We start from the raw sequence: 72,089 nt of genomic DNA on the forward strand, positions 1-72,089 counted from the left end.
TGAATAAATAAAATAAATGTAATATTTATGGAAATAAATATTTTTACGAGAATTTACCGATTTAAATTCCCTTGCCATATCTCGTCTCGTTTACAATGTAAACGAGATATACATGTATTTTTAAAAAAAAAAAATTTGAAAATAATAAAAATATTAATAATATCAATAATCCAAACTTTTGGCATGCAATTAGTACATAAAAAAAGTTGGTAGAAGAGATTAAAATGGATATGTTTGATCAATTTTAGTCCATTTTAAATGATAGGGATTAACACGTTTACTTGGAAACCATTAAACTCCCCCGCTATTAATACGGTTACCTATTTTCTAACTACCTACGGTTTAAAAATTTAAAATATAATTTAATATATTTGTTTCTTCCATATTCACCTACTTTTTTGTTTATTGTATGGGAGTACATATAAATTTTATTTGTTGTATGGGAGTACATGAAAATTTGAAATATAATTTTTTTGGCCCATCTCTTCCTAATAAAATAGCAGATATTCTACACATTTTTTATGAATAACTTTATTAAATAGAATTTTCAAATTAATTATATAATTATTTTTACTTTTAAATTGTGGATGTTTTAAAATATGTTACAAAATATTTAAATGAATTTATTTTTAATGTACTGATAATATAAAAATAATTATACAGTTATCTAAAAATTTGAAGCAATAAGTAATTATTTAATGCTCAATATGATATTGGTCATTATGATAACTATGTGAGAATTGAAACGGTTATTCTCACGTTATCTCCCACTACCCACATGAGAGATAACTGTTTCAATTCTCTCCCCATTATCCCATCAATCTCTCTTAATAATTGGCAAACGATTATTTTTATTTTTCAAATTTAAATCAATCCAATTAGATCATAATTTAATTTAAAATTTTTTAAAATGGATATGTTTGATCAATTAATAATAAAAAAGAGTACATAAAAAATTTTAGTTTAAATTATGATCAAATTGGATTGATTTAAATTTGAAAAATAAAAATAACCATTTGAAAGAGATTGATGGGATAATGGGAGAGAATTGAAACGATTATCTAGGATAGGAGGAGATAACGTGAGAGACCATTTCAATTCTCACGTAATTATCATAATGACCAATATTATTGATTTTCATTAAATAATCTCTCTTTTTGAGTACTAATTGATCACACATATCAATTTTAATCTCTTCTACCAACCTTTTTATGTACTAAATTGCATGCTAAAAGTTTAGATTATTGATAATATTAATATTTTTTATTGTTTTCAATTTTTTTTAAAAATACATGTATCTCGTTTACAGTATAACTCGTATACAGGGTATACACTGTAAACGAGATATACACGTGTCAATTTGACTTGTCATATCTCGTTTACACTGTAAACGAGATACGTGAAAAATCATCTCGTTTAAACTGTAAACGAGATATGACAAGGGAATTTAGATCGGTAAATTCTCGTAAAAATATTTATTTCTGTAAATATTATATTTATTTTATTTATTAAAATAAAAAACCTGATGTCAATGCATGGATAAATTCCTTGGAGGGACATAATGGAAAGTAGATCTTAGGATTAGATATTCTTTTTTCTTTAATATACACTTTTTTAAAGTTGACTATGCAACTCTTAGTAATTGATACACTTTATTGATATTTATATAAATATATAAATTCGCTTCGAAGTTTTTTTTAATGCCGTTTCGCCATCAATTTATTTTTCCAAAGACAAAATAATTAAGATTTGTGATATTAAGAAAAATTCTAAAAATTAAAAAAACAAAAACTAATATCTAGGATATTTGAATTATAAGCAACATCGATTTACGGTGCAAAATACAGTATTTTTGCAGCAGTTTAGCCAGAAAAATGGTGGCGGTTAGAAAACGTCCAAAAATAAATTTAAAAATTATGTGCTATCAAATAGCGGTGATTTCCAACTGCCGCCAAATAAATTTGAAAAAAAATAACGGTCCTTAATTAGCAGCGATTCAAGAATAGTCAAATAGCAACAGTTTTAAATCACTACTAAATCAACCGACACTATATATTGATTTTGCGGTGATTATGCCAACGATTCGTAAAAACCACTGCAAAATCATATAGCCACGCCCTAAACTGCAATGCTTATGCAATCACTGGCATGTCATTTTGCGGCTGTTTAAAACTACCGTAATTCCAAAAAAGACTGCTGCTATTTTCCAGTTCCTTTGTAGTGATTGATGGCCCCGAAGCTTCTCCACGAAAGGATTCATAAACAAAAAAAAAAGCAAAACAAGTAATTAAGCATTGGACACTGCAGAGATTTGTTTCCAAGACATGATAAATATACAAGTTGTAGCTTTCTTGTTGATAATTCAAAGAGGAAGTATAGGTAACCAACTTAATATGCAGTAAACTTGATTTTCTAGCAGGCAACTTTTATAAAACTTAGATTTTGAAATTCAAAAAATGTATTTGTGCGCTAAAAAAAAAGCCCCGATGACCCTAACCCACTGCAACGCTACAGCGTTCTCTTCCCTATTGACTCGGCGTTGCATTCTTCTTTACTCTCCTTACAGCTGCCCCCTCCCAGTCCTTCACCTATTGTCGTGCCGTCGCACCCGCACCTCTTCTTCCAAATTCTCCTCGTCGAGGCGTCGTGTCCCTATTGCAACCTGTTGCCGTTCACATAGTTGTCATCTCTGTGCCCACCTCGTGTCGCCCCCTCGCGTTGCCATTCTGTGGAAGTTCGCCTGCCATGACACCGTGCCGTTGTCATTTGAGTCATCTCATGGTGTCACTTTTCAATCGTGCTTCGAACCTCCCCCCTCCTCCTTCTCCTTCTTCTTATAAGTTTTGGATAATTCTTTTTACTAGTTTTGTAATTGTCTTTCTCCTAGATTTTGGATGTGGTTTTGTTATATGTTTTGGATGCTTCTTTATATATATATATATATATATATGATATTTTTTCTTTTTAGGTTTTTGATCATTTTTAAATAATTTTGGATGTCTCGTTTTGTTAAGTTTTGGATTTTCTTAAAATGATTTTGGATATCTCCCTTCTGTTAGCTTTTGGATATTTCTATATTCGAAAGTGATGAGTTCTTTTTTACCATAATTAAAAGAGTTTTTAATAATCTTTTTGGATGTTTCTTTTTGTTACATTTCGAACATTTTTTTATTTTTGTGTTTGTTTTTATTTAATGTAAATGAGAGTGAAAGTGAAATTAGGTTGACTTTTAGGTTGGGGCACTGCGTTTCTTCGTTAATAGACACCCTATTTTCACTAGTTAGCTGCAATCACTACAAAAATGTTGAGTGCTGTCAAAATTACCGGTAGAATAACAAAAATAATCAGCCAGTAATATAGTTATAGGAAACTTTTTTGTTGGAATCAATTCGACGATATAACCCTTGCCAGTAACCAACTACTGTCGGCTTTTTCAATCCGCTGGTAGTTACCGTTGGATTCTGCGACATATTATCTATTTAATCCGCCGGTAATTTTGGCGCTCCACTATTTTTTTCTGCCTAATTATCATTGGATTTTACCCTAAATCCGACGGTAAATCTGATTTTTATTTTTATTTTTTTCGCTATAGGTGGTCAAATTTTTTTAATTTTTTATTTAAAATTTTTTTGCACAATTTGTAGTCAAATTCTAGATAATAGAAACCAAATATGATAAATCAAATATTAAGTGTACAAAAAAAAATAAAAGTAGAAAAATAGAATATACAATGAAACAGTCTATAACAAAACTCTAATAACTAAAGATCCTGATAGTAGTAGTCGTCGTCATTCCCCTGGTCCTGCTGAAGCGGCAGACTATGCAGTGATGTTAGTACCCCTATAGTAGCGCTGCTGCCACTGGGCCACATCTGATCTTGGTACACCACCATCTGTTGTTCCATCCGCTGAAGTCGCTCCAACTCCCGCCTCCATTCCAGCCTGAGAAAATCTATGTTTGATGTAAGAATCAGAAATTTACAAGCCGTTTAATTAGAATAAAATAATAATCTAATTGTCTGAAATAGGTTAAAAAATTTAGAAATATTAATTTAAAAATTTAAAGGTGAGATTTGGATTCAGCAGATTTTTTCGAGTGTTAAAATGTATTTTTTTGCGAAAAAATGCATAAAAGTGCGTATTGGTAATTTAGCCGATAGTTTTGGCTTAAGTCTGTCCGATACTATGTATGAGAAAATAAAAACTATAGAAATACTTAGAGAAATATTTATAATAGAAAATTGGACTCTTATTTTAAAGGTTTTGTCCCAAAGTTGGGCCAACGAACCAAAACGTGAACCAGGACCAACTTGGGCTTAAACCTAACATATATAAGCCTCATTAAGAGGCATTCAGCCTCATTACTCACTTAGGAGAGAGAGAGACACGCTGAATTGAGGAAGGAGGAGAGCAAACCCTCACCGCTATTCATTATCCTTTTTTTTAATCATATCTTGTGATCCAAAGCTATTGGCGTACCATTTGCCGCCACGCGTTCATCTTGTCGAACTCTTCAGTTCTAACCAAAAAAAGTGATAAGAATTTCAAAACCCGTGCTCTATTTCTCTGCCTTAGCAGAATTTCAAATTTTGGTTTTGGGAAATTGAGATTCTTCATGATTTTATTGTTTAGGTATAAATCTAGTATTAAGTTATTCTTGTGTTTTTCCCCAAACATCATTGGACAAGGTAAGGATTCTCTAAACCCTTGTGGTTTGTGAAACTTGTGAGTTCTATTATTGATTTTGGGTATATTGCATGGAATTAGATTGAATTGATGTGGTTTGGAGCTTGAATTTGGCACTAGAGTGCTTGGGATTGAACCTTGGTGGCTGGAGCTTGCTGAAATTGGTTGGAGACTTGAGAAGCTTGTGGAAAAGAAGGCTTTTGTGGTGTTTTGAGCTTTGGAAAAAATCAACCAAGGTATGGTTTCGGTTTTCGCTAGATAATATGTAATGTTGTATGAAACTTAGGCTGGTAGCCCTTAAGATAGATTTGAATTGCATGATTTGGTTGATCGAATGTGTGTGGTATGTGAGTAACTGAATGAAGTTTGAATATGATATGAGAATGAAATGTGATGATTGATGATTGTGATAATGAGAATTGGTAAAATTTAGGCCGGAGGCCGTAACCGGGTAAGCCCAGAAAATTGTGATATAATTGAATGTGTGAAATTGATGTGAGTCATGTTTGGAATTGATGATTGTTGGAATTGTGAATGTATGAATAGAGGATTGTTGAAAAAGGTTGATAAGTGGAAAAATATTATTGGATTTAAAAATTATGGATTGAATGGGTTGATAGATTGATAAATTGAATTATTTAGGTGTTGTGATGATTGAGGAGAAATAGATAATGTGTAGAGGTGTATAGCATTGATATTGGTATGGAAAGAAATTATGTTCTGGTTTGGAGTGAGTGATTATGTTTGGTTTGAAATAGAAATTTGAATCAATTAGGCATTAGAATGATTAAAAAATGATTGAGGAATGATTACTAATGTGTAGTAGTGAGTTTGGTATTGATTTTTGGGTGTTTTGATATTGAAATGGGGTATGGTTGATTTGGTTTGGGTTGAGTGTTTTGAAAATGAGAAGACTTTGCAAATTTTGGCAAAAACTTATTTTTAACCAAATTTGATGGTTCATAACTTGGTTTTCAGACTCCCAAATCTTGTAAAACTTATTTTGAGTGAAAGTTGGATCCGTGTAGTTTATGTCTTTCAAAGAATGGATGAAGAATAATTTTTAACAAAAAAGTTATGCGCATTTAAAGTTTGGTGTGAAAAACTGAATTATGCAACAAAACAGCTTTTTCTGAAAAATGTGGGACATGCGTACATGGACAGTACCATGTGTACGCGAGCATAGGCCTCTGCCCAGTACTCATGCGTATGTTAGCATGTGCATGCGTACGCGACTTGGTGAAATTCTGAACTCATGCCTACGTGGAAGACATGCGTACACATGACCACCCTGTTTTGCAGAAATTGTATTTTTGTGTATTTTTTAGAATTCCTCTAGTCTTCTAAACCTTCGTAATTCTTATTTAAGATCCCTTAGCTATTGTTTAGGATTTTAGGATGAGTGACTAGCGGAAAATTATCGATTAAGAGTTTATAGAAAAAACAGTGTTGCAAGTATAGCTCTTAACCAATGAAGATTCCGCGTATCAATTTAGAAAAGGGGTTGTCACAATTTTAGAATAAAAATACTGGGAGTATGAATCTCAGGTTGTCTCCCAACAAATTGACAAAAGAGTGCAGCTTATTGATCAAAGGTTTTCCAAGAAATTTTTGAGTTTGAGAAACAGAAAAATAAATAATAATAAATTTAAGCAATGGAAATTAACGAGAGAATTTATATAATTCAAACAAAAGCCTTGACCGAGAGGAGATTAATTGAAAGTTCTATCCTTGTTGCATTTTCCCAAGTGTAATAATAAAAGATTATTGTTTTACTTGGTTATCCCTTATATAATAAGGGAAAGTCAAGTAACTAACCAACTAACCCTATCGCTCGCGTCCTGATCCTTTCCTAAGAAAGGATTAGAGTGGGAGACTAGAGAGTCAGCCAACAACTCCCAATTAAGATTAACACTTGAGTATTTCAACTCAAGGTTCTCCTCTTAATCAACTCCCAATCAAGTTAGGAAACTACTCAATTATCATGAATATAACTTTCACAGAATTAAGAAGGGAATAAAAGGAAGACATGATAAACAATAACTGAAAATTAATTAAAAGTAAAAATGGTTCTTTGCATTAATAAATCCCAAAATCATGAACATACTTATCCAAACAGGGTTAATGAGCAGTAAAAGAGTAAAGGAATAGAAAAACAAACTAGATTAATGAAGCTTCAACGGAGGTAATGACTCTTCTCAATATCCAAAGCAAAAGCAATAAAACTCTAAAAGCTATGAATGTGAAGGAAACCTAGAGGAAGTAGTAGTGTTCTCTCTCTAGATTCAAAACTCAAACTAAACTATGCGTAATGAGAATGTGTCTTGAGTCTCCGCTCGTCCCCTGGCTCTAGTCTGTGTTTCTAGGCCGAAATTGGGTCCAAACTTGGCCCAAATCACCCTAGTGGTTTCTGCAATTTCTACAGATCGCGCATGTCATGCGTACGTGTCACTCACGCGTGCGCGTCGTTTGGCGATTTTTCTTGTCACGCGCACGCGTGAGCCATGCGTGCGCATTGCTCCTCGCTTATTATCTCCTTTATTTTTTGTGCTCCTTCCATTTTTGCAAGCATCCTCTCCATCCTCCAAGTCATTCCTGCCCTATAAAGCCTGAAATTATTGAACACACAGATCACGGCATCGAATGGTAGAGAGGGGAATTAAAATACACAAATTAAAGGCTTAGAAAGCAAGTTTTCAACCATAGAATAAAACTAGGAAGGAATTGTAAAACCATGCAATTTGTATGATTAAGTGTGCAAAGACTTGATAAAAATCACTCAATTAAGCACAAGATAAACCATAAAATAGTGGTTTATCAATGAGCAAAAATACTTTGGGAGAATAAAAAAGGGGTATTTTCTGTTATGAGTTTAGAGACGGTGATTTAGGTTTGTAATGTATTGTGGATGAAATGATTAGAGTGGATTGGTGGAGTGGCATGTGGATGGTAAAGTGGAAAAAGAAATGCTAATGATAACTTGTGAAAGATTGAGGTTGGAGAACCTATTGAATATGTAGAGCGATAGCTTAGATGAGTAGCAGATTATGATGCATTGTTATTGATAAGTTGCGATGTTCCTGGCAAGGATGGTGGTTGATCCCGCTTGTTGAGGTTATGGTTTTGAGGGAGATGATTACTACTAATAATGAAGTGAAGTGAGATTGGGATGAATTTGAGTGAAATCGTGAATTTGGTTAAGAATGTGTGGGATTGAATTGTGGTTAGCAAGGACGATGCTGTTATCCCGCTTGCGTGTTGAAAAGTGATTTGTGTTTAGCAAGGACAGTGGTGTTATTCCGCTTGCAGTTTGACTTGTGATTAAAACCCGAACAAGGATTGTGGTGAAATCCCACTTGTTCGTAGTTCTCTCTTTTTTGGTTAGTGTAGTGTGTCAGGCACTATATTCCAAGACTGTGGTAAGCACTATATCTCAAGAGTGTGGGAGCACTATTGATAGAGGAAAATTGTCGGTTAGAAATTTTCACAAAATAATCTCGTCGAAGTATAGATCCAAACCAACAATCAACCTTCAATCAAAGTTTAATTATGTTTGTCACAAGTACAAAGCAATAAAAACCGAGAGTATTTAAATCTCGGATCGTCTCTCAAGGAATTGCAGGGAAGTGTGCATATAATTGGTTATGAGAATTTTGGGGGTTTTTATAATAATAGGCAAGAAGTGTAAATAACAAGAAAGTAAGTTGACAACTAAGAAACTATAAAGGCTAAAAGATACTCATGGCAAGGACTAAGAGTCAAGGTTTCATATCTTGGATCATTGACCACAACATGGTAATTACAAAGAGTTAATTCTACTTAGTTTTCCTCTAATATCGGAGGGTTAAGTCAAGTAGACATAATTGGTCCTATAACCAATTAACAACCCTAAATCACCAATGAAACTAGATATCAATGACCTCAAGGGACCTAAATCCTCAATCACAATTCAAGAGTATAAAAATCTACCCTAAAATTTAACCAAGCATTTTATCAAACACTTGGAAGGCACAAAATAAAAGTATAGAAAATTAACAACTACCCAATGTAAGGAAATAATAATAACAACTCAATTAAACAATAAGAAACATAAAAACATAAAGTGCATTAATGAAAATTAAAATCAACAAAGAGTTCATAAACATAAAAGCAACAAAATAAAGGAAATAGCAAGTGAAACTGAAAGAGCAAAGATGTAGCAACGAAAAATTGTAAGGAAAACTAAATCAAAACAAGAATTAAACCTAAACCTAAGATAAATCTAACCTAATCTACTGATGAGCGGATAATTTATACGCTTTTTGGCACTATTTTTAGTATGTTTTTAGTACAGTTTAGTTAGTTTTTAGTATGTTTTTATTAGTTTTTATTTAAAATTCACTTTTCTGGACATTACTATGAGTTTGTGTGTTTTTTTGTGATTTCAGATATTTTCTGACTGAAATTGAGGGACCTGAGCAAAAATCTGATTCAGAGGCTGAAAAGGACTGTAGATGCTGTTGGATTCTGACCTCCCTGCACTCGAAGTAGATTTTCTAGAGCTACAGAAGCCCAATTGGCGCGATCTTAATTGCGTTGGAAAGTAGACATTCTGGGCTTTCCAGAAATGTATAATAGTTTATACTTTGCCCGAGGTTTGATGGCCCAAACCGGCTTTTCAAATCAGCTTCAGAATTCCCGGCGTTTAACGCCGGAACTGGCACAAAAATTGGAGTTAAACGCCCAAACTGGCATAAAAGCTGGCGTTTAACTCCAGAAAAAGTCTCTACACATGAAAGCTTCAATGTTCAGCCCAAGCACACACCAAGTGGACCCCGGAAGTGGATTTTTACGTCATTTACTCAATTATGTATACCCTAGGTTACTAGTTCACTATTAATAGGATCTTTTGACATTGTATCTTCACCTCATGACACATTACACGTTTCTCATTGTATTTTCTACGGCATGAGTCTCTAAACCCCATGGTTGGGGGTGAGGAGCTCTGTTGTGTCTTGATGGATTAATGCAATTACTACTGTTTTTCATTCAATCATGCTTGCTTCTATTCTAAGATATCACTTGTTCCTAAACCTGATGAATGTGATGATCCGTGACACTCATCATCATTCTCACCTATGAACGTGTGCCTAACAATCACCTCCGTTCTACCTTAGATTGAGTAGATATCTCTTGGATTCCTTAATCAGAATATTCGTGGTATAAGCTAGAATTGATGGCGGCATTCAAGAGAATCCGGAAGGTCTAAACCTTGTCTGTGGTATTCTGAGTAGGATACAAAGATTGAATGACTATGACGAGCTTCAAACTCTTTAAGGCTGGGCGTTGGTGACAGACGCAAAAGAATCACTGGATTCTATTCCAACCCGATTGAGAACTGACAGATGATTAGCCGTGCTGTGACAGAGCGCGTTGAACATTTTCACTGAGAGGATGGGAGGTAGCCATTGACAACGGTGAAACCCTACATACAGCTTGCCATGGAAGGAGCTTTGCGTGCTTGAAGAAGAAGACAGTAGGAAAGCAGAGATTCAGAAGATAGAGCATCTCCAAAACCTCAACCTATTCTCCATTACTGCAAAACAAGTACTTATTTCATGTTCTTTTACTTTTTATAATCAATCCTGATAATTATTGATATCCTGACTAAGAGTTATAAGATAACCATAGCTTACTTCAAGCCGACAATCTCCGTGGGATCGACCCTTACTCACGTAAGGTATTACTTGGATGACCCAGTGCACTTGCTGGTTAGTTGTGCGGAATTGCAAAAGTGTGATTGCAATTTCGTGCACCAAGTTTTTGGCGCCGTTGCCGGGATTGTTCGAGTTTGGACAACTGACGGTTTATCTTGTTGCTTAGATTAGGACTGTTTTATTTTTGTTGGTTTAGAGTCTTTTATTTGATTCTAGTTTCATATTTTAAGTTTGGTGTCTTCCTTGTGTTTTCCTTTAAGTTTTCGAAAATTTGTGTTTGATTTTCTAAAAATTTTAAGTTTGGTGTCTTTTGTGCTTTTATTCACTTAAAAATTTTTCCAAAATTTGTTCTTGGTGTTCATCTTGACCTTCAAAGTGTTCTTGGTGTTCATCTTGACATTTAAAGTTTTCTTGTTTGTTCTCTTTGTTTTGATCTAAAATTTTTAAGTTTAGTGTCTTTTTGTTGTTTTTCTCTTTCCTCATTAAAATTTAAAAATCAGAAAAATATCCTTTCCTTATTTTACTCATAATTTTCGAAATTTTGCATTAATTTAGTCAAAGATTTTCAAAATCATATCTTTTTTTTAGTCAAGTCAAAACTCTAATCTCAAAAATTGATCTTTTCAAATCTTTTTCAAAAATCAAATCTTTTTAATTGCAATCATATTTTCAATCATATCTTTTTAATTGCTAATTCCAAAATCTTTTTAATTAACTAATTGATTTAGTTTTCAATTTGCTTTGATCTTATTTTCTTTCAGTTTTCAAAATTTTATTTATTTTCCATTTATTTTATTTTATTTTTTTTCTTTCGGTCACTTTTAAAAAAAATAATAAAATAAAAAAATAAAATAATAATATCTGCATCATCTCCCTTTCTCCATTATGGATCTAAGTGGAATTGAGCTGTCCAGAAGGACTCTGGGGTCATATGCTAACCCCATTACAGCTGCATATGGGAGTAGCATCTGTATACCTCCCATTAAAGCAAGCAGCTTTGAGCTAAATCCTCAACTCATTATCATGGTGCAGCAAAATTGCCAGTATTCCGGTCTTCTACAGGAAGAACCTACTGAGTTTCTGGCACAATTCTTACAAATTGCTGACACAGTACGTGATAAAGAGGTGGATCAGGATGTCTACAGACTATTACTGTTTCCATTTGCTGTAAAAGATCAAGCTAAGAGGTGGTTGAATAACCAACCTACAGCAAGCATAAAGACATGGAAACAGTTATCAGACAAATTCCTGAATCAATTTTACCCTCCAAAAAGGATGACACAGCTAAGGCTGGACATCCAAGGCTTTAAGCAAGAGGATAATGAATCCCTTTATAATGCCTGGGAGAGGTATAGAGGTATGCTAAGAAAATGCCCCTCTGAAATATTTTCAGAGTGGGTACAGTTAGACATCTTCTAATATGGGCTTACAGAAAAAGCTCAAATGTCTCTAGACCACTCAGCTGGTGGATCTATACATATGAGGAAGACGATTGAAGAGGCTCAAGAGCTTATAGATACTGTTGCTAGAAATCAACATTTGTACTCTAGCAATGAGTTCTCTACAAAAGAAGAAGTTATGGCAGTAGCCACTGATCCTAATCCTCAAGAACAGATGGTTGAGCTTAATCAGCAATTACTCCTGATGACAAAACAGTTAGCAGAATTTAAAGAGATGCTCCAAGAAACTAAAATTGCTAACAAGAACATAGAATCACAGTTGAATCAGGTAAAACAGCAGTTATCTAAACAGATAACAGAAGAATGCCAAGCAGTTCAACTGAGGAGTGGGAAGACATTGAATAACACTGCTCAAAGTAGCAAAAAGCCAATAAAGGAACAATTGACAGAGGATAACCAAACCACTGTCCAAAATCCCTCTGAGGACAGTAAGAGCCCAGAGAGGAATACTCTTGGCATTCAAACGCCAGAAAGGGGGGGAAAGCTGGCGTTAAACGCCCATTCCTTGCCCAGTTCTGGCGTTCAAACGCCAGAAAAGGGGGAAAAGTTGGCGTTAAACGCCCATTCTTCACCCAATCCTGGCGTTCAAACGCCAATCGGGAATCAGACACCTGAGAGTGCTGATAGTAACCCCTCTAAAAAGGATTCTCCAACCACCTCTGTAAGGAATAAACCTACAGCAACTAAGGTTGAAGAATATAAAGCCAAGATGCCTTATCCTCAGAAACTCCGTCAAGCGGAACAGGATAAGCAATTTGCTCACTTTGCAGACTATCTAAGGACTCTTGAAATAAAGATTCCGTTTGCAGAGGCACTTAAGCAAATACCTTCTTATGCTAAGTTCATGAAAGAGATCTTAAGTCATAAGAAGGATTGGAGAGAAACTGAAAATGTGTTTCTCACTGAAGAATGCAGTGCAGTCATTCTGAAAAGCTTACCAGAAAAGCTTCAAGATCCAGGAAGCTTTATGATACCATGCACATTAGAGGGTACTTGTACCAAGAAAGCTATATGTGATCTTGGGGCAAGTATCAACCTAATACCTGCATCCACTATCAGAAAGCTCGGCTTAACTGAAGAGGTCAAACCAACCCGGATATGTCTTCAACTTGCTGATGGCTCCATTAAATACCCATCAGGCATAATTGAGGACATGATTGTCAAGGTTGGGCCATTTGCCTTTCCCACTGACTTTGTAGTGCTGGAAATGGAGGAGCACAAGAGTGCAACTCTCATTCTAGGAAGACCTTTCCTAGCAACTGGACGAACCCTCATTGACGTCCAAAAAGGGGAATTAACCCTGAGAGTCAATGAGGATGAATTCAAGTTGAATGTTGTCAAAGCTATGCAGCATCCAGACACATCAAATGACTGCATGAGCGCTGATATCATTGACTCTTTGGTGGAGGAGGTCAATATGACTGAAAGTCTTGAATCAGAGCTAGAGGACATCTTTAAAGATGTTCAGCCTGATCTGGAGGAACTAAAGGAAATAAAAGAAATTCTGAAAATTCCTTAAGAAGAAGATAAGCCTCCTAAACCCGAGCTCAAGCCACTACCACCATCCCTTAAATATGCATTTCTGGGAGAAGGTGACACTTTTCCAGTGATCATAAGCTCTTCTTTAAATCCATAGGAAGAGGAAGCACTAATTCAAGTGCTAAGGACACACAAGACAGCTCTTGGGTGGTCCATAAGTGATCTTAAGGGCATTAGCCCAGCAAGATGCATGCACAAGATCCTATTGGAGGATGATGCTAAGCCAGTGGTTCAACCACAAAGGCGGCTAAATCCAGCCATGAAGGGGGTGGTGCAGAAAGAGGTCACTAAGTTACTAGAGGCTCGGATTATTTATCCTATTTCTGATAGCCCCTGGGTGAGCCCTGTCCACGTTGTCCCCAAGAAGGGAGGCATAATAGTGGTTCATAATGAAAAGAATGAACTGGTTCCTACAAGAATAGTTACAGGGTGGCGTATGTGTATTAACTACAGAAGGCTCAACACAGCCACCAGGAAGGATCATTTTCCTTTACCATTCATAGACCAGATGCTAGAGAGACTGGCAGGTCATGAATATTACTGCTTTTTGGATGGCTATTCAGGTTACAACCAAATTGCAGTAGATCCTCAGGACCAAGAGAAAATAGCATTTACATGTCCTTCTGGAGTATTTGCCTACAGAAGGATGCCTTTTGGTCTGTGCAATGCACCTGCAACCTTTCAAAGGTGCATGCTCTCTATCTTTCTCAGATATGGTAGAGAAATTTCTGGAAGTCTTCATGGATGACTTTTCAGTATTTGGAGACTCATTCAGCTCCTGCTTTAACCATCTAGCACTTGTTCTGAAAAGATGCCAAGAGACCAACCTAGTTTTAAATTGGGAAAAATGTCACTTCATGGTGACTGAAGGAATTGTCCTTGGGCATAAAATTTCGAACAAAGGAATAGAGGTGGATCAAGCTAAGGTAGAGGTAATTGAAAAATTACCACCACCTGCCAATGTTAAGGCAATCAGAAGCTTTCTGGGGCATGCAGGATTCTACACAAGGTTTATAAAGGATTTTTCAAAAATTGCCAAACCTCTGAGTAATCTGCTAGCTGCTGACACTCCATTTATCTTTGATAATGAGTGTCTGCAGGCGTTTGAGACTCTGAAAGCTAAGCTGGTCACAGCACCAGTCATCTCTGCACCAGACTGGACATTACCATTTGAACTAATGTGTGATGCCAGTGACCATGCCATTGGTGCAGTATTGGGACAAAGGCATGGTAAGCTTCTGCACCTCATTTATTATGGTAGCCGTATTCTAAATGATGCACAGAAGAACTACACAACCACAGAAAAGGAGTTACTTGCAGTGGTTTATGCCCTTGACAAGTTCAGATCTTATTTAGTAGGATCAAAAGTGATTGTGTACACTGACCATGCTGCTCTTAAATATCTACTCACAAAGCAGGATTTAAAACCCAGGCTCATAAGATGGGTGTTGCTTCTGCAGGAGTTTGATATAGAAATAAGAGACAGAAAAGGGACAGAGAATCAAGTAGCTGATCACCTGTCCCGGATAGAACCAGTAGCAGGAGCATCCCTCCCTCCTACTGAGATCTCTGAAACCTTTCCAGATGAGCAATTATTTGCTATTCAGGAAACTCCGTGGCTTGCAGACAGTGCAAACTATAAGACTCAAGGTTCTCCTTCTGTAACCATGGAGAGGAAGCATGAAGAACTTCTCTCAAAATAGAGTCAAACAGAGCCCCCACAGTCAAACTCTAAGTTTGGTGTTGGGAGGTCACAACCAAACTCTAAGTTTGGTGCTGGAGAGGTTCCAACATTGCTCTGAACATCTGTGAGGCTCCGTGAGAGCCCACTGTCAAGCTACTGACATTAAAGAAGCGCTTGTTGGGAGGTAACCCAATGTTATATTTATTATTTTCCTTTGTTATTTTATGTTTTCTATAGGTTAATGATCATGGAAAGTCACAAAATCAATTGAAAAAGCAGAAACAGAATGAAAAACAGAAAGAAAAATAGCACACCCTGGAGGAAAACTTGCTGGCGTTTAAACGCCAGTAAGGGCAGCAAATAGGCGTTTAACACCCAGTCTGGCACCATTATGGGCGTTTAACGCCAGAAAGAGGCACCAGACTGGCATTAAATGCTAGGAATGGGCACCAAGCTGGTGTTAAACGCCAGAAATGGGCACCAGCCCGGCGTTTAACGCCAGGATTGGCAGAAGGAGCATTTTTGCTCGCCACTTGGTGCAGGGATGAATTATCCTTGACACCTCAGGATCTGTGGACCCCACAGGATCCCCACCTACCCCACCACTCTCTCTCTTCTTTCTTCTTTTGCTCAAGGACGAGCAAACCTTCTAAGTTTGGTGTGGTAAAAGCGTTGCTTTTTGTTTCTCCATAACCATTTATGGCACCTAAGGCCGGAAAAACCTCTAGAAAGAGGAAAGGGAAGGCAAAAGCTTCCACCTCCGAGCCATGGGAGATGGAGAGATTCATCTCAAGGGATGTACTTTCCTCCACAAAACTATTGGGATCAAATCAACACCTCCCTAGGAGAATTGAGTTCCAACATGGGACAACTTAGGGTGGAGCACCAAGAACATTCCATCCTCCTCCATGAAATTAAAGAAGATCATAGAATCATGAGAGAGGAGCAACAAATGCAAGGAAGAGACATTGAGGAGCACAAGCATTCCATAAGATCTTCAAGAGGAAGAACAAGCCGCCATCACTAAGGTGGACCCGTTCTTTAATCTCCTTGTTCTTTATTTTCTATTTTTCAAATTTTAATGCTTATGTTTATCTATGTTTGTGTCTTATTACATGATCATTAGTATCTTAGTGTCTATGCCTTAAAGCTATGAATGTCCTATGAATCCATCACCTTTCTTAAAGGAAAAATGTTTTTATTACAAAAGAACAAGAAGTACAGGATTTCGAATTTATCTCTGAAACTAGTTGAATTAGTTTGATGTTGTGACAATACTTTTTGTTTTCTGAATGAATCCTTGAACAGTGCATATGTCTTTTGAATTTGTTGTTTAAATAATGTTAAATTTGTTGGCTCTTGAAAGAATGATAGAAAAGGAGAAATGTTATTGAGGATCTAAAAAAATCATCAAATTGATTTTTGAAGCAAGAAAAAGCATAAAAAAAAGAAGAAAAAAAAAAGAAGAGAAGAAGAAAAAGCAAGCAGAAAAAGCCAATAGCCCTTTAAACCAAAAGGCAAGGGTAGAAATAAAAAGTGATCCAAGGCAAAAAGAGTATGCTTAAGAACCCTGGACACCTCTAATTGGGGACTCTAGCAAAGCTGAGTCACAATCTAAAAAGGTTCACCCAGTTATGTGTCTGTGGCATGTATGTATCCGGTGGTAATACTGGAAGACAGAGTGCTTTGGGCCATAACCAAGACTCATAAAGTAGCTATGTTCAAGAATCATTATACTTAACTAGGAGAATCAATAACACTATCTGAATTCTGAGTTCCTATAGATGCCAATCATTCTAAACTTCAAAGGATAAAGTGAGATGCCAAAACTGTTCAGAAGCAAAAAGCTACTAGTCCCGCTCATCTAATTGGAGCTAAGTTTCATTGATATTTTGGAGTCTATAGTATGTTCTCTTCTTTTTATCCTATTTGATTTTCAGTTGCTTGGGGACAAGCAACAATTTAAGTTTGGTGTTGTGATGAGCGGATAATTTATACGCTTTTTGGCACTATTTTTAGTATGTTTTTAGTACAGTTTAGTTAGTTTTTAGTATGTTTTTATTAGTTTTTATTTAAAATTCACTTTTCTGGGCTTTACTATGAGTTTGTGTGTTTTTCTGTGATTTCAGGTATTTTCTGGCTGAAATTGAGGGACTTGAGCAAAAATCTGATTCAGAGGCTGAAAAGGACTGCAGATGCTGTTGGATTCTGACCTCCCTACACTCGAAGTGGATTTTCTGGAGCTACAAAAGCCCAATTGGGCGATCTCAATTGCGTTGGAAATTAGACATCCTGGGCTTTCCAGCAATGTATAATAGTCCATACTTTGCCCGAGATTTGATAGCCCAAACCGGCGTTGCAAATCAGCTTCAGAATTACCGGCGTTTATCGCCGGAACTGGCACAAAAATTGGAGTTAAATGCCCAACCTGGCATAAAAGCTGGCGTTTAACTCCAGAAAAAGTCTCTACACATGAAAGCTTCAATGCTCAGCCCAAGCACACACCAAGTGGACCCTGGAAGTGGATTTTTACGTCATTTATTCAATTCTGTATACCCTAGGTTACTAGTTCACTATTAATAGGATCTTTTGACATTGTATCTTCACCTCATGATACATTACACGTTTCTCATTGTATTTTCTACGGCATGAGTCTCTAAACCCCATGGTTGGGGGTGAGGAGCTCTGCTGTGTCTTGATGGATTAATGCAATTACTACTGTTTTTCATTCAATCATGCTTGCTTCTATTCTAAGATATCACTTGTTCCTAAATCTGATGAATGTGATGATCCGTGACACTCATCATCATTCTCACCTATGAACGTGTGCCTGACAATCACCTCCGTTCTACCTTAGATTGAGTAGATATCTCTTGGATTCCTTAATCAGAATCTTCGTGGTATAAGCTAGAATTGATGCGGCATTCAAGAGAATCTGGAAGGTCTAAACCTTGTCTGTGGTATTTTGAGTAGGATTCAAGGATTGAATGACTGTGACGAGCTTCAAACTCCTGAAGGCTGGGCGTTAGTGACAGAAGCAAAAGAATCACTGGATTCTATTCCAACCCGATTGAGAACCGACAGATGATTAGCCGTGCTGTGACAGAGCGCGTTGAACATTTTCACTGAGAGGATGGGTGGTAGCCATTGACAACGGTGAAACCCTACATACAGCTTGCCATGGAAGGAGCCTTGCGTGGTTGAAGAAGAAGACAGCAGGAAAGCAGAGATTCAGAAGATAGAGCATCTCCAAAACCTCAACTTGTTCTCCATTACTGCAAAACAAGTACTTATTTCATGTTCCTTTACTTTTTATAATCAATCCTGATAATTATTGATATCCTGACTAAGAGTTATAAGATAACCATAGCTTGCTTCAAGCCGACAATCTCCGTGGGATCGACCCTTACTCACGTAAGGTATTACTTGGACGACCCAGTGCACTTGCTGGTTAGTTGTGCGGAATTGCAAAAGTGTGATTGCAATTTCGTGCACCATCTACCCTAATTCTAAAGAGAAGAGAGAGCTTCTCTCTCTAGAATATGACCTAAAGCATGTTTCTAAACTATCCTAGTTGCTCTCCCCTTGTTCCTTCTTGAATTTGGCCTCAAATACTTCTGAAATGAGTTGGATTTGGGCCTGGATGAACTCAGAAATCGCCTCCAATGTGTTCCTTTATGTTGGTCATGTGCTGCTTGTCACGCGTACCCGTGGGTCACGCGTATGCATCGATTGACAAAAATTCTGGTCACGCATACGCGTGGGTCACACGTACGTGGAACTAGGCAGATTACCAAAACCTCATTTCTTCATGAATTTTCTATTTTTACATGTTTTTCTTCACTTCTTTGATCCAATCCTTGCCTCCTGAGCCTGAAATCACTCAACAAACATATCAAGGCATCAAATGGAATTAAAGTGGATTAAATTTAGCAATTTAAGGGCCTAAAAAGTATGTTTTTAATCATTAAGTACAATTTAGGAAGAATTACAAAACCATGCTATATTAGTGAATAAATATGGGAAAAGTTGATAAATCCCATGAATGTGTCGGGCACTATATCCCATTAGTGTGGCGGGCACTATATCCCAAGAGTGTGGCAGACACTATATCTGAAGAGTGTGGAAGTGAAACAGAGAGACGATATCTGGGTTAGCTATCAGATGTGTTGGGTTCTGGAATTGTAACCGGCACATGAGCTCATGGCCAGTAGGGTAGGCATTCATCGTATGCATTCTTATGTGATTATTTGGATTGTTTTAAGTGCTTTCTGCCAAATTGTATAACATGCCTAAATGCTACTTGTGTTATCTGTTGTATATGTGACCTAAATGTCTGTTATTTGCTTGCATTTACTTGTGTTTTCTTCTGGGATTGAGGAGGTTTGATAGGCGGTGGCGAGATGATTATGTGGAGGCTAGGTTGGTAAAGGTGTGGGATAGCATGGTGATTATTAGAATAGAAAATCCTTAAGATGGTTAACCCTTTAATGGTTTTTTTTAAATATATTGTAAGTTTGAATATTATGCATGTAGGCAGTTTTAGGATTGCCTTTGGCTTTCTGGAATCTTATATCTTATCTATTGGGTACTGTTACCATACTGAGAACTCCCGATTCTCATACCATACGTTGTTATTTTTTTGATGCAGGTCAGAACCCACCTCGTTGAGTTTTGCGAACATGGTGACAAAGCGGAGGATGGCTGTATTTTACTTTGTTATCTTTGGTTTATTTTGTTATAGTACCTCTCACCTTTTGATTACTATACTTTGATGCCTTAGAGGCTTAAACTTTGAGAGATGGGATGTTATCCATTTTATTATCAACACTCAAGATGCATCCTGTGACATGACTGGGAGCTACAACCAAGCAGACGCTTATGGCTATGGCCAACCACCACTGAACAAGTTAATTACAAGGGAAACTCCTCTATAAATCCCAACAATGATCCATATTTGAATACTTTCAATCAGGAATGGAGGAATCACCCTATCATTGGGTGGAAGGAGCAGCCACAAAAGCCCCAACAGAGTTTTAACAATTATCAGGGTGGATCCAATCTGAATAAGTTTAACACCTGGCAGTTCTAGCCCTCTCAGAAGTAACAAGGACACTCCCATAGCCAAGACACTCCTGACTTAGCTACAATAGTCTCTGAACTTTCCAAGACTACTAACAGCTTTATGCAAGAGACAAGAGCTTCAATTCGTAACTTGGAAGTACAAGTAGGTCAATTGAGCAAGAGGATACCTGAGAGACCTCCTAACACTCTTCCCAAAAACACAGAGGTAAATCCAAGAGAAGAGTGTAAGGCCCTCATCATGGTAAAAGAGGCCGAGCCTAAGGAGGTATATGCTGCTAAGAATTTGAAGGAAGAAAAGGCTCAAGAAAAAGCTGGAAAAGCACTGTTACACACCCTATTGGTAGCACAAGAGCCTAAAATCCAACACCCTCAGAAACTTTAAGAGGAGATCAAGGATGAGCAGTTCGCTCAATTCTTGGAAATCTTAAAAAAGTTACACATCAAAATTCCTTTTGTTGAGGTGTTGGAGAAGATGCCTCCTTATATTGCCTTCATAAAAAGCATACTCTCTAAGAAGAAGGCCTTGAAGGGAGATGAAACTGTGGTCTTGAACAAGGAGTGTAGTAAAATGATTCAAATGAAGCTACCCAAGAAGATGCCATGCCCTAGATTCTTCCTGATTCCCTATACCATTGGGACTATTACATTTGAGAAGGTACTGTGCGATCTTGGTTCAAGCATAAATTTGATGCCGCTCTCTGTAATGAAGAAGCTGGGGATTCAAAAGGCTCATCCCACAAGAATTACACTGGAGATGGCTGACAAGTCTTAGAAGCAGGCGTATAGGGTAGTAGAGAACGTGTTGGTCAAGGTTGGAGAGCTATTCCTCCCTGCTGATTTTGTAATACTTGACATGAGAGAACAAACAGATGACTCCATTATCCTAGGAAGGCCATTCCTAGCCACTGGAAGAGCCTTAATTGATGTAAAGAAAGGCGAATTGGCGTTGAGGTTACATGATGATTACATGGTTTTCAAAGTCCTTAAACCTCCACCAATTTTTGAAAGAAGAGGTACTTGCATACGGAGCTCAGTGCTTAAGCCTTCTCACTTGGTGGAAAGCCATACAGTACCCCCTAACATCAAACCTAAGTTTGGTGTTGGGCATTCACCACCCACCAAACATGGAGGAGGCCCCAAGAAGAAAGTACCTAAGGGCTAGAGGAACAAGAAGATTCCTACTGAGAACTTCTCACCTGTCATGAAGGCGGTGTTCATAAGAAGCCCAACCATACCACATACTGTGAATAGAATCCTATCTCTAGAGCATGTTGAGCTGATTCATGAGAGCACATGAAAGAAGTTCACAATGAGAGGTGAAGATCTGAGCCCCTATGATCCTCTTCCTTAGAGAAGCTGACCGTCAAGCTAATGACGGTAAAGAAGCGTTTGTTAGGAGGCAACCCAACCTTAAGTATCCTTTAGCTTGTTTTAGTTTTATTTTAGTTTTGTTTTAGTTTGTTTCATTTCATTTTTCATTGATCTTTACAGTTTTGCTATTTTTTCTACCGTTTATGATCATGTACAGTATTTAGATCAGGAACATGAGAACTTAGTGATGAGTAGATATTTTATACGCTTTTTGGCATCATTTTCATATATTTTTAGCATATTTTTTTTATATTTTATTAAGTTTCCATTGGTTTTAGTGTAAAATTCACATTTTTGGATTCTACTTTAAGTTTATGTAGTTTTTATGCAATTTCAGGCATTTTCTGGCTGAAATTGAGGAGCTGGAGCAAAAGTCTGATTCAGAGGCAGAGAAAGCACCGTAGATGCTATCAAGATCTGACCTCTATGCATTCGAAGGAGCTTTTCTAGAGCTACACAAGTCCAAATTGTGCGTTCTCAACAACTATGGAAAGCTAACATTTAGGGCTTTCCAGAAATATATAATAGTCCAAACTTTGCTTCAGAATTGAAGGCCAAAAACTGGCATTCAATGCCAGCCATCTGCTCCAGTCCTAGCGTCCAACACCCACAAAGAGGTGGCCAGCGTCCAATGCCTAAAGAGGTGTCCCAAGCAGGCGTTCAACGCCCAAGGAGCCTCCTAGCACGTGGCTTTCTCTTTTGCTCAGCCCAAACACTCACTAAGTGGGCCCTAGAAGTGGATTTTCGCACTAATAGACTAGTTTATCATATTTCTGTAATCCTTAATCATTAGATTAGTATATATAGGAGAAGAAAAACTTCTACAAGATCATCTTCCACCACTTTACACGTTTTTACATTGTTCTATGTACAGTATGAGGCACTAAACCTCCTACTTTAAGGTCAGGAGCTCTGCTGAGCTTTATGGATTAATAAAAGTACTACTGTTCTATTTCAATTCGTGTTTGATTCTCTCCTAAGATGTATCTTCGTTCTTCAACCTTATGAATGAGTTGAACCGTCAAAAGTTATCTCTATTCTACATGGGTTCAGCGAGGGTCTTTCATCGGATATCAATGAACCACTAGCTTGAGGATACGTCTCTTAGATAGATAATCCACCAGTTCGTTAGGGACTTCTCATGACATCAGTTCAGCCGAGGTTTGGAGAGATTAGGGTCTTTGTGGTAAAGGATAGAATCAAAGTGCAGCATTCTATGATTCAGAAGATTCGACCTTGTCTGTGACGTTTTGAGTAGGATCACCAAGGGGATGAACTGCAGGAGCTTCACCCTCATTCAAACTGGATGCGCACTAAACCTGGTGTTTAGCCTAGAGGAAGATTGGCGGCCGCTCAAACCGGCGTTGATCACATACAGCCTAGTATAAAAGAAATCATTCACAGTTGGAGTAAACAGTAAGAAAGTATTGAATTCACAATTACTGAGTAATGTTATCTTTATTTTACTTTTATGCGTCTAAAAAATTAAACAAATTTTCTATCCACCTAACTAAGATTTACAAGATAACCACTGTTTGATTGGAAGCCAACAATCCTCGTGGGATCGACCCTGACTCACCTCAGGTATTACTTGGATGACCCAGTGCACTTGTGTACGAAGTCTGGGAATCCGTGCACTAAGTTTTTGGCGCAGTTGTCGGGGATTGTTCGAGTTTGAACAAACTAATGGATTATTTTGTTGCTTAGATTATGGATTTTTTTAATTTTGTTTGAGTCTTTTGTTTCCCTTTTTTGAAAAAAAATCAAAACTTTTTCAAAAATATTTACTTTTCTTTTTTATCTTTATAATTTTGTTTGAGTCTCTTGTTCTTGTTAGAGTTCAAACTTTCTTGAGTCCTTTTCCAAAAATTTTTAAAAATAGTGTCTTTTGTTTGAGTCTAGTGTCAAAACTAAAGTTTGGTATCAATTGTGTGTTCTTTAATTGTTTTGAATTTTTTGAATTTGTTCTTGGTGTTCTTGTTGGTCTTCAAGTTTTTCTTATTTTTCTTTTTGTTTTGATCTTTAAAAATTTTAAGTTTGATGTTTTTTGGTGTTTGTTTTCTTAAGTTTTCAAAAATTTAGAGTCTTAGATCTAAAAATTTTAAGTTTGGTGTCTTTTGTTTGTTTTTATCTTCATTAATTCAAAAAAAAAAAATAAAAATAAATATCTTTTCTATCTTTTTACTTTAATTTTTGAAAATCAACAAAAATTTCAAATTTTAATTTCAAAATCATTATCATATCTTATCTTAGTTTTTAATTTCAAATTCAAACCTTTTCAAAATCAAATCTTTTCAAAAATCATATCTTTTTCAAATTACTATCTTATCTTTTTATCTTTCTTTAAAATTCAAAAATCTTATCTTATTTAAAATTCAATTTCAAAATTTAAAATTTAAAATTTAAAATTTCAAAATCAAATATTTTTCAAAAATCAAATTTCAAATCTTATCTCTTTCAAATCTTTTTCAAATCTTTTCAATTTCTATCTTATTTTTCCAAATTTCAAACTTTAAATTCAAATCTTTTCTAATCTTCTATCTTATCTTGTTTTCAAATCTTTCTTAATTAGTTACTTGTTTTCTCTTTCTTCTTTTTCAAAACTTCCTAACTAATTCTTCTCTCTTCTAATTTTCGAAAATATCTTCTCTATTTCTCTCTCTTCTTTTTCGAAATTCATTATTTAGTTTTAAAATCTTTTTAATTAATTAGCTTCTATTTTCGAATTTAACTAATAAATAAAAATAAAAACAAAAATATTTTCTCTTTTTACTTCTAATTTTCGAATTCTGCTACTCTTCATAGTTGAATTCTTTCTCTCTTTTCTCTATCTTCATTCTTCTTTCTTCTTCACATCTCTCAAGGAATTCTCTATACTGTGACATAGAGACTTCTTTTCTTCTTCCTTCTTTGCTTTTTTTTTTCTTGTTTTTGACCAAGAACAGAGATAAAGAACCTCTCTTTAATCCTAATCCTGAACCTGAGAGGACTCTAAGGAGGCATTTACAACAAGCTAAAGCACAACAATCCGGAAGAAACCTCACAAAGATTTTCAAACAAGAAGCTGAAAAACATGGCAACCGAGCCAAACAATGAAGGAGATTGGTGCACGAAATTGCAATCACACTTTTGCAATTCCGCACAACTAACCAGCAAGTGCACTGGGTCGTCCAAGTAATACCTTACGTGAGTAAGGGTCGATCCCACGGAGATTGTCGGCTTGAAGCAAGCTATGGTTATCTTGTAACTCTTAGTCAGGATATCAATAATTCTCAGGTTTAATTGTGATGAGTAAAAGAACATGAAATAGATACTTATTTTGCAGTAATGGAGAACAGGTTGAGATTTTGGAGATGCTCTATCTTCTGAATCTCTGCTTTCCTACTGTCTTCTTCTTCAAGCACGCAATGCTCCTTCCATGGCAAGCTGTATGTAGGGTTTCACCGTTGTCAATGGCTACCTCCCATCCTCTCAGTGAAAATGTTCAACGCGCTCTGTCACAGCACAGCTATTCATCTGTCGGTTCTCAATCAGGTCGGAATAGAATCCAGTAATTCTTTTGCGTCTGTCACTAACGCCTAGCCTTCAGGAGTTTGAAGCTCGTCACAGTCATTCTATCCTTGAATCTTACTCAGAATACCACAGACAAGGTTTAGACCTTCCGGATTATCTTGAATGCCGCCATCAATTCTAGCTTATACCACGAAGATTCTGATTAAGGAATCTAAGAGATATCTACTCAATTTAAGGTAGAACGGAGGTGGTTGTCAGGCACACGTTCATGGGTGAGAATGATGATGAGTGTCACGGATCATCACATTCATCAGGTTTAGGAACAAGTGATATCTTAGAATAGAAGCAAGCATGATTGAATGAAAAACAGTAGTAATTACATTAATCCATCAAGACACAGCAGAGCTCCTCACCCCCTACCATGGGGTTTAGAGACTCATGCCGTAGAAGATACAATAAGAAACGTGTAAAGTGTCAGTTCTGGCGTTAAACGCCGGGAATTCTAAAGCTGATTTGCAACGCCGGTTTAGGCCATCAAATCTCGGGTAAAGTATGGACTATTATACATTGCTGGAAAGCCCAGGATGTCTACTTTCCAACGCAATTGAGAGCCCGCCAATTGGGCTTTTGTAGCTCCAGAAAATACACTTCGAGTGCAGGGAGGTCAGAATCCAATAGCATCTACAGTCCTTTTTCAGCCTCTAAATCAGATTTTTGCTCAGGTCCCTCAATTTCAGCCAGAAAATACCTGAAATCACAGAAAAACACACAAACTCATAGTAAAGTCCAGAAAAGTGAATTTTAAATAAAAACTAATAAAAATATAATAAAAACTAATTAAAATCTACTAAAAACATACTGAAAACAATGCCAAAAAGCGTATAAATTATCCGCTCATCACAACACCAAACTTAAATTGTTGCTTGTCCCCAAGCAACTGAAAATCAAATAGGATAAAAAGAAGAGAACATACTATAGACTCCAAAATATCAATGAAACTTAGCTCCAATTAGATGAGCGGGACTAGTAGCTTTTTGTCTTTGAACAGTTTTGGCATCTCACTTTATCCTTTGCAGTTCAGAATGATTGGCATCTATAGGAACTCAGAATTTAGATAGTGTTATTGATTCTCCTAGTTAAGAATGATGATTCTTGAACATAGCTACTTTATGAGTCTTGGCTGTGGCCCAAAGCACTCTGTCTTCCAGTATTATCACAGGGTACATTCATGCCACAGACACATGACTGGGTGAACCTTTTCAGATTGTGACTCAGCTTTGCTAGAGTCCCCAATCAGAGGTGTCCAGGGTTCTTAAGCACACTCTTTTTGCCTTGGATCACTTAAAAATATTTTTTTTGACTGCTTTTTCTTGCTTCAAGAATCAATTTGATGATTTTTCAGATCCTCAATAACATTTTTCCTTTTCCATCATTCTTTCAAGAGCCAACAAGTTTAACATTCTTTAATCAAAAAATTCAAGAGACATATGCACTGTTCAAGCATTCATTCAGAGAACAAAAATTATTGTCACCACATCAAACTAATTCAACTAGTTTCAGAGATGAATTCGAAATCCTGTACCTCTTGTTCTTTTGTGATTAAAGCTTTTTTCATTTAAGAAAGGTGATGGATTTATAGGACATTTATAGCTTTAAGACATGAACCTTAAATTTTATTAATCATGAATTAAGAACAAGACTCAAAAATAGATATAAGATAAGACTAATAGTAATAGAAAATAAAATTTTAAATTACTCTAAAATAGACTCCTAATGATAGAGATTATCACAGAGTTAGGACTCAACAACCTTGATCTTGAGAAGTGGATGCTCCCTCAACTTGTGGGGTATTTGACCCTTCAAGGGAGAGCTTTTGGCGCTTCAGCTCCTGTAGCTCACGCCCCTGCTTCTCTTGTTCCTTCAGCAATTTGCAGAGCATGCAGTTTTGATTCTGCTGTTCTTCCTTAATTTGTTCCATAGCTTCTTGCAGCTTGGCAACAGATGCTTCTAGACGAGTCCAGTAGTCAATTTCAGGAAGTTCAGGGAGGAAATCCTGCGCCCTCCTTTTGATAGAGCTATCTTGTATTTGTCCTTCCATTGACCTCTTGGTGATTGGGTGCTCAATTAGGATGAATTCATCTACTCCCATCCTCACCCCAGCATCTTTACATAGCAAAGAGATTAAGCTTGGGTAAGCCAGTTTGGCTTTAGTGGAGTTCTTGTTTGCGATTGTGTAAATCTCACAAGCAATCAGATGATGAATCTCCACTTCTTTTCCCAGCATAATGCAATGAATCATCACTGCTCTCTTGATAGTAACCTCAGAACGGTTACTAGTGGGCAAGATAGAACGCCCTATGAAATCCAACCAGCCTCTTGCAACTGGTTTGAGATCTCCCCTCTTGAGTTGGTTTGGGACACCTTTTGAATTGGTCATCCACTTGGTTCCAGGGAGGCATATGTCCTCTAGAACTTGATCCAACCCCTTATCTACTCTCACCATTCTCCTATTAAAGGATTCAGGATCATCTTGTAGTTGAGGCAATTTGAAGACCTCTCTTATTTTGTCCATATGGAAGTAAATAATTCTCCTTCTGACCATGGTTCTGTAGGTATGAAAAGCGGTTCCAGTCATTCTCTGCTTATCTGTCAGCCACAGATTTGAGTAGAATTCTTGAACCATGTTTCTTCTAACCTTTGTCTCAGGGTTGGTTAGAACTTCCCATCCTCTGTTTCAAATTTGCTCTTGGATCTCCGAATATTCATCTTCTTTCAGATCAAATTTAACTTCCGGGATCACTGACCTTAGACCCATTATTTTGTGGTAATGGTCTGCATGTTCTTTGGTTAAGAACCTCTCTTGACTCCATAGGTCCTTTGGAGCATTCTCTTTCTTGCCTCTTGAATTGGTTTGTTTTCCTTTAGGAGCCATGATCTTGATGAGCCTCAGCTTAGTGATCACGGAAAAGCATACCAAACTTAGAGGTTTGCTTGTCCTCAAGCAAAAAAAAAAGAAAGGGAAGAGGAGAGAGAGGAGGAGAGCAAATTCGAATGGTGGGGAAAGGGGAATGGCCAAACGTGTATTTAAAAGGGAGGGGGGAGAGATTTCGACAATTTTGAAGGAGATTTGAAAAGATATGGAAAGAATTTGAGAGATATTTGAGTTTTTTTTGAAGAAGATTTGGAAGGGATTTGAAAGAGATTTGAAGAATGATTTTAATTTTGAAAATTTGAAGGTGAATGATGAAAGTTTGAAATGTGTTTATGTAGAAAATTATGGATCAAAACAGGAAAGTTTGAAAAAATTTGAAGTGGAAAGCAAAATCTCTGTCCCCCACCTGTCTGGCGTTAAACGCCCAGAATGGTATCCATTCTGGCGTTTAACGCCCAAATGTTGGCCAATTTGGGCATTTAACGCCCAGCCAGAGTTAAACGCCAGAAACCCCTTCATCACTGGGCGTTTTGCTAAACGCCCAGGATGCTGCACACCTGTCGTTAAACGCCCAGAATGGTGCCCATTCTGGCGTTTAACGCCCAAAATGGCACCTTTACTGGCGTTAAACGCCCAGAATGGTACCCATTCTAGCGTTTAACGCCCAGAGTACCCCTTACTGGCATTTTTTTGCCAGCAAGCTCCTTTTCTCTGCTTTCTACACTGAATCCTTCTGTAACTCTGTGAATTCCTTCAATTTTGATTATCGCCCTTTGAGAATATGTATCAAACTTTTATTAAACAAAACAAATAACCTGCTAATGACTGGGTTGCCTCCCAGTAAGCGCTTCTTTATTGTCTTTAGCTGGACCTTCACTGAGATTCATTCAAGCCTCAATTTTGAGCATTCTTGCTCAAAATTGCTTTCAAGATAATGTTTGATCCTCTATCCATTAACAATGAACTTTTTTGTCAGAATCAATATCCTGAAGCTCAACATATCCATATGGTGACACTCCTGTAATCACATACGGACCCCTCCACCGGGATTTAAGTTTTCCTGGGAATAGTCTGAGCCTAGAGTTGAAGAGCAGAACTTTTTGTCCTGGCTCAAAGACTCTGGATGATAACTTCTTGTCATGCCACTTCTTTGCCTTTTCCTTATAAATTTTTGCATTTTCAAAGGCACTGAGTCTAAATTCATCTAGCTCATTTAGCTAGAGTAATCTTTTTTCACCAGCTAACTTAGCATCCAGGTTTAGGAATCTGGTTGCCCAGTAGGCTTTATGTTCCAGTTCCACGGGCAGATGACAGGCCTTGCCATACACAAGTTGGTATGGAGAGGTTCCTATAGGAGTCTTGAAAGCTGTTCTGTATGCCCACAGAGCATCATCCAAGCTCTTTGCCCAATCCTTTCTACGGGCCATTACAGTCCATTCTAGGATTCTTTTTAGCTCTCTGTTAGAGACTTCAGCTTGCCCATTTGTCTGTGGATGATACGGAGTTGCTACTTTGTGGCTAATTCCATATTGGACCATAGCAGAGTACAGCTGTTTGTTACAGAAATGAGTGCCTCCATCACTGATTAGGACTCTAGGAACACCAAATCTGCTGAAGATATGTTTCTGGAGGAATTTCAGCACGGTCTTAGTATCATTAGTGGGTGTAGCAATTGCTTCTACCCATTTAGATACATAGTCCACTGTCACCAGAATGTAAGTGTTTGATTATGATGGTGGGAACGGACCCATGAAGTCAATACCCCATACATCAAATAATTCAATCTCTAAGATCCCTTGTTGAGGCATGGCGTATCTATGAGGCAAATTACCAGCTCTTTGGCAACTGTCACAGTTACGCACAAACTCTCGGGCATCTCTATAGAGAGTAGGCCAGTAGAAGCCACATTGGAGGACCTTAGTGGCTGTTCGCTCACTTCCGAAATGTCCCCCATACTATGATCCATGGCAATGCCACAGGATCCTTTGTGCTTCCTCTCTGGGTACACATCTGCGGATCATTCTGTCTGCACATCTCTTAAAGAGATATGGCTCATCCCATAGGTAGTACTTGGCATCTGAAATTAATTTCTTTCTTTGCACCCTGCTGTACTCCTGGGGTATGAACCTCACAGCTTTATAATTTGCAATATCTGTAAACCATGGAGCTTCCTGAATGACAAAGAGTTACTCATCTGGGAAAGTCTCAGAGATCTCAGTGGAAGGGAGGGACGCCCCAGCTACTGGTTCTATTCGGGACAGATGATCATCTACTTGGTTCTCTGTCCCTTTTCTGTCTCTTATTTCTATATCAAACTCTTGCAGAAGCAGCACCCACCTTATGAGCCTGGGTTTTGAATCCTGCTTTGTGAGTAAGTATTTAAGAGCAGCATGGTCAGTGTACACAATCACTTTTGACCCTACTAAATAGGATCTAAACTTGTCAATGGCATAGACCACTGCAAGTAACTCTTTTTCTGTGGTTGTGTAATTCTTCTGTGCGTCATTCAAAACACGGCTAGCATAACAAATGATGTGCAGAAGCTTGTTATGCCTCTGTCCCAACACTGCACCAATGGCATGGTCACTGGCATCACACATTAGTTCGAATGGCAATGTCCAGTCTGGTGCAGAGAAGACTGGTGCTGTGACCAGCTTGGCTTTCAGGGTCTCAAATGCCTGTAAACACAAATGATGTGTCAGCAGCTAGCAGGTTGCTCAGAGGTTTTGAAATTTTTGAAAAATTCTTTATAAACCTTCTGTAGAATCATGCATGCCCCAGAAAGCTTCTGATTGCCTTAACATTGGCAGGTGGTGGTAATTTTTCAATTACCTCTACCTTTGCTTTATCCACCTCTATTCCCTTGCTTGAAATTTTGTGCCCAAGGACAATTCCTTCAGTCACCATAAAGTGACATTTCTCCCAGTTTAAGACCAGGTTAGTCTCTTGGCACCTTTTCAGGACAAGTGCTAGATGGTTAAGACAGGAGCTGAATGAGTCTCCATATACTTAGAAGTCATCCATAAAGACTTCCAGGAACCTCTCCACCATATCAGAGAAGACGGATAGCATGCATCTCTGAAAAGTTGCAAGTGCATTACACAGACCAAAAGGCATTCTTCTGTAGGCAAACACGCCAGAAGGGCAAGTGAATATTGTTTTCTCTTGGTCCTGAGGATCTACTACAATTTGGTTGTAACCTGAATAGCCATCCAAAAAGCAGTAATAATCATGACCAGCTAGTCTTTCTAGCATTTGGTCTATGAATGGTAAAGGAAAATGATCCTTTCTGGTGACTGTGTTGAGCCTTCTGTAATCAATACACATACGCCACCCTGTAACTGTTCTTGTAGGAACCAGTTCATTCTTTTCATTATGAACCACTGTCATGCCTCCCTTCTTGGGGATAACTTGGACAGGACTCACCCAGGGGCTATCAGAAATGGGATAAATAATTCCAGCCTCTAGTAATTTTGTGACCTCTTTCTGCACCACCTCCTTCATGGCTGGATTTAGCCGCCTTTGTGGTTGAACCACTGGTTTGGCATTATCTTCTAATAGGATCTTGTGCATGCATCTTGCTGGGCTAATGCCCTTAAGATCACTTATGGACCACCCAAGAGCTGTCTTGTGTGTCCTTAGCACTTGAATCAGTGCTTTCTCTTCCTGTGGGTTTAAAGCAGAGCTTATGATCACTGGAAAAGTGTCACCCTCTCCCAGAAATGCATACTTCAGGGATGGTAGTAGTGGTTTGAGCTCAGGTTTGGGAGGTTCATCCTCTTCCTGAGGAATTTTCAAAAATTCTTTTGTTTCCTCTGGTTCTTCCTGATCAGGCTGAACATCCTTGAAGAGGTCCTCTAGCTCTGATTCTAGACTTTCAGCCATATTGATCTCTTCCACCAAAGAGTCAATAATGTCAGCGCTCATGCAGTCATTTGGTGTGTCTGGATGCTGCATAGCTTTTACAGCATTCAACTTGAACTCATCCTCATTGACTCTCAGGGTTACTTTCCCTTTTTGTACATCAATAAGAGTTCGTCCAGTTGCTAGGAAAGGTCTTCCGAGGATGAGAGTTGCACTCTTGTGCTCCTCTATTTCCAGCACTACAAAGTCAGTTGGAAAGGCGAATGGCCCAACCTTGACAATCATGTCCTCAATTATGCCTGATGGATATTTAATGGAGCCATCAGCAAGTTGGAGACATATCCGGGTTGGTTTGACTTCTTCAGTCAACCCAAGCTTTCTGATAGTGGATGCAGGTATTAGATTGATACTTGCTCCAAGGTCACACAGGGCTGTCTTGGTGCAAGCACCTTCTAACGTGCATGGTATCATAAAGCTTCCTGGATCTTGGAGCTTTTCTGGTAAGCTCTTCAGAATGACTGCACTGCATTCTTCAGTGAGAAACACTTTTTCAATTTCTCTCCAATCCTTCTTATGACTTAAGATATCTTTCATGAACTTAGCATAAGAAAGTATTTGTTCAAGTGCCTCTGCAAACAGAATCTTTATTTCAAGAGTCCTTAGATAGTCTGCAAAGCGGGCAAATTGCTTATCCTGTTCCGCTTGGCGGAGTTTCTGAGGATAAGGCATCTTGGCTTTATATTCTTCAACCTTAGTTGCTGCAGGTTTATTCCTTACAAAGGTGGTTGGAGAAGCCTTTTTAGAGGGGTTACTATCAGCACTCTCAGGTGTCTGATTCCCCATTGGTGTTTGAACGCCAGGATTGGGTGAGGTATGGGCGTCTAACGCCAACTTTTCCCCCTTTTCTGGCGTTTGAATGCCAGAACTGGGCAAGGAATGGGCGTTTAACGCCAGCTTTTCCCCCCTTTCTGGCGTTTGAACGCCAGGAGTATTCCTCTCTGGGCTCTTACTGTCCTCAGAGGATTTTGGACAGTGGTTTGGTTATCCTCTGTCAAATGTTCCTTTCTTGGCTTTTTGCTACTTTGAGCAGTGTTATTCAATGTCTTCCCACTCCTCAGTTGAACTGCTTGGCATTCTTCTGTTATCTGTTTAGATAACTGCTGTTTTGTCTGATTCAACTACGATTCTATGTTCTTGTTGGCAATTTTAGTTTCTTGGAGCATCTCTTTAAATTCTGCCAACTATTTTGTCATCAAGAGTAATTGCTGATTAAGCTCAACAATCCATTCTTGAGGATTAGGATCAGTAGCTACTGCCATAGCTTCTTCTTTTGTAGAGGGCTCACTGCTAGAGTACAAATGTTGATTTCTAGCAACAGTATCTATGAGTTCTTGAGCCTCTTCAATCATCTTCCTCATGTGTATAGATCCACCAGCTGAGTGGTCTAGAGACATCTGAGCTTTTTCTGTAAGCCTATAGTAGAAGATGTCTAACTGTACCGACTCTGAAAACATTTCAGAGGGGCATTTTCTTAGCATACCTCTATACCTCTCCCAGGCATTATAAAGGGATTCATTATCCTCTTGTTTAAAGCCTTGGATGTCCAGCCTTAGCTGTGTCATCCTTTTTGGAGGGTAAAATTGATTCAGGAATTTGTCTGATAACTGTCTCTATGTTTTTATGCTTGCTGTGGGTTGGTTATTCAACCACCTCTTAGCTTGATCTTTTACAGCAAATGGAAATAGTAATAATCTGTAGACATCCTGATCCACCTCTTTATCACGTACTGTGTCAGCAATTTGTAAGAATTGTGCCAGAAACTCAGTAGGTTCTTCCTGTGGAAGACTGGAATACTGGCAATTTTGCTACACCATGATAATGAGTTGAGGATTTAGCTCAAAGCTGCTTGCTTTAATGGGAGGTATACAGATGCTATTTGATACGTAAAAATTAGATTTCACGTATAACCGGCAAGTATACCGGGTCGCATCAAGTAATAAGACTCACTAGGAGTGAGGTCGATCCCACGAGGATTGGTAGATTAAGCAACTTTAGTTAAATGGTAGATTTAGTCAAGCGAACATAGTTTTGATTTTATGAGAAATGTGACTTTTGAGCATAATTGCAAGAATTTAAATGGCAAAGAATGTAAAGAACTAGAATATAGAAATAAAATGAGAGTAAATAACTGAAACTTAAATTGCAAGAAACTTAAATGACATCAAAGATAAATGGCAAGGAATTAAAGTGTGCAGAAATTTAAAGAACATAAGAGTAAATAGCAAGAATTAAAGGAACGAAATGTAGATGACAAGAATAATAAATTGACAGAATGTAAAAGGGAATTGGGTTATGGGTAATCAAATAACTAGAAGCAAAAGAAATAAGAAGTAATGATAGAGAGGATCATTAGGGATTAGAGATGCTAGTTTTCATGAATTGATGTTAGTCAAATCCTTCTCAATCATGGGTATAGATCCATGGCAAGTGGGTGATTAAATCCCAATCTCTTGGTGATTCAATCTCTCTCAACATAACCAATTGCCACTCTCGTGATCTAATTGTTCATGAGAAGAGATGAAGCTCAAATCTAATCCAGCCACACAATTCCCATAATCTCAACCAAGGAGAGTTACATCTCACATACTAACCAAGGTATATTGATTAAAGAAATCATGAAAGGATGAACTCTAAACTGAATTATGTGGCTCATTCCTCAAATTCACCACATAATTCATATAGATTAACCCCTCTCTCGATGGTGGTTGAATCTTTGAAGATCAAGAGTTCCCTCTTTAGATCAACCACTAGAATTGAGGAGGAAAAGATGAGTTCACCAATTCATTCCAACAAGCAGAGCTCTTCCCCCTAATGAAAGTGGGGTTTAGTGAGTCATTGCTCCAATTTCAACAATAATTGCCATAAATCAAAATTAAACTAAATTGCCAAGAAAGATGAAGAAGAATAATGAAATGCTTAAAGCTTAAGAAATGAAGAAGAGAAGTTCCAAGAAGAACCCAGAAATGCTCTCCGGGTATCCTCCCGGAAGTGCTAAAGAGTTCTCAAGTAAAAGTGCTAAAAGTATGAAAAAGTTCTAAGTGTCAAAAAAGTCCCCTCAACGTACAAACTCAATCTCTATTTATACTAGTCCTAAAACTCCTTCAAAGATCTTCAATTGGGCTAGCAATGTGGGCTTTCTCTTTGTTGAATTTCTGGTTCAATTGAAGAAGTTGCTAGCCTTTGTGAGGAATAGAGGAAGCAGAGCAAGTTGGCAACCATTCTGGCCCATTGAGGGGCGTTGTTGTCAATAACTCTAGGCATAATGCACGTTGGCAACGTGCAAGTGACTTTCCTGGAAGTGAGGTTGGAGACTTGGGCGTTGTTGGCCCAAGTTGTTGCTAACAACTTGCTCTTCTTCTTATTGACTCTTCTCTCATGCCTAATGTAGCCCAGAATTTGAGTGTTAACCTTCTGCTTCAATATGGACTATTATACATCATTGGAGAGCTCTTGATGTCTATTTTCTAATGCCACTGGAATCACCTCAATTGGACTTTCCTAGCTCAAGTTATGCTTCCTCAAAGAAGGTAAGGTCAAGCTGCCAAGTTGTTGCCAAAAACGCACCCAAACTCCCAAGTTGGCAACGTGCCCGTGCCTAACCTCCCAAGGCAGGGACTTGAGGCTGGCGTTGTTGCAAAACACGCCCCCTTGCTAGCACGTTGGCAACGTGCTCGTGCCCCCCTCCAGGGCTCATCTCTAGCCTTCTTGAATTTCAACTTCATGTTCTTGTTTTTAGGGCCTAAAGATGACTCTGGTTTGGCTTCAATTTTGTGCTCCACCATAGACTATTATATATGGTTGGAAAGCTCTGAATGTTAGCTTTCCAACGCAACTGGAAGCACTCAATTTGGATCTCTGTAGCTCAAGATATCTTCCATTGAAGGGGACATGGTCAGGCTGTCTTGTTGGAGTTGTTGTGGATAACGCCCCTATATTCCAAGTTGGCAACGTGCTACCTCAATTCTTCACCATCCAAAGCTTCCTGGAGTTGTTGCCAAACACGCCAATGTTTTCTTGAGTTGGCAACGTGCATGGCAAGGCTTCCTGGCGTTGGCAACGTGCATGGCAAGGCTTCCTGGTGTTGGCAACGTGCATGGCAAGGCTTCCTGGCGTTGGCAACTTGGTTGGTACCCTTCCTGGCGTTGGCAACTTGGTTGGTGCCCTTCCTGGTGTTGGCAACTTGGTTGGTGCCCTTCCTGGCGTTGGCAACTTGGTTGGCACCAAGACTTGGTGCCTAGCCAAGCAACCATTCCTGGCGTTGTTGCCAAACACGCCAATGCTTTCTTGGCTCAACAACGTGCTCGAGCTCCCCTTTGGTGCCAAAATTCCTTGCTACGTTGCCAAGGAACACGCCTTCATAACTTGGCGTTGGCAACGTGCATCTCATTTTCCTGGGCCAAGTTTGCTTGTGTGGCGTTGCCTAGGGACACGCCTATAGTTCCTGGCGTTGGCAACGCCCTCGAGCTCCTCTTCAAGGCTCCATTTGTTGCCTGGCGTTGCCTTGAATAACGCCTATGGTTCCTGGCGTTGGCAACGCCAGCTTCTTCTCCTCTTGGGCCAAGCTCACTCATGTACGTTGCCTTGAGACACGCCAATAGTTCTTGGCGTTGGCAACGCCCTCGAAACTCCTTCATGGCCCAAGTTCCTTGTGCGTTTCCCATAACAACTCACTCCTTCCTCCAAGTTGGCAACGCCAACATTTGCTCTCCAGGGCTGCCTTGCTTGCTTCACAAATTGGCGTTGGCAACGCCCTTCCAGAGTTGGCAACGCCCAAATTTGCTTCTCCAGGGCTGCCTGGCGTTGCCTTCAACAACGCCCCCTTTCTTCAAGTTGGCAACGCCAACTTTTGTTCTTCAAGGTTGCCTGGCGTTGTCCTCAACAACGCACCCTATTCCCAAGTTGGCAACGCCAACTTTTCTTCTTTTTGCCCAGCTTGCATCATTCTTGCTTCCATGCTTCCTTGTTTCATCACCTATCATCAACAAAGGAAATAGCTTCAAAGTCTTACCAATTCATGCAATAAATTTCATGAGATTCATTCATATTCATTCATGTATGTATTCTCTAAATCATTTGCATGAATTTGGTTAGAATCAACATGTTCCTTGATATTCTCATGCATGAAGATAAAACTCATAAAAGGCTTTGTTTATTTAGAGAAAATGAGTGAAAGTAAGCTAAAACCAACTAAACTAACTAACTAATATAGCGAATATGCACTTGCATCACTATTCCCATATGCAGTTGTAATGGGGTTAGCATATGACCCCAGAGTCCTTCTGGACTGCTCAATTCCACTTAGGTCCATGATGGAGAAAGGGAATATGATATGGATTCACAAGTAAAGTAAAAAAATTTTTTTTAAAGGTGACCGAAAAAAAATAAAATAAAATAAATGGAAAATAAAATAAAATTTCGAAAATTAAAAGAAAATAAGATCAAAGCAAATTGAAAACCGAATCAATTAGTTAATTAAAAAGATTTTGGAATTAGCAATTGAAAAGATATGATTGAAAATTATTTTGAAAAAGATTTGATTTTTGAAATGAGGAAAGAGAAAAACAACAAAATGACACCAAACTTAAAATTTTTAGAGATCAAGAAAGGACTAAGGACATGCAAATTCGAAAAAAATAAAAGAAAACAAAAGCATGCAATTGACACCAAACTTAAAATATGAAACTAAACTCAAATAAAAGACTCTAAACCAACAAAAATAAAACAGTCCGAATCTAAGCAACAAGATAAACCGTCAGTTGTCCAAACTCGAACAATCCCCGACAACGGCGCCAAAAACTTGGTGCACAAAATTGCAATCACACTTTTGCAATTCCGCACAACTAACCAGCAAGTGCACTGGGTCGTCCAAGTAATACCTTACATGAGTAAGGATCAATCCCACGAAGATTGTCGGCATGAAGCAAGCTATGGTTATCTTGTAACTCTTAGTCAGGATATCAATAATTCTCAGGTTTAATTGTGATGAGTAAAAGAATATGAAATAGATACTTGTTTTGCAGTAATGGAAAACATGTTGAGGTTTTGGAGATACTCTATCTTCTGAATCTCTGCTTTCCTACTGTCTTCTTCTTCAAGCACGCAATGCTCCTTCCATGGCAAGCTGTATGTAGGGTTTCACCGTTGTCAATGGCTACCTCCCATCCTCTCAGTGAAAATGTTCAATGCGCTCTGCCACAGCATGGCTATTCATCTGTCGGTTCTCAATCAGGTCGGAATAGAATCCAGTGATTCTTTTGCGTCTGTCACTAACGCCTATCCTTCAGGAGTTTGAAGCTCGTCACAGTCATTCAATCCTTGAATCCTACTCAGAATACCACAGACAAGGTTTAGACCTTCCGGATTCTCTTGAATGCCGCCATCAATTCTAGCTTATACCACGAAGATTCTGATTAAGGAATCTAAGAGATATCTACTCAATCTAAGGTAGAACGGAGGTGGTTGTCAGGCACACGTTCATAGGTGAGAATGATGATGAGTGTCACGGATCATCACATTCATTAGGTTTAGGAACAAGTGATATCTTAGAATAGAAGCAAGCATTATTGAATGAAAAACAGTAGTAATTGCATTAATCCATCAAGACACAGCAGAGCTCCTCACCCCCAACCATGGGGTTTAGAGACTCATGCAGTAGAAGATACAATAAGAAACATGTAAAGTGTCAGTTTCGGCGTTAAACGCTGGGAATTCTGAAGCTGATTTGCAACGCCGGTTTGGGCCATCAAATCTCAGGAAAAGTATGAACTATTATACATTGCTGGAAAGCCCAGGATGTCTACTTTCCAACGCAATTAAGAGCGCACCAATTGGGCTTCTGTAGCTCCAGAAAATCCACTTCGAGTGCAGGGAGGTCAGAATCCAACAGCATCTGCAGTCCTTTTTCAGCCTCTGAATCAGATTTTTGCTCAGGTCCCTCAATTTCAGCCAGAAAATACTTGAAATCACAGAAAAATACACAAACTCATAGTAAAGTCCAGAAAAGTGAATTTTAAATAAAAACTAATAAAAATATAATAAAAACTAACTAAAATCTACTAAAAACATACTGAAAACAATGCCAAAAAGCGTATAAATTATCCGCTCATCAGAGATGCAAGAAAGATTCTTGGTGACTACATGATAAACCCCAATTTTGTGGTTTATCTTGTGCCTAATTTAGGAAATTTTATCAACTTATCCCACATTTATTCAATGAAACAGCGTGGTTTTGTAATTCTCCCTAAATTTGTGCTTAAGAGTGAAAACATACTTTTTAGACCTTTAATTAGCTAAATTTAATTCACTTTAATTCCATTCGATGCCTTGATATGTTTGTTGAGTGATTTCAGATTTATAAGGCAAGTATTTGATGGAAGAAGTCAAGAGAAAAGCATGCAAAGTGGAGAATTCATGAAGAAATGAGCATTTGGAGGATTCAAGCCCACGCGCACGCGTCATCCACGCGTACGCATGAGGAGGACATTCATGGCCACGCGCACGCGTGACCCATGCATACGCGTGAGGAGGGGATTTTCCAGTGATGCGCACGCATCGACCACACGCACGCGTGACGTTGATCACGTGACCTCATTAAAGTGAATTCGCTGGAGGCAATTTCTGAGCTTTTCAGGATCAAATCCAACTCATTTCTGAGGCTATCTCATGCAAAATTCATGAAGGGTCAAAAGGAGAGCAATTAGTTAGTGTAGGAAGCATGTCTTAGGTTAGTTCTAGAGAGAGAAGCTGCTTCTTCTCTCTAGAAATTAGGGTTCTTAGTTTAATTTTTTCTTAGATTAAGGTTTTAATTCTTGTTTTCATCTTGTTTCCTTTACAATTTCTTGTTCCTAAATCTTTGTTCTTTTAGTTTATGGTGTTAATTTTCCTTTTATTTCACTTTTATGTTTATGAGCACTCTTGTTACTTCGATTTTCATTTAATGCAATTTATGTTTGATGTTCTTATGGTTAATTGCTTTGTTGGTTGTTACTTTTCTTGCATTGGGTAGTTGTAGATTTATTATTCTTGTACTTTTATGATGTTTTCCTTTTATGCCTTCCAAGTGTTTGGCAAAATGCTTGGTTGGATGTTAGAGTAGCTTTTCGAGCATTCTTAGCTTAGAAAGAAAAATTAGGTGATCTTGACTCTTTAATACCCAATTTAGATTGGTGATCTAGAGTTGTTAGTTAATATTATTTCCATTGACTCTAATCTCTTGCTAATTCAATTAGTAAGTTGATTAGGACTTTTGGATTGAGATTAACTAGTCTTATTTGATTTTTTCTCAATGTGAAGATAACATTATACCTTCTTCCTATGGGGGATGACTTAATGGGATTAGCTCTTGTTAATTATTCTATGATGATTAATGACCAGGATAGAAATCCTATACTCTCAATCCTTGCCTTGAATGTCTCTTTTTGGCATTTGTTATCCTTAGTTGTTTGCTTTACATTTTTTGCCTTTTTAATTTCTTGTTTTATCAACCCAACCCGTGAAACTCATAACCAATAATTAAGCACTCGATTGTGATTCCTAGGGAGAACGACCCGGGACTAATACTCTCGGTTATTTTTATTGGGTTGGACTTGTGACAACCAAAAATTAAACTTTGATTTGAGGATCGATTGTTGGTTTGGGCTACGCTTACAACGAAATTAGGGGATCGAATGGAATAAAGTGAATTAAATTTAGCAATTTTAAGGCCTAAAAAATGTTTTCACTCTTAAGCATAAATTAAGAAAAATTCACAAAACCATGGTATTTCATTGAATAAATGTGAGATAAGTTGATAAAATCCCCTGAATTCAACACAAGATAAACCACAAAATTGGGGTTTATCACTACACCATACCAACCTCTGATTTCTATGGAAGAAGTATCTCCATACCTGCTATTAGAGCAAACAAATTTGAGTTTAAGCCTCAATTAGTCTCTCTAATGTAACAGAATTGTAAATTCCATGGACTTCCACTAGAAGATCCACATCAGTTTCTATTTGAATTCTTGTAAATCTGTGACACTGTTAAGACCAATGGAGTTTATCCTGAGGTCTATAGACTTATGCTCTTTCCCTTTTCGGTTAAAGACAAAGCTAGGATATGGTTGGATTCTTAACCTAAAGAAAGCCTAGACTCTTGGAAAAAATTAGTCAATGCTTTCTTGGCCAAGTTCTTTCCACCTCAGAAGATGAGCAAAATCAGAGTGGAAGTTTAAACCTTCAGACAAAAAGAAGGTGAATCCCTCTATGAAGCTTAGGAAAGATACAAGCAATTGATCAGGAGATGTCCTTCTAACATGCTCTTAGAATGGTCTATCCTAGGCATCTTCTATGATAGTGTCTCTGAGATGTCCAAAATATCATTAGATAGCTCTGCAGGTAGATCACTCCACTTAAAGAAAATGCTTGCAGAAGCAAGAGAACTCATTGATATAGTTGTAAACAACCAATTCATGTACATTTCTGAGAGAAATCCTGTAAATAATAGGGTAGCTAAGAAGAAAGGAGTTCTTGAAGTAGACACTCTGAATGCCATATTGGCTCAGAACAAGATCTTGACCCAACAGGTCAATATGATCTCTCAGCATTTGACTGGAATGCAAACTACTGCGGGCAGTACCTAAGAAGTATCTCCTGATGTGGATGCTTATGATCCTGATCAACCCACCATGGAGGAGGTGAATTATATGGAAAAACCCTCTGGAAATACCTATAACCCTTCATGTAGGAACCATCCTAACCTTTCATGGAGGGATCCACAGAAGCCTCAGCAAGGCTTCAATAATAATCAAGGTGAAAGAACCCAGAATAAGTTCAACAACAGGCCACCATTCCCATCTTCTCAGGAACATATTCAGACTTCTAAGCAGAGCCTTTCTGGCTTAGTCACTATACTCTCCAACCTCTCAAAGACCACTCATAGTTTCATAATTGAAACAAGGTCCTCCATAAAAAATTTGGAGGTACAAGTTGGTCAACTGAGTAAGAAAATCCCTGAGACTCCTCCTAACACTCTTCCTAGTAACACTGAAGTAAACCCAAGAGAAGAGTTCAAGGCCATCACTACTGAAGCTAAGGCCAAATCTAAAGGGAGAAATCTGGTGTTGAACGCCAATGATGAAATCCCTTATGGGCATTCAACGCCCAATACTACACCCTTAATAGCGTTGATCACCATTGAAGATGTCCCCACTGAGCATTCAATGCCCAAAAGGCCACAAGAGGTGGAGTGGAATGCCAATAAAGATGTTCCTACTGAGTATTCAACACCCACTAATGATGTCCCTATTCAATAATTAGAGGAAGCCAAGGCTCATGTAGAGACCATAGAGGTCCTCTTGCAAGCACTTATGCAATTCATGAGTTTTTATGAATACTCATCCTCTGATGAGGATGAGGAAACTAGGGAAGAGCAAGTTGTTCGGTACCTAGGAGCTCTCATGAATCTAAATGCCAAGTTATTTGGAGTAAAGACATTTGAGGAAGAACCTACAGTGCTTACCAAAGAACTCAATGCTTTAGTTCAACAAAAGCTGCCTCAAAGGCTTCCGAATCCCAGACGTTTCCTAATTTCTTGTACTATAGGTACCATGACTTTTGAGAAGGCTCTGTGTGACCTAGGATCAAGTTTAAACCTCATGCTACTCTCTGTGATGGAGAAGTTGGGAATCTTTGAGGTACAAGCTGCAAATATCTCACTGGAGATGGCAGACAAGTCAATGAAAAAAGCATATGGCTTAGTAGAGGATGTGTTAGTAAAGGTTGAAGACCTCTACATACCTACAAACTTCATAATTTTAGATACTGGGGAAGATGAGGATGAGTCCATGATGAGCGGATAATTTATACACTTTTTGGCATTATTTTTAGGTAGTTTTAGTAGGATCTAGCTACTTTTAGGGATGTTTTCATTAGTTTTTATGCTAAATTCACATTTCTAGACTTTACTATGAGTTTGTGTGTTTTTTTGTGATTTCAGGTATTTTCTGGCTGAAATTGAGGGACCTGAGCAAAACTCTGATAAGGAGGCTGACAAAGGACTGCTGATGATGTTGGATTCTGACCTCCCTGCACTCAAAATGGATTTTCTGGAGCTACAAAACTCCAAATGGCGCGCTCTTAATGGCGTTGGAAAGTAGACATCCAAAGCTTTCCAGAAATATATAATAATCCATACTTTATTCGAATTAAAATGATGCAAACTGGCGTTCAACGCCAGTTCCATGCGCATTCTGGAGTCAAATGCCAGAAACACGTCATAAACCAAAGTTAAACGCCAAAAACACGTTACAACTTGGCGTTTAACTCCAAGAGAAGCCTCTGCACGTGTAAAGCTCAAGCTCAACCCAAGCACACACCAAGTGGGTCCCGGAAGTGGATTTCTGCATTAATTACTTATTTCTGTAAACCCTAGTAGCTAGTCTAGTATAAATAGGACATTTTACTATTGTATTAGACATCTTGGTTTCGTCTTTTATCTTAGCATCCATCTTTGGACATTTAGTTCTTAGACTTTGGGGGCTGGCCATTTGGCCATGCCTGGACCTTGATCATCCGAGTAGGATTCAGGGATTGAATGGCTGTGACGAGCTTCAAACTCGCGATTGTTGAGCGTGATGACAAACGCAGAAGAATCAATGGATTCTATTCTGATATGATCGAGAACCGATAGATGATTAGCCATGCTGTGACAAGAGCATTTGGAACTTTTTCACTGAGAGGATAGAAAGTAGCCATTTACAACGGTGATGCCCTACATACAGCTTGCCATCGAAAGGAGTATGAAGAATTGGATGAAAGCAGTAGGAAAGCAGATATTCAACAGGAACAAGCATCTCTATGCACTTATTTGAAATTTCCACCATTGAATTACATAAGTATCTCTATTTTATTTTATGCTTTATTTATTATTAATTTTGAAACCTTTATAACCATTTGAATCTTCCTAACTAAGATTTACAAGATGACCATAGCTTGCTTCATACCAACAATCTCCGTGGGATTGACCCTTACTCACGTAAGGTTTATTACTTGGACGACCCAGTGCACTTGCTGGTTAGTTGTGCGGAGTTGTGACAAAGTGTGATTCACGTTTGAGAGCGCTACCAAGTCTTTGGCGCCATTGTTGATGATCACAATTTCGTGCACCAGTCCATCATCCTTGGAAGACCTTTCCTAGCCACTGTCAATGCTATCATTGATGTAGCAAAGGGAAAACTTCTTTTACAACTAGGGGAGAAACACATCTTGTTCAAGATGCCTCACCCCAACTCTACCTCTAAGAAAAGAGAAATAACTGTGCAACACTTAGTGTTCCAATCCTATCTTTCAGTGCAGAGCTTTACTAAGCACCCAGACAGCAATTCTAAGTTTGGTGTTGGGCAACCAACAACAAGCATTGAAAACAAAGGTACTAAGAAGAAAGTATCTAAAGGCTGGAGGGACAAAAAGATCCCCACTGAAGGCCTCTCACCTAGCATGAGAGTTGTCTTCACAAAAAAACCAGTCACACCATATGCAGTGAGTTGTGTCTTATCTCTAGAGCATGTGGAGCTCATCCACGAAAAGACAGGAAGAAAGTTCACTGTAAGGGGTGAAATTCTGAGCCCATATCAATCTCCGTAAGGAGCTAACCATCAAGCTAGTAACGTTAAAGAAGCGCTTGTTAGGAGGCAACCCAGCCATAGTTATTATTTATGTTTTTATTTGAATTTATTTTTCTTAATTATTTTCTTTAGGTTCATGATCATGTGCATTAGTCAGAACAGAGACAGAAAGGTTCAAAAGTGGAAACAGAATACCATGGAGTTCATATCTTGCTGGAGTTGAACGCTAGACAAGAAGGGAGGAGTGGGCATTCAATGCCCACAAAGGGTAACATTACTGGTGTTGAACGCTAGCCAAGGAGCAAAGGCTGGGTATTCAACGCCCAACAGAGACAGAAGACCTGCTGTTGAACGCCAGGAAGGAGGTCCCTCTTGGGTATTCAATGCCCTGAATGGAGCAGGAAGCTGACGTTGAATGCCAGCTATGGAGCATAAGCTGGGCATTCAATGCCCATAAGGGGGGCAAGGAATTTGAGTTCCCTAGCCTCTCAGGACCAATAGGTCCCACAGCATCTTCACTTACCCCACCTTCTTCTCTCTTCTTTTCACACTTCCCATCACACTCTTTCCTATAAACCCTCAACAAATCACATCCATACTTCTTTCCCAAAACCATCATAACTCCCACCAACCCCCATCCACTAAAATTTAAATTTTGTCACCCATATTCCCCTCCCCCCAATCTTTTAAACCATAGCCATATTGACATGCGAAATTGTGATCACTACTTTTCACAACTCAAATAATCCCTAGTAATGGCCCCAAAGACTTGGTGCTCAATACCATGGCATAAACACAACTTCGCACAACTAACCAGCAAGTGCACTGGGTCGTCCAAGTAATAAACCTTACGTGAGTAAGGGTCGATCCCACGGAGATTGTTGGTATGAAGCAAGCTATGGTCACCTTGTAAATCTCAGTCAGGCAGACTCAAATGGTTATGGATGATATATGAATAAAAGATAAAGATAGAGATACTTATGCAATTCATTGGTAAGAACTTCAGATAAGCGAATGGAGATGCTTTGTCCCTTCCGTCTCTCTACTTTCCTACTGTCTTCATCCAATCCTTCTTACTCTTTTCCATGGCAAGCTGTATGCAAGGGTTTCACCGTTGTCAGTGGCTACCTCCCATCCTCTCAGTGGAAATGTTCAACGCACCCTGTCACGGCACGGCTATCCAGCTGTCGGTTTTCGATCATGTCGGAATAGAATCCAGTGACTCTTTTGCGTCTGTCACTAACGCCCCACAATCGCGAGTTTGAAGCTCGTCACAGTCATTCAGTCATTGAATCCTACTCAGAATACCACAGACAAGGTTTAGACCTTCCGGATTCTCTTGAATGCCGCCATCAATTCTAGCTTATACCACGAAGACTCTGATCTCATGGAATGGCTGGCTCGGTTGTCAGGCGAGCGCTCGTTTGTCAGGCGAGCAGCAACCATGCGTCATGTATCAGAAATCCACTTAAGAATTACAAAGATGAGTAAATGACATAAAAATCCACTTCCGGGCCCACTTGGTGTGTGCTTGGGCTGAGCATTGAAGCATTTTCGTGTAGAGACTCTTCTTGGAGTTAAACGCCAGCTTTTGTGCCAGTTTGGGCGTTTAACTCCCACTTTGGTGCCAGTTCCGGCGTTTAACGCTGGGAATTCTGAAGGTGACTTTGAACGCCGGTTTGGGCCATCAAATCTTGGGCAAAGTATGGACTATCATATATTGCTGGAAACCCAGGATGTCTACTTTCCAACGCCGTTGAGAGCGCACCAATTGGGCTTCTGTAGCTCCAGAAAATCCACTTCGAGTGTAGGGAGGTCAGAATCCAACAGCATCTGCAGTCCTTTTCAGTCTCTGAATCAGATTTTTGCTCAGGTCCCTCAATTTCAGCCAGAAAATACCTGAAATCACAGAAAAACACACAAACTCATGGTAAAGTCCAGAAAAGTGAATTTTAATTAAAAACTAATAAAAATATACTAAAAACTTAACTAAATCTACTAAAAACAATGCCAAAAAGCGTACAAATTATCCGCTCATCACAACACCAAACTTAAATTGTTGCTTGTCCCCAAGCAACTGAAAATCAAATAAGATAACAAGAAGAGAATATGCAATGAATTCCAAAAACATCTATGAAGATCAGTATTAATTAGATGAGCGGGGCTTTTAGCTTTTTGCCTCTGAACAGTTTTGGCATCTCACTCTATCCTTTGAAATTCAGAATGATTGGCTTCTTTAGGAACTCAGAATCCAGATAGTGCTATTGATTCTCCTAGTTAAGTAAGATGATTCTTGAACACAGCTACTTATTGAGTCTTGGCCGTGGCCCAAAGCACTCTGTCTTCTAGTATTACCACCGGATACATACATGCCACAGACACATAATTGGGTGAACCTTTTCAGATTGTGACTCAGCTTTGTTAGAGTCCCCAATTAGAGGTGTCCAGGGTTCTTAAGCACACTCTTTTTGCCTTGGATCACAACTTTATTTCTTTCTTTTTCTTTCTTTTTCTCTTTCTCTTTTTTTCTTTTCGTTTTTCTCCTTCTTTTTTTTTCATATACCCCTTTTTTTTGTATTCACTGCTTTTTCTTACTTCAAGAATCATTTTTATGATTTTTCAGATCCTCAGTAACATGTCTCCTTTTTCATCATTCTTTCAAGAGCCAACAATTTTAACATTCATGAACCACAAATTCAAAAGACATATGCACTGTTCAAGCATACATTCAGAAGACAAAAGTATTGCCACCACATCAAAATAATTAATCTGTTATAAAATTCAAAATTCATGCAATTCTACTCTTTTTCAATTAAGAACATTGTTTATTTAAGAGAGGTGATGGATTCATAGGACATTCATAACTTTAAGGCATAGACACTAAGACACTAATGATCATAAGACACAAACATAGATAAACATAAGCATGAAAATTCGAAAAACAAGAAAATAAAGAACAAGAAGATTAAAGAACGGGTCCACCTTAGTGATGGCGGCTTGTTCTTCCTCTTGAAGATCTTATGGAGTGCTTGAGCTCCTCAATGTCTCTTCCTTGTCTTTGTTGCTCCTCTCTTATGATTCTTTGATCTTCTCTAATTTCATGGAGGAGGATGGAATGTTCTTGGTGCTCCACCCTTAGTTGTCCCATGTTGGAACTCAATTCTCCTAGGGAGGTGTTGATTTGCTCCCAATAGTTTTGTGGAGGAAAGTGCATCCCTTGAGGTATCTCAGGGATTTCATGATGAGTGGGATCTCTTGTTTGCTCCATTCTTTTCTTAGTGATGGGCTTGTCCTCATCAATGAGGATGTCTCCTTCTATGTCCACTCCAACTGAATAACAGAGGTGACAAATGAGATAAGGAAAGGCTAACCTTGCCAAGGTAGAAGACTTGTCCGCCACCTTATAGAGTTCTTGGGCTATAACCTCATGAACTTCCACTTCCTCTCCAATCATGATACTATGAATCATGATGGCCCGGTCTATAGTAACTTCGGACCGGTTGCTAGTGGGAATGATTGAGCGTTGGATAAACTCCAACCATCCTCTAGCCATGGGCTTGAGGTCATGCCTTCTCAATTGAACCGGCTTCCCTCTTGAATCTCTCTTCCATTGGGCGCCCTCTTCACAAATGTCAGTGAGGACTTGGTCCAACCTTTGATCAAAGTTGACCCTTCTAGTGTAAGAATGTTCATCTCCTTGCATCATGGGCAAGTTGAATGCTAACCTTACATTTTCCGGACTAAAATCTAAGTATTTCCCCCGAACCATTGTAAGCCAATTCTTTGGGTCCGGGTTCACACTTTGATCATGGTTCTTGGTGATCCATGCATTGGCATAGAACTCTTGAACCATTAAGATTCCGACTTGTTGAATGGGGTTGGTAAGAACTTTCCAACCTCTTCTTCGGATCTCATGTCGGATCTCCAGATATTCACTCTTTTTGAGTTTGAAAGGGACCTCGGGGATCACCTTCTTCAAGGCCACAACTTCATAGAAGTGGTCTTGATGCACCCTTGAGATGAATCTCTCCATCTCCTATGACTCGGAGGTGAAAGCTTTTGCCTTCGCTTTCCTCTTTCTAGAGGTTTCTCCGGCCTTGGATGCCATAAATGGTTATGGAAAAACAAAAAGCAATGCTTTTACCACACCAAACTTAAAAGGTTTGCTCGTCCTCGAGCAAAAGAAGAAAGAAGAGAGTAGAAGAAGAAGAAATAGAGGAGAGGGAGATGGCTTTGTGGTTCCGCCAAAAGGGGGGAAGAAGTAGTGTTTAAGGTATGTGAAAATGAAGGAGTGAAGATGGGTTTATATAGGGGTGAAGAGAGGGGTAGGGTTCGGCCATTATGGGTGGGTTTGGGAGGGGAAGTGGTTTGAATTTGAATGGTGAGGTAGGTGGGGTTTTATGAAGGATGGATGTGAGTGGTGAAGAGAAAGATGGGATTTGATAGGTGAGGGGTTTTTGGGGAAGAGTGGTTGAGGTGATTGGTGAATGGGTAAAGAAGAGAGAGGGTGGTGGGGTAGGTGGGGATCCTGTGGGGTCCACAGATCCTGAGGTGTCAAGAAAAATTCAACCCTGCACCAAGTGGCGTGCAAAAATGCACCCTTTGCCAATTCTGGCGTTAAACGCCGGGCTGGTGCCCATTTCTGGCGTTTAACGCCAGCTTCTTGCCCTTTCCTGGCGTTTAATGCCAGTCTGGTACCCCTTTCTGGCGTTAAACGCCCAGAATGGTGCCAGACTGGGCGTTAAACGCCCAACTGCTACCCTTACTGGCGTTTAAACGCCAGCAGGATCTTCCTCCAGGGTGTGCTATTTTTTTTCCTATTTTTCATTCTGTTTTTGCTTTTTCAAATGATTTTGTGACTTCTCATGATCATCAACCTAAAGAAAACATAAAATAACAAAGGAAAATAGATAAAATATAACATTGGGTTGCCTCCCAACAAGCGCTTCTTTAATGTCAGTAGCTTGACAGAGGGTTCTCATGGAGCCTCACAGATGCTCAGAGCAATGTTGGAACCTCCCAACACCAAACTTAGAGTTTGAATGTGGGGGTTCAACACCAAACTTAGAATTTGGTTGTGGCCTCCCAACACCAAACTTAGAGTTTGACTGTGGGGGCTCTGTTTGGCTCTGTTTTGAGAGAAGCTCTTCATGCTTCCTCTCCATGGTGACAGAGGGATATCCTTAAGCCTTAAACACAAAGGATTCTTCATTCACTTGAATGATCAATTCACCTCTATCAACATCAATCACAGCCTTTGCTGTGGCTAGGAAGGGTCTGCCAAGGATGATGGATTCATCCATGCATTTCCCAGTCTCTAGGACTATGAAATCAGCAGGGATGTAATGGTCTTCAATCTTCACCAAAACATCCTCTACAAGTCCATAAGCTTGTTTTCTTGAGTTGTCTGCCATCTCTAGTGAGTTTCTTGCAGCTTGCACCTCAAAGATCCCTAGCTTCTCCATTACAGAGAGAGGCCTGAGGTTTACACTTGACCCTAAGTCACACAGAGCCTTCTTGAAGGTCATGGTGCCTATGGTACAAGGTATTGAAAACTTCCCAGGATCCTGTCTCTTTTGAGGTAATTTTTGCCTAGACAAGTCATCCAGTTCTTTGGTGAGCAAAGGGGGTTCATCCTCCCAAGTCTCATTACCAAACAACTTGTCATTTAGCTTCATGATTGCTCCAAGGTATTTAGCAACTTGCTCTTCAGTGACATACTCATCCTCTTCAGAGGAAGAATACTCATCAGAGCTCATGAATGGCAGAAGTAGATTCATTGGAATCTCTATGGTCTCATTTTGAGCCTCAGATTCCCATGGTTCCTCATTAGGGAACTCATTAGAGGCTAGTGGACGGCCATTGAGGTCTTCCTCAGTGGCGTTCACTGCCTCTTCCTCCTCTCCAAATTCGGCCATGTTGATGACCTTGCACTCCCCTTTTGGGTTTTCTTCTGTATTGCTTAGAAGAGTACTAGGAGGGAGTTCAGTAATTTTCTTGCTCAGCTGTCCCACTTGTGCCTCCAAATTCCTAATGGAAGACCTTGTTTTAGTCATGAAACTTTGAGTGGTTTTGATTAGATGAGAGACCATGGTTGCTAAGTCAGAGTGGCTCTGCTTAGAATTCTCTGTCTGTTGCTGAGAAGATGATGAAAAAGGCTTGCTATTGCTAAACCTGTTTCTTCCACCATTGTTGTTGTTTAAACCTTGTTGAGGTCTCTGTTGATCCTTCCATGAAAAATTTGGATGATTTTTCCATGAAGAATTATAGGTGTTTCCATAGGGTTCTCCCATGTAATTCACCTCTTCCATTGAAGGGTTCTCAGGATCATAAGCTTCTTCTTCAGATGAAGCATCCTTAGTACTGCTTGGTGCATTTTGCATTCCAGACAGACTTTGAGAAATCAAATTGACTTGCTGAGTCAATATCTTGTTCTGAGCCAATATGGCATTCAGAGTATCAATCTCAAGAACTCCTTTCTTCTTATTTGTCCCATTGTTCACATGATTCCTTTCAGAAGTGTACATGAATTGGTTATTTGCAACCATTTCAATTAGTTCTTGAGCTTCTGTAGGCGTCTTCTTCAGATGAAGAGATCCTCCAGCAGAGCTATCCAAAGACATCTTGGATAGTTCAGAGAGACCATCATAGAAAATACCTATGATGCTCTATTCAGAAAGCATGTCAGAAGGACATTTTCTGATCAATTGTTTGTATCTTTCCCAAGCTTCATAGAGGGATTCTCCATCCTTCTGTCTGAAGGTTTGGACTTCCACTCTAAGCTTACTCAATTTTTGAGGTGGAAAGAACTTTGCCAAGAAGGCATTGACTAGCTTTTCCCAAGAGTTCAGGCTTTCTTTAGGTTGTGAGTCCAACCATATTCTAGCTCTGTCTCTTACAGCAAAAGGGAATAGCATAAGTCTGTAGACCTCAGGTCAACTCCATTAGTCTTGACAGTGTCACAGATTTGCAAGAATTCAGCTAAAAACTGATGAGGATCTTCCAATGGAAGTCCATGGAACTTGCAATTCTGTTGCATTAGAGAAACTAATTGAGGCTTAAGCTCAAAGTTGTTTGCTCCAATGGCAGGGATAGAGATGCTTCTCCCATAGAAGTCGGGAGTAGGTGCAGTAAAGTCACCCAGCACCTTCCTTGCATTGTTGGCATTGTTGTTGTTTTCGGCTGCCATGGGTTCCTCTTCTTTGAAGATTTCTGTTAGGTCCTCTACAGAGAGTTGTGCCTTAGCTTCTCTTAGCTTTCGCTTCAAGGTCCTTTCAGGTTCAGGGTCAGCCTCAACAAGAATGCTTTTGTCTTTGCTCCTGCTCATATGAGAAAGAAGAGATCAAGAAAATGTGGAATCCTCTATGTCACAGTATAGAGATTCCTTGAGGTGTCAGAGGAACAGAAAAATAGAAGGAAGAGGTAGAAGAATTCGAACTTAATGAGATAGAGTTCGAATTGTGCATTGAGGAGGAGTGGTACTCCATAAATAGAAGGATGTGAGAAGAGGGGAAGAAATTTTCGAAAATAATTTAAAAAGATTATAAAAACATTTAGAAAAACTTTAATTGATTTTCGAAAACTAAGAGTGGAAAAGAAATCAAGTGATTTTTGAAAAAGATTTTGAAATTAGAAATTAAAAAGACATGATTGAAAATTATTTTGAAAAAGGTGTGATTAAAAAGATATGATTGAAAAGATATGATTTGAAAAATAATTTTAAAAAGATTTGATTTTAAAAATTAATGACTTGGCTAACAAGAAAAGATATGATTCAAACATTAAACCTTTCTCAACAGAAAAGGCAACATACTTGAAATGTTGAATCAAATCATTAATTGATAGCAAGTATCTTTGAAAAAGGAAAGAAATTGATTTTGAAAAAGATTTTATTGAAAAGATATGATTTGAAAAAGATTTGATTTTGAAAAACTTTGAAAACTTGAAAAAAATTTGCATTAAAAACAAAATCTTCCCTCTTGTGCCATCCTGGCGTTAAACGCCCAGAATGGTGTCCATTCTGGCGTTTAACGCCCAAAATGCTACCTTTTTGGGCGTTAAACGCCCAGCCAGGTATCCTGGCTGGCGTTTAAACGCCAGTTTTTCCTTTTTCACTGGGCGTTTTGAACGCCCAGCTTTTTCTGTATAATTCCTCTGCTGCATGTACTGAATCTTCAGTTCCCTGTATTATTAACTTGAAAATGGAACTAAGATCAAATAAACAATGCATGCAAGACACCAAACTTAAAATTATACACTAGACTCAACAAGAAACATAAAATATTTTTGGTTTTTTATGATTTTGTAATTTTTTTGGTTTTTTCGAAAATTAAGTGGAAAAGAAAATAAAGGTATCAAAATTCTTAATGAGAATTCCAGGAATCATGCAATGTTAGTCTAAAGCTTTAGTCTAAAGGAATTAGACATGGATAGCCAAGCTTCAGCAGGACATTGCATTCAAGAGCTAAATTGATGAGAATCAATCAGCTTTGGTGATGATGAAAACATCACCTTGAAACACTAGAATTCATTCTTAAGAACTCTGAAAAATACCTAATCTAAGCAACAAGATGAACCGTCAGTTGTCCATACTCGAAACAATCCCCGGCAACGGCGCCAAAAACTTGACATGCGAAATTGTGATCACTACTTTTCACAACTCAAATAATCCCTAGTAATGGCCCCAAAGACTTGGTGCTCAATACCATGGCATAAACACAACTTCGCACAACTAACCAGCAAGTGCACTGGGTCGTCCAAGTAATAAACCTTACGCGAGTAAGGGTCGATCCCACGGAGATTGTTGGTATGAAGCAAGCTATGGTCACCTTGTAAATCTCAGTCAGGCAGACTCAAATGGTTATGGATGATATATCAATAAAAGATAAAGATCGAGATACTTATGCAATTCATTGGTAAGAACTTCAGATAAGCGAATGGAGATGCTTTGTCCCTTCCGTCTTTCTGCTTTCCTACTGTCTTCATCCAATCCTTCTTACTCATTTCCATGGCAAGTGTATGCAAGGGTTTCACCGTTGTCAGTGGCTACCTCCCATCCTCTCAGTGGAAATGTTCAACGCACCCTGTCACGGCACGGCTATCCAGCTGTCGGTTCTCGATCATGTCGGAATAGAATCCAGTGATTCTTTTGCGTCTGTCACTAACGCCCCAAAATTGCGAGTTTGAAGCTCGTCATAGTCATTCAGTCATTGAATCCTACTCAGAATACCACAGACAAGGTTTAGACCTTCCGGATTCTCTTGAATGCCGCCATCAATTCTAGCTTATACCACGAAGACTCTGATCTCATGGAATGGCTGGCTCGGTTGTCAGGCGAGTGCTCGTTTGTCAGGCGAGCAGCAACCATACGTCATGTATCAGAAATCCAAGAGATATCCACCCAATCTAAGGTAGAATGGAGGTGGTTGTCAGTCACACGTTCATAGGTGAGAATGACGATGAGTGTCACGGATCATCACATTCATCAAGTTGAAGAACAAGTGATATCTTGGAATAAGAACAAGCTGAATTGAATAGAAGAACAATAGTAATTGCATTAATACGCGAGGTACAGCAGAGCTCCACACCTTAATCTATGGTATGTAGAAACTCCACCGTTGAAAATACATAAGAACAAAAGTGATCATTGGCTTCGGCCCCAGAGAGGGAACCAGAAAAACCAAGATGAAAATACAATAGTAAAAGGTCCTATTTATAGAGAACTAGTAGCTTAAGAATTACAAAGATGAGTAAATGACATAAAAATCCACTTCCGGGCCCACTTGGTGTGTGCTTGGGCTGAGCATTGAAGCATTTTCGTGTAGAGACTCTTCTTGGAGTTAAACGCCAGCTTTTGTGCCAGTTTGGGCGTTTAACTCCCACTTTGGTGCCAGTTCTGGCGTTTAACGCTGGGAATTCTGAAGGTGACTTTGAACGCCGGTTTGGGCCATCAAATTTTGGGCAAAGTATGGACTATCATATATTGCTGGAAACCCAGGATGTCTACTTTCCAACGCCGTTGAGAGCGCACCAATTGGGCTTCTGTAGCTCCAGAAAATCCACTTCGAGTGTAGGGAGGTCAGAATCCAACAGCATCTGCAGTCCTTTTCAGTCTCTGAATCAGATTTTTGCTCAGGTCCCTCAATTTCAGCCAGAAAATACCTGAAATCACAGAAAAACACACAAACTCATAGTAAAGTCCAGAAAAGTGAATTTTAATTAAAAACTAATAAAAATATACTAAAAACTTAACTAAATCTACTAAAAATATACTAAAAACAATGCCAAAAAGCGTACAAATTATCCGCTCATCATATATCCTCCCTATAAATACCCCTCTCATTCCATTTATCCCACACACTACTCATACATCTTTAGCCCTCACTTGGCCGAATTGCTCTTCTCCCTCCATTTCCATCTATTTTTTTCTTCTTCTACTCCATTCTTCTCTTTTGTTTATTTTTGCACGAGGACGAGAAAAATTTTAAGTTTGGTGTTGGAAAAGCCTTGCTTTTTGCTTTCCATTCCTACTTATGGCACCCAAGGTCGGAGAACCCTCTAGAAAGAGGAAAGGAAAGGCTGTAGCCGCCACCTACGAATCTTGGGAGATGGAGAGATTCATCACCAAAGCCCACCAAGACCACTTCTATGAAGTAGTATCAAAGAAAAAGGTGATCCCTGAGGTCCCTTTTAAGCTAAAGAAGAATGAGTATCCGGAGATCTGAAGAGAGATCCGGAGAAGAGGTTGGGAAATTCTAACCAATCTCATCTAAGAGGCTGGGATCTTAACGGTGCAAGAGTTCTATGCTAATTCATGGGTCATGAAAAACCATCACATTAGTTTGAACCCTCATCCTAAGAATTAGAGCACCATGGTCCGAGGAAGAATCTGAGATTTTAGCCCAGAAAGTGTGAGGTTGGCGTTCAACTTGCCTTTGATGCAAGGAGACCCACATCCATACACTAGAAGAGTCAATTTTGATCAAAGGCTAGATCAAGTACTCTCAGACATCTGTGTGGAAAGAGCACAGTAGAAAAGGGATTCCCAAAGCAAGCCTATCCAACTAAGAATGCCTGACCTCAAGCCCATAGCTAGAGGATGGTTCGAATTCATCCAACGCTCTATCATCCCTACTAGCAACCGGTCCGAAGTGACCATAGACCGAGCCATCATGATCCATTGCATCATGCTCAAAGAGGAGGTGGAAGTACATGAGGTGATACCTCAAGAGTTGTACAAAGTGGCAGACAAGCCCTCCACCCAAGCAAGGTTCACTTTCCCTTATCTTATCTGTCACCTATACAATTCAACTAGAATTGTCATAGAAGGGGACACTCCAATTGAGGAGGACAAGCCTATCACTAAAAGAAGGATGGAGCATACTAGAGAGTCGGCACATGACCTACAATATGAGCATGTAGAGACGCCTCAACATGAGATCCCTGAGATGCCTCAAGGGATGTATTTTCCTCCTCAAAGCTATTGGGATCAATGACATACTTCTGTGGGAGAATTAAGCTCTAACATGAATCAGTTGAGGATGGAGCATCAAGAGCATTCCACCATCCTCAATGAAATTAGAAAAGATCAAAGAGCTGTGAGGGAAGAACAACAGAGACAGGGGCGTGACATTGAAGACATCAAGCGCTCAATTGGATTCTTTAGAGGAAGTGGTAGTCGCCTCACTAAGGTGGTCCCATTTTGTCCCCCTTGCTTTTATGTCATTTTTTGTTTTTCATTATGTTTTATTATCTGTTCTCGTGTTCTCATTGTATGATCATCTTTATGTATTTCTTAAAGTTATAAAATGTTCCATATATTTCTCACATTGCTTAAAAGAAAATCTTATTTAAGAGAGATTAAGATGCATGAATCTTCGAGTTTATCTTAAGAATAGTTCAATTATTTTGATGTGGTGGCATTGCTTTTGTTTTCTGAATGTATGAATGAACAATGCATATTTGAAATTGGAATTAAGAATGTTGGCTCTTGAAAGAATGATGAAAAAGGAGAAGTATTATTGGTAATCTGAAAAATCCAAAAATTGATTCTTCAAGCAAGAAAAAAAATATATATGCTTATTCGAAAAAAAAAAAGGAGAAATAAAAAGCAGAAAAAGCCAATAGCTCTTTAAACCAAAAGGCAAAAGCAAAAAGCCAATAAGCCTTTAAACCAAACGGCAAGGGTAAAAGGATCCAAGGCTTTGAGCATCAATGGTTAGGAGGGCCTAAAAGAAACAAAATCTTGGCCTAAGCACTCCAAAGGAATAGTGTCCCTAACTATATGCTTGTGGTGTGAATGTGTCAAGTAAAAAGCTTGAGACTGAGCAGTTAAAGTCATGATCCAAAGCAAAAAGAGTGTGCTTAAGAACTCTAGACACCTCTATCTGGGGATTCTAGCAAAACTGAATCATAATTCGAAAGGGTTCACCTAGTTAAGTGTCTGTGGCATTTATGTATTCGATGGTAATTCTGGAAAACAAAGTGCTTAGGGCCATGGCCATGACTCTAAAATGTTGTGTTCAAGAATAAAAAAGAACTAAACTAGGAGAGTCAATAATATCATCTGGATTCTAAGTTCCTAAAGAGGCCAACACTTCTAAGTTTCAATAGATAATGAGATGCCAAACTATTCAGAAGCAAAAAGCCACTAAGTCCCGCTCATCTAATTGAGACTGAGCTTCATTGAGAACTCTGAGATTTATTGTATCTTACTCTTCTTTTTATCCTTGTTTCTTTTTAGTTGCTTAGGGACAAACAACTGTTTAAGTTTGGTATTGTGATGAGCGGATATTTATACGCTTTCTGGCATCATTTTCATATAGTTTTTTAGCATGTTTTGTTTAAGTTTTATTAACTTTCCGTAGGTTTTAGTGTAAAATTCACATTTTTGGATTCTACTTTGAGTTTTTGTGTTTTTATGCAATTTCAGGCATTTTTTAGCTGAAATTGAGGAGTTAGAGCAAAATTCTGATTCAGAGGCAGAGAAAGCACTGCAGATGTTGTCAGGATCTGAGCTCTGTGCACTCAAAGTTGTTTTTCTGGAGTTACACAAGTCCAAATGGCACTCTCTCAACAGCTATGGAAAGATAACATCTAGGGCTTTCCAGAAATATATAATAGTTTATACTTTATTTCAGAATTGAAGGCCCAAAACTGGCATCCAACGCCCATAGAGAGCTGGGCAGCGTCCAACGCCCAAAGAGGTGTCCCAAGAAGGCGTTCAATGCTCAAGGAGCCTCCTAGCACATGGCTTACTCTTTTTCTCAGCCTAAACACTCACCAAGTGGCCAAAAGTGGATTTTCGCACTAATAGACTAGTTTATCATATTTTTGTCATCCTTAGTCATTAGATTAGTATATATAGGAGTAGAAAAATTTTTACAATATCATCTTTCACCACTTTACACGTTTTTACATTGTTCTATGTACAGTATGAGCCACTAAACCTCCTAGGTTAAGGTTAAGAGCTCTGCTGAGCTTTATGGATTAATAAAAGTACTACTGTTCTATTTCAATTTGTGTTTGATTCTCTCCTAAGATGTATCTTCGTTATTCAACCTTATAAATGAGTTGAACCGTCAAAAGTTATCTCTATTCTACATGGGTTCAACGAGCGTCATTCATCGGATATCAATGAACCACTAGCTTGAGGATATATCTCTTAGACGGATAATCCACGACTTCGTTGAGAACTTCTCGAGACATCAGTTCAGCCGAGGTATGGGGAGATTAGGGTCTTTGTGGTAAAGGCTAGAATCATGGCGCAACATTCTCTGATCCGGAAGATTCGACCTTGTCTGTGGCGTTTTGAGTAGGATCACCAAGGGGATGAACTGTAGGAGCTTCACCCTCATTTAGATTGGATGCGCACTAAACCTAGTGTTCAGCCTAGAGGAAGATTGGCGGCCGCTCAAATCGGCGATGATCACATACAGCCTGCTATAGAGGAAATCATTCACAGTTGGAGTAGACAGTAAGAAAGTATTGATCCAGAAGAACCAAGCATCTCTGAAGCCTTAACCATCTTCTTATCATTGAATTCACAATTATTGAGTAACGTTATCTTTCTTTTACTTTTATGCGTCTAAAGAATTAAACAACTTTTCTATCCGCCTAACTAAGATTTACAAGATAACCACTATTTGATCCAAGCTGACAATCCTCGTGGGATTGACCCTGACTCACCTCAGGTAATTACTTGGACGACCTAGTGCACTTGCTGGTTCAATTGTACGGAGTATGGGAATACGTGCACCACTTACACAGAAAAATAGAACACATGGAGAAAACCAGCTAGGGCCGCTAAACGCCAGGGAAGGAGTTTAGTGCAATGGGAGGGCAAAAACATTGGGCATTTGACACCCAATCTAGGTGTTTTACTTAATTTTAGCACCCCAAGAGCGCAAAGGAGGGCGTTTAGCGCCAGAGGGTGCTCATCCCATTTACAAAAGAAAAAGGAGGAAGTGATCCCCTGCTGGGGTTAAACGCCAGAACTGGCATTTATCACCCAGTAGGGCTGTTTCGATTTTCAAGAGGAGGTTTTGGTCATTGGATAAACCCCAACTCCCAATCACTTCACCATTCAATCTTATCCACTCTCTCTCCTCCTTACCCACTTTTCCATCCACATTATATTCCTCCATCCCATCACCCATCACTTCCTTTGATTCTCTCAACTTTTCTCCCACTCCACCCAATCCACTCTCATCTATCCTATCAATCTCTCCTCCCAACAACACAAATTCAAATTCAATTTCCCCTCCCACCCATTGCCATAACCAAACCACCCTATCTCTCCACCTATAAATACCCCACTCCTCTTCCACTTTCACCACATATCACACTACTCTCTCCTTCTTACTTACATTTCACCATACACACACCACCTTTTCCTTTTTCCCTCATTCTTAGCTATGGCCAAAACCCCTTCCACACTCTCCTCTATCTCTTTAATTCTTCTCATTTGCCTTTTCTTAGTCCTATTTTTATTTTGCTCGGGGATGAGCAACTTTTTAAGTTTAGTATTGGGCAATCCAGATTTTTTTCTTTTTTACTATCTCTATGGCACCTATGACCGGAGAATCTTCCTCAAAAAAGAGGAAAGAGAAGGCTCCTACAGTCGATCCATGGGATTTAACATGGTTTTTTTCCAAGACATATAAGGACCATTTTTACGCGGTGGTGCACAAGAAGAAGGTGATTCCTGAGGTCCGCTTCGATTTGAAGCTGGATGAATACCTGGAGATCCAGTACCAGATTTTGAGACAAAATTGGGAAGTTCTCGGCAACCTCGTGACTAAGGTTGGAGCATTGATGGTGCGAGAGTTTTACGCCAATGCTTGGGAGACGTACAAGCATGTTAGAGGTGTGAACCCAGAACTGAAGAATTTATAGCGCACCATGGTCAGAGGGCATACCTTGGATTTCAGCCCGGAGAGTGTCATGGTAGCGCTACAGTTACCACCATCCGGAGAGGACCCTCATTCATACACTTGGAGGGTCAACACGGACTAGTGGTTAGATCGGGTCCTTGCTAACATTTGCCTCCCCAGAGCTCAATTGAGGAGGGATTTTAGAGGTCAGCCGTACCAGCTAGGTAGGCACGACCTCAAGCGAGTAGCTCGAGGATGGTTGGAGTTCATCCAATGCTCCATCATCCCTATGGGTAACCGTTCTGAGGTATAGCCGAGTGATAAGTGATGATTCACTATATCATGCTCGGCAACGAGGTGGAGGTGCACGAGGTGATCCCTCAGGAGTTCTACAGGATAGCTGACAAGTCGTCCACCACTGCGAGACTGGCTTTCTCTCATCTTATCTCTGTGCAACGGTTGGATGTCACATTGATGGAGATACCCCGATCGGCATTGAGAGACCGATCACAAAAAAAGGTATGAAACACGCTAGAGAGCTCGGGCAGGGACCACAGCAGGAGCTAGTTCCACCGCCTCCTGATAAGTGGATATCTTATACCCTTTTTCATAGCATTTTCATAGTGGTTTTAGTTATATTCTATTAAGTTTTAGTATGTTTTAGTACAAAATTCACTTTTTGGATGCTACTTTGGGTTTTTGTATTTTTTCTATGATTTTAGGGGATTTTTGAGCGAAATTGGCAAAGTCTTGTTTAGAGACAAAGAAAGGATAGCAGATGCTGTCAAATCCTTACCTCTGCATATTCCAATGAGCATATCTTGAGCTATAGAGATCCAAGTGACACGGTCTCATTGCTGTTGGAAAGCTAACTTCCAGAGCCTTTCAGAAATATATAATATTTTATACTTCTTTTCCAGAACAATTGCCAAAATTGGTGTTGAATGTCCACATCTAGAGTTCAATGCCCAAAGAGGAGCAAGCCCAGCGTTGAATGCCCAAAACTGGCATTCAACGCCAACAAAGGAGCAAAAGGCAGCGAGCTCACCCCCTAATGGGTGTTCAACGCCCAAAGCCCAAGTTGGATGCCAAGCACCATACGAAGCAATCACCAAAGTGGGCCCAAAGTGGATTTTAGCACTCCTTAGCCTATCCAGTCTTATCTTTGTACTTTTTAAATTAAAATTAACATCTTTTAGGGTTAGCATTGACGTGTGTGCATCATATTGTGTTCATTGTTCTTGCTTCTGCAACTTTTACTTTCTGTTTTCAATTTTGGATTGAGATTGAAGGAATTCTGTTTCAATTCTTGATCTAAAATTCCTTTTTGTTCTTCTTTTGCCTAATTTTGAGATTTGAAGAATTTGATCCAACTTTTATTCACTGCTCTCATCTACATTTCTTCTGTAATTTATTTTTTGTTTGATCAAGGAAGGAATTGAGATCTAGATCTACCTGCTAGTCTCATTAATCCCCTGAGATCTTCAATTTTTCTTTTAGATTTCACAATTGAGCTAAGTTCACTTTTTGTTTTGTTCTTCAAGCAATTTTACCGTTCTGTTTATATTTTCTGTAACTAATTTCATCTTCTACTTCTCTGATTAATTGCTCTTTACATTCTCTTGTTGAATTCTGAATCCCAGCTCCCACATCCCTTTACTATTCAAGTAATTTTCATTTCTTGCACTCTAAGCTTCAGCTATTTACATTTCTTGCAATTTAAGTTTCAGCTCTTTTACTTTCTTGCACTTTAAGTTTCATGCAATTTACTCTTCTGCACTTTACTTTTCTATCAATTTCCCCTCTCCCTTTTATTTTCATGCAATTCAGCTTCTGTTAATTACAATTCACTCAAATTATCAACTGTTTGCTTAACGAAATAAACCACCTAACTAAAATTGCTCAATACTTCAATCCCTATGGGATCGACCTCACTCATGTGAGTTATTACTACTTGATACAACCCGGTACACTTGCCGACGAGTTTGTGTTGAAATTTGATTTCCACCCATCAAATTTTTGGCACCGTTACCGGGGATTGATTTAGATTGACAATGATTAAGTAATGTGGTGGTCTAGATTAAGCACTTTTTCTTTGTTTTTGTTCATTTTCTTTGTTTTTAACAAGCACACTAACTGTTTGAATTTTTGTTTAAACTAACATTAACCTCACTCTAGCAGTAGAGTGAATTACTCTTGTTTTCTGGTTTTTTTGTGTGTTTCTTATTGTTTTGTATGACAGAGGCAAGGAGAGAGATCCCTACCTTCTGTGAGACTGACGAAAGAACTCTCAGGAGAATAAGAAGAGAAGCCAGAGGAAAGGGGGTCATTGGTAAAGAAACTTCTGAAGAAGAGTACCAAGAAATGAAGGAAAATCCAACAAATCCACCAGTGCGAGTAGCCAACAACAATGGTCAACCTCAGAGGAGAGTTTTGGCTTCTTACACATTTGCTAATCCAAGGCATTATGGGAGTAGCATCCTTACCCCAAATGTCAATGCAAACAACTTTGAATTGAAGCCACAGCTCATCACTTTGGTACAAAACAACTGCTCCTATGGCGGAGGCCCACTTGAAGATCCAAATCAACACTTATCCACTTTTCTAAGGATTTGTGACACTGTCAAAACCAATAGAGTGCATCTTGACATTTACAAGCTATTGTTATTTCCATTTTCCCTCAGAGACAAAGCCACTCAATGGTTGGAGACATTTCCAAGAGAAAGGATCAACAATTGGGAAGATCTAGTGAACAAATTCTTAGCTAAGTTTTATCCTTCCCAAAGGATTATCAAACTCAAAACAGAGGTCCAAACATTCACTCAGATGGATGGAGAATCATTGTGTGAGGCATGGGACAGATACAAAGCTTTACTCAGGAAGTGTCTACCAGATATGTTCAATGAATGGGACATACTTCAAAATTTCTATGAAGGCTTGACCTTGAAAGCTCAAGAAGCACTAGATCACTCAGTAGGAGGTTCTTTACAATTGATGAAGACAGTAGAGGAGGCCCAAAACCTCATTGATATGGTGACAAACAATCAATATTTCTTTGCTCATCAAAGGCAATGCCAACCAGCCCAAAGGAAAGGAGTCCTGGAGTTGGAAGGTGTGGACACTATCCTAGCTCAAAATAAGGTGATGCAGTAGCAAATCCAGTAACAATTTGAGCAAATGGCTAAGAGAATTGACAGTTCACAAGTTGCAACAGTGAATATCACCAATCAATCACCAACTGGGTGGGGATCAAATGAAGAAAACCAAGAGGATCAGCAATAGGTGCACAACCAAGGTTCTGGATCAAATGACTTCCATGGAGACACTACAACTCTTCTTGGAGGAACCATCCAAACCTGAGATAGGGAGACAACCAGAATCAAAACCAGCAGCCATGGCAAAGAAATTCAAACCACAACAACTCAAAAAACACAAACAACAACAACCAGTAAAATACTAACCCCAATCCATATAGAAAACCCCAAAACAATCATCCCAATTCCAACTATTATCCATCTAATAATCCAGCCACTAACTAAAACAATTATCATCCACCCTCAACTTCTCACAATCAGCCACAGATACCACAAGATGCTCAAAGAATCTCCAACTTGGAGATACTGATGGAAAAGATTATGAAGCAGCAGGAACTAACAAACAAGAATCATAAAGCATCAACGAGAAACTTAGAGAGACAGATTAGACAATTGTCCAAGCAAGCTATGATTGAAAGGCCAACAAGCTCACTCTCAAGTGTTACCATTCCAAATCCCAAAGAAGAATGCAAAGCTATTCAATTAAGGAGTGAAAGGACTTAGGTGAATAACACAGAAGCCAACAAGAAGCCTATGGAGAATGACAAGAGGCCAACTGAGAAAGAGGAAGCCAACAATGAAGAAGAGGTGACAGCAAGCAAGCAAGCTCAAGAGAAGCTTAAAGAGAAGGATGACCAGCCACAAGATTCAAGGAAAGGGAAGCAAGTGATGGAAGAACCATCTCAAGGACAGAAGCAGTTGGAGAAGACTTTCACACCTCCCTTGCCATACCCTCAAAGGTTCAACAAGGAGATCAAGGATCAACACTTACCCAAATTCCTTGAAGTCTTCAAGAAGTTGGAGATTAATATCCCCCTGGCTGAAGCATTAGAGCAGATGCCTCTATATGCAAAATTTTTGAAAGAGCTTATCAATAAAAAGAGAAGTTGGCATGAGAAGGCAACCATTATGCTCACTGAAGAATGCAGTGCTGTGATTCAAAGGGGCCTCTCACCAAAACTCAAGGATCCTAGGAGCTTCTTCCTGCCTTGTACCATTGGTAGTCTAACCATTGATAAGGCATTATGTGACCTAGGAGCAAGCATTAATCTAATTCCCTATTCTATGATGAGAAGGCTATGCATAGAGGAGGTAAAGCCCACACAAATGTCACTAGAGCTCATGGACAAATCATTGGTATTTCCCAGAGGAGTGATTGAAAATCTTCTGGTCCAAGTAGGGACATTCATATTCCCAGTAGACTTTGTGATCCTGGATCTAGGAGAAGAAGGGAGTAACTATATTATCTTGGGAAGACCCTTCTTGGCCACAGCAAGGGCCATCATAGATGTTGAACAAGGAGAGCTGACCCTAAGGGTACATGATGAAAGCATTACTCTGAATGTCTTTCCAAAAGCACAGCATAATGATGAAAAAGAAAAATGTATGGAGGCTGACAAAGAAAACTTACAGTGGAAGGAAGAAACCAACAAGACACTCGTTAATTTTTTTTCCAAAGCAAGAGACAAGCAGCAAAGCAGGGCAAAAGGAGAATGAGACTCTAAAGAATAATGAGAGAAAGCAAGAAGGAAGTGAGGTGTTAGCCACTAAGAAGACAGATTCCAAAACACAACCCACTATCAAAGGAGAAGAATCACCAAAAAAAGGGAAGAAAAGTAAGAAAAAGGGTCCAAAAGGGTGGAAAAATAAAAAGATCCCAACTGAAGGATTGTCAAAGGAAAATAAAGTGCAGCTAATTTACCAGCAGTTGGGGACAAATCAATAATCTGAGGATTACTACACTAACAACAGGATACTCCCACTTGAGCATGCACAGATTGAACATCAGGGCACTGGAAGGAAGCTTACTATGAGAGGAGACAAACTGAGACATCACAATCATCAACCACCTTAATGAGGGCCCAATGTCAAGCTAGTGACAATAAAGAAGCGCTTGTTGGGAGGCAACCCAACCTGAGGTAATTTTCTTTTCATAGCTATTTCAATAAAAGGGTTGAGTAGTTTTATCTGTATTGCAAGGAGCTAAGTTTGGTGTTGCACACCAAAACAATTTAAGGGAGAGTGAAGGATGCTAAGTTTGGTGTTCCACCAAAATCTCACTTAAAAACACATTCTCACCTTCTGCATAAAGAGTTGCTAGCTCCAAGCAATCAGATAAACCATTTAACCATTGTCTGTTTTCTAGTTTCTAGTTTTATAACCTTCAGCAAAGACAAAAGGGTTTAACATATGGTTGATTTGATGCATGAGAAACATTGGCAAGGGACTAAGTTTGGTGTTCACACACCAAAGTAAGTTCAAAAGCCCACAAACAATTTTTGCATACTAACCAGTTGCCTAAGGGCTTGAGAGACAAGCAACTTCTAAGGATTATGCAGGAAAACATTCAATCTGTGAAAGGGATCTGCATCATCATCCAAAGGAGGATTGATGGGTATTATTTTGGTTTGAGAAATGAATTTCTCCCAAAACAATACCGATCTAACCGGCAAGTGCACCGGGTCGCATCAAGTAATAAAAACTCACGGGAGTGAGGTCGATCCCACAGGGATTGAAGGATTGAGCAATTTTTGTTTAGTGGTTGAATTAGTCAAGCGAATCAAGATTTGGTTGATTGAATTGCAGAATTTAAATTGCATTTAAAGTAAAGAGAGCAAGAAATAAATTGCTGAATCTTAAAGAACAAGAAATTAAATGGCAGAAAATTAGATTGCAAGAAATGTAAATTGCAAGAATCTTAAATGACAAGAAATGTAAATGGCTTGAAATGTAAAGGGGATTGGGACTTAGATTTGCAGGAATTAAACCAAGAGAAATTAAATTGCATTAGACAGAAGAGTAAATGGGAATTGGGATTTGATTGAATTCAAACAGACAAGCAAATTAAACAAATAAAGCAAGTATAGAAAATTGAAATGGTAAAATGTGATCTCAGGACCCAGAGACTAGAAAACCAAGTCTAGATCTCAATGCCTTCCTAGATCCAACAAGAACAATAACAAGGAAATTGTAAATTGCAGAGAGATTAGATGAAGAAGCAATTATCAGAAAAGGAAGTTCAATTTGCAGTGAAAGTAAACAAGATCCAAGGTGAGATTGAAACAGAATTCCTTCAATTCTCCAACCCAAGATCCAAGACAAGTGTAATTCAAATTGAAAGCAATTAAACTAAGAAAATAAAGATCACTCAAGCTCCCAAAATAGAAAAGAAAACTCTCTCAAAACTAAAAAAGGAAGCCCCCGAATAACTTGAATTTTAGCCTATTTATACACTTTCTTCAATTGATCTTCAAGCTTTGAGTTGGGCCCTTGCTCTTGGTGGAATTGGGTTGAAAGAGGCCTTGGTTGATTGCTCTTGAAGTTTGGAGAGAAACCCAAGTGAACCAATTGAACCGGAATTGGGTTTTGCAAAGTTGGATTCAAAGTTAGCCTCAAAGTTAGGGGGCTAACTTTGAGGCCAACTTTTCATATCAGCAAAGTGGGTTTGCTGCATCTCACGTTGGTGCCAACGTTAGGGGGCTAACTTTGACCCTAACGTTGGCCTTGCTTTGTGTGCTAGTGGCGCCAACGTTAGCCTCCAAGTTAGGGGGCTAACGTTGGCGCAAACGTTGGCTAGCCCTGGAGGAGATTTCTTATGCCAACGCTAGCCTCCAAGTTAGGGGGCTAACGTTGGCGCAAACGTGAAGCACCCTGGGAGGAAATTCTCATGCCAACGTTAGCCTCCAAGTTAGGGGGCTAACGTTGGCACAAACGTTGGCTAGCCCTGGGAGTGATTTTCAACTTCCAACGTTAGCCTCCAAGTTAGGGGGCTAACGTTGAGGCTAACTTTTCATCCAAAAGTTTGTGCCAACGTTTGAGGGCTAACTTCAACTCCAACTTCATTCTTCCTGGTTCAATTTCACTTGTTTCATTGTCCCCTCTTTGCTCCTAGCCATTCCCTCTTGCTTCAACCTTTTTCCAAGCTTTCTTCACCTATCATAAATCAACCAAACACATCAAAGCTATGCTCAAAATTATGAGATGATCATTCTATCCTAATATGCACCAATTATGGCATTGTTCCGAGGGTAACCTGAAACTGTAGGTCGATCTCGGATGAGATCTTCTGTGCTGGTCGGAGCTGTTGTGTCTGACTTGTTGATGGTGGTCGGAGCCGCCGCGTCCGACTTGTAGATGGTGGCCAGAGCTGCCGCGTCCGACTTGTTGGACTGGTTGCACTGCTGATCCTTCGTCACCGGAGGGTGGGGGGTACCTGCAAGAGACTCCGATGCTTAAGTTAGCATGGGTATTAAACAGGTTTTATGTAGAATCAGAGTATGAGTTATACCTGGGTGCTCCAGTGTATTTATAATGGTGAGAAGTGACCTTCTTAGATAAGATAAGTTAGTTATCTTATCTTATCTTATCTTATCTTTGGGTGAGGTCAGCTTATCTTCAACGGAACCGCCTTTATCTTTCGGCTGCCTTTGGATTGGGCTGTGTTCCTTCGTTTGGGCCTTCTTGGGCCTCTGTGGTGTTTTGGCCAAGCTCTTTGAGAAGAGGTCGGATATTGGCCGAGCTCTTTGAGAAGAGGTCGGATATTGGCCGAGCTCTTTGAGAAGAGGTCGGATATTGGCCGAGCTCTTTAAGAAGAGGTCGGATATTGGCCGAGCTCTTTAAGAAGAGGTCGGATAGCCTGACCTGAAGAGGTCGGTTGGCTTGTTGCTAAACATCCCAGGTCGGACATCTTGACCCAGGGTATGAACAGTGCCCCTGCTTGAGTTCGATCTTTTCGTGAGATCGTGTTTTTCAGAGCTTCGATCTCTTTGGAAGTCGTGCTCAAGCATCTGTCTGGCTTTGATTCTTCATTGCTTTGAAATCTTTTGCAGATTTTCTAGAGGTTTGGTACTTCACAGTCCGTCCTCTTTTGAGTAGTAGTGTGGGTTTTCTACCCTTGCCTTCTGGATCACGCCTTGCTTTTGTGTTGACAACCCTCTGCTTTGGTGAAGTTATCCTTGCGGCTTGATATCCGGACTCTTAGTGACTTGTCTGATGACTTTTTAGTGTTCTTTGTATAGAACCTTTTTAGTCTCGGATGACGTACGTAGCCCTGTTTGAGATTGTGCCTTCTTTGAGTGGAGTTGTATCCCTTTTAGCTAAGCACTTTTGAGCCTTAAGGTTTTTTCTTAACCTTTTGGCTTGTTCTTTTTTGAGATTGTACTTGCGCCTCTTCTTAGCTGACGTCGACCTGTACGACTTTGCCCCTGCTTGAGTTCGATCTTTCCGTGAGATCGTGCTCTCTTTGGGGAAGTCGTACTCAAGCATCCTGACTTTGGTCGATCTTGAGTAGTTTTATCTTGTGCGAGTTTGGCATTGCCTTTTTTAGTTTGTTGAGAGGTCTTTTCAGCCTTCTTCTGACTTGTTTGTCTTCACTGTTCGGGCTTTTTAGTCATAATCCAACAACTTTTTAGGTATAGTTCCTGATGGGAAACCTTTTATAGTCTGTTTGGATGACTTTTTAGCGCCGTTTTGATTTGTGCTTTTGCCTTTTAAGTAGTGTCTTTTTTCAAGACTTCGTACCTTTTAGCAAAGCATTCCTGGCATTCCTCTGGCCGTTGCGAGATGTCTTTGTCCCCTTTGTGGATCTTTGTAGAGTGTCGGTATTTTGTTGTCCGACCTCTTTTGATCACTGCCGGTTTTGTCCACTTTCTGCTTGGTTGAGGTGGTCCTTGGGGCTAACTTGTCCGACGACTTTTTAGTGTTCTTTGGTAGAACCTTTTTAGTTGGTCTGAATAATTTTGATAGCCTTGTCATGGAGCCGTGGCTTTTTGGGCAAAGCTATGTCCCTTTTAGCGCACGCTTTTCGTTGGTCCAATTTCTCGTGTCGACGAGCTGTAGCTTTCGTTGGTCCGACTTCTTGTCGGTCCAAGCTGTGGTTTTCATTGGTCCGACTTCTTCTTGTCGGTCCAAGCTGTAGCTTTTGTTGGTCCGACTTTTTCTTGTTGTTCCAAGCTGTAGCTTTGGGCCGACTTCTTCATGTCGGTCGCTTCTAAGTTATTTCTAGTAATCCTCTTATTGGACCTCTGTCAGGTCTCTTTCAGGGATTACTTTTTATAACTTTTTGTTTATGGGACGACTTCTTTACGTCAGTCCCTTCTCCAAGTTATTTTTGTAATCCTCTTTCTTGGACCTTTGTCAGATCTCTTTCAGGGATTACTTTTATAACTTGTCCGTTGTTGGAGACCGACTTCTTTATGTCGATCTCTTCTAAGTTATTTCGTAACCCTCTTTCTTGGACCTTTGTCAGGTCTCTTTCAGGGATTACTTCTATAACTTTATTATTGTAGGAGACCGACTTCGTCATGTCGATCTCTTCTAAGTTATTTCATAATCCTCTTTCTTGGACCTTTGCCAGGTCTCTTTCAGGTATTACTTTTATAACTTATTTTTGTAGGAAACCGACTTCGTTAGGTCGATCTCTTCTAAGTTATAGCAATTCCTCTTTTATAGGGTTGTCCAGACCTCTTTTCAGGGATTTGCTGATAACTTGGGTTGACTTGGTCCGACTTCTCAACGTCGGCCAGTCTTTAAGTTACTATTTTAGCAATCTATAAGACCTCGTCAGGTTCTTTTTTGGATCACTTTCGATAACTTCTTACATTATTCTGTGTTCATCTTTGCCGATTTGTAGAAAGTGGTTGGCATCTCTAGCTCGTCCTTTGGGTGAATTGCGTTTTCACCTTTATCGGACGACTCATCTTTATCGTGGTCGTGCAGTGAAATTGTTTTTCACTTTCTGCCGACCTGTAGCTTTATAATCGGACGATGAACTCTGCTTTCACTTTTTTGCCGACCTTGTCGAAATCGGGCGATGAATTCTGGTTTCATCTTTGCCGAATTTTATCATGATCGGGCGGTGAATTTGGTTTTCACCCCGCCGACCTTGTCGTGATCCGGCAGTGAAATTTGCGTTTCAGATTAATGCGTCTTAGTATAGCAGTGAATTTTGTTTTCACTTTGTCGAAATCGAATGATGAATTCGGTTTTCATCGTGGTCGGGCGGTGAAGTTGGTTTTCACCTTGCCGACTTGTCGCTTTGTAATCGGACGATGAGTTTGGTTTTCATCTTGCCGACTTTGTCGTGATCGGGCGATGATTTTGGTGTTTCACCTTGCCGACCTGCCATAGTCGGGCGTCTTGGTAGGAAACTTTTTAGGGAATCTGCAATCTTTTAAACAATAATATAAAGATAAGAGTGTGTACATGTTAGTACTTACCTTTCTAGGTCGGGCAATCTTTTTGGATCTCGGCCTGGCGCCCTTTTTAGATTGCAGGCATGCCATGACCTTGGTAGCTCTTGCCCTTCAAGTTCGGGCAGTCTGTAGCAACCTTTCCCCAGTTCTTCTAAACAACTTGGTATGGTCCTTTCCAGTTGGGTGCTAGCTTTCCTTCTCCAGGTCGAGTTGTTCCGATATCATTTCGGATTAGGATAAGGTTGTTGTTGGCAAAGCTTCGCTGTACTACCTTCTGATTGTATCTTGAGGCCATTCGACGTTTTAACGCCTTTTCCTTGATCGGAGCTCTCTCTCGGACTCTTGGAAGTAGGTCGAGTTCTTTCCTTTGGATTTGGGAGTTGACCTCTTCATTGTAGAAGATCATTCTTGGGGGATCCTTCTTCGATCTCTACTGGGATCATTGCCTCCATTTCATAAATCAATCGGAAGGGTGATTCCCCCGTGGTGAAGTGTGGAGTTGTCCGATATGCCCATAGGACTTGTGGGAGCTCTTCAGCCCAAGCTCCCTTTGTGTCCTTTAGTCTCCGTTTTAACCTAGCTAGTATGACTTTGTTGGCAGCTTCTGCTTGTCCATTGGCTTGTGGGTGTTCTACGGATGTGAATTGGTGCTTTATTTTCAAGTTAGCCACTCTTTTCTTGAAACCTGTGTCCGTGAATTGAGTGTCATTGTTTGTGGTGATGGAGTAAGAAACCCCAAACCTTGTAATAATGTTCTTGTACAAGAATTTCTGACTTCTTTGAGCAGTGGCATTAGCTAGGAGCTCTGCCTCAATCCATTTTGTGAAGTAATCCACCCCTACAATGAGGAACTTGACTTGTCCCGATCCTTGGAAAAATAGTCCGAGGAGGTCGAGTCCCCTCTTTGCGAACGGCCAAGGTGATGTTACACTGATGAGCTCCTCTGGTGGGGCAATGTGGAAGTTGGCATGCTTTTTGATGTAAAGCTTTGACTTTGTATTTGGGTTTTTGCTCTGTTGTTGCCTCCAAAGGGTGCCCTTGGACTTTTGTGTGAGTCCTGGGGTTTCCCTTTTACTGCCACGTCTGTCACTTTATGTTTTACTGTTATTGTCCGAGTTGTTTCCTTATTTTCCCGAGTTGTTTGGTAGTAATTCCATAGTCGACCTATGTCTTTGAGATGTCTACTAAGATCCCGGACAGCGTGTCTGATTAGCTGGATTTCATAGTTTAAATGCGTGTTACTGTGGCTGACCCTGAGTACATCCCTTATACCACCTTCGAGACCGATTTGTTGTGGTCTTGTAATGTAGCTCGGATGAGGCTTCTGTTATTGCCCCTTGGTTGGCTAGTTTTGAAAATGCATCAGCTCGGGCATTCTGCTCTCAAGGTATGTGTCGGACCTCATATCCCCGAATTGTCCGAGCTGTTGGTGCTGGCTGGTTTTGAAAATGCATAAGCTCGGGCATTCTATGTGTCGGACTTCATTTTTCTCCGATTTGTCCGAGTTGTTGGTGCTGGCTGCATTAGCTCGGGCATTCTATGTGTCAGACTTCATTTTCCCCGATTTGTCCGAGCTATTTTCTGTTTTTGTCCAGAGTCCCCCGAATTGTCCGAGATGTTCTCTGGTCTCCCGAATTATCCGAGCTGTCCTCTGTAGGATTCTTCCAGCTAAGTTTGTTTTCTGCAGGATGCCCTTTATTGGCTGGTTGGTTGGAA

General features: G+C 39.3%; 1 protein-coding gene and 2 non-coding genes across 3 annotated transcripts; 2 read left to right on the top strand and 1 right to left on the bottom strand.

Moving 5' to 3' along the window:
- Positions 1 to 41,081: 41,081 nt before the first annotated feature.
- LOC130971540 (small nucleolar RNA R71) lies at positions 41,082 to 41,190 on the bottom strand. Its single transcript, XR_009082754.1, has one exon. It is a non-coding gene; the product is annotated as a small nucleolar RNA R71 (small nucleolar RNA).
- Positions 41,191 to 51,169: 9,979 nt separating this feature from the next.
- Positions 51,170 to 51,277, top strand: LOC130972665 (small nucleolar RNA R71). The gene has a single exon (XR_009083829.1). It is a non-coding gene; the product is annotated as a small nucleolar RNA R71 (small nucleolar RNA).
- Positions 51,278 to 63,714: 12,437 nt separating this feature from the next.
- Positions 63,715 to 64,677, top strand: LOC130966466 (uncharacterized). The gene has a single exon (XM_057891278.1). The coding sequence runs from the start codon at positions 63,715 to 63,717 to the stop codon at positions 64,675 to 64,677; it is 963 nt and encodes a 320-aa protein (XP_057747261.1).
- Positions 64,678 to 72,089: the final 7,412 nt, after the last annotated feature.

The sequence above is a fragment of the Arachis stenosperma genome, chromosome 3, assembly GCF_014773155.1.
Source record: "Arachis stenosperma cultivar V10309 chromosome 3, arast.V10309.gnm1.PFL2, whole genome shotgun sequence".
Taxonomy (NCBI): Eukaryota; Viridiplantae; Streptophyta; class Magnoliopsida; order Fabales; family Fabaceae; genus Arachis; species Arachis stenosperma.

Bases quoted from the DNA above. Each gene is read 5' to 3' on its own strand.
- LOC130966466 (XM_057891278.1), top strand. From the start codon at position 63,715: ATGGAGAATGACAAGAGGCCAACTGAGAAAGAGGAAGCCAACAATGAA.